At 45.2% G+C, this 71,933-nt stretch overlaps 1 protein-coding gene across 2 annotated transcripts; it reads left to right on the forward strand.

The window, feature by feature from the left end:
• Positions 1-13,368: 13,368 nt before the first annotated feature.
• Positions 13,369-34,679, forward strand: SMIM10 (small integral membrane protein 10). 2 transcript variants are annotated; one of them, XM_045383361.3, is made up of 2 exons: positions 13,369-13,715; positions 29,707-34,679. In XM_045383361.3, the coding sequence occupies exons 1-2, from the start codon at positions 13,476-13,478 to the stop codon at positions 29,719-29,721; spliced, it is 255 nt and encodes an 84-aa protein (XP_045239296.1). In that variant the 5' UTR covers positions 13,369-13,475; the 3' UTR covers positions 29,722-34,679. The 2 variants fall into 2 exon arrangements, with proteins under 2 accessions (XP_045239296.1, XP_005594701.1); XM_005594644.5 differs by lacking the exon at positions 29,707-34,679 and adding an exon at positions 18,248-22,005.
• Positions 34,680-71,933: the final 37,254 nt, after the last annotated feature.

A 71,933-nucleotide genomic window follows, 5' to 3' on the forward strand; every position in this document is an offset into this window, starting at 1 on the left:
AAGTAAGGGCCTGCTTTCTGATGAGATCAACTAAATTCAAGATGCTAATCAAATCCGCACTGCCCAGACTGCCATCACACATGGCAACACATCTGGTATCAGGGACTGGGCACAGAGTAAAGGACCTGATGTTTCTGATGCAGAAGCCACTACAACATGCCAGACTTATGACTCTTGCCAAAAATTGACCTGTTTGTCTTGCAACAAAAGAGGCCACATTGCTTGGGGGCATTGACCCTACTGGCTCCTGACAGATTGGCTACATCAGAGTGACTACTACATTGACTTTCTCCCTTAGTGCTACCAATGTTCTCTTCACTTTTAATAATTTTTCAGTTTACATATTGCTGTTCCAGTGTAATCAGCCAACTCCAACCACACCATTGAGGCTCCTGAGTCTTAGCTATGTTATGTTTTCAGCTTTCCAACCTATTTTCAGTCTGAAAATGGTGCATCTTTTTTTTTTTTTTTTTTTTTCTCAAATGTCACCCAGTAATGAGCCGATAGTCAAAGTACTTGATGAACATTCCACACTCCTTACCATCCACTGGTATCTGGTATTGCTGAGTGATGGAACAATTTCTGACTTTACTTCTACTTGGCCCACACACAATAGTAGGGCAATTTGGTTACTGAATGTGGATGTCCCCCAAAAGTGACCTCTTGGCTGCCTTCTGTGCAAGGATCAGAATACAAGATTGGGAGGCAAGTGGGGAGTGACTGGGGAAAAGGTGAAGCTGTAGATACTCAGATGGGACACACTGATTATGTGGCAGGGGAGGGAAAGTGCCGACCCTGGTACTTCGAGAGAGAACACCTTAGATATTGGGAGATGCAAGGATCAGGGGCAAGGCAATTAATGTTCTCTTTGTCTCCTAGATCCAGCACTGACTGTCACCTGAGTCAAGCAGCAGCTGTGCTGGCAATCTGACCTGCCGCTGAGTTTGTAATTTCCTTCTATGTGCTATGAAAACAGAAAAACTTACGTGGATATGACTGATCTGGAACTATTTTATTATGCCTGATGCCATCAATGACAGCTCTGTAAAGTGAATATGTACAGACACATGATCCAGTGCAAGAGCATTTCACTGTAATGCGAAGTTATATGTTTCTCTCTCTTTTTTTTTTTTTGAGACGGAGTCTCGCTCTGTTGCCCAGACCGGAGTGCAGTGGCGCAATCTCGGCTCACTGCAAGCTCCGCCTCCTGGGTTCACACCTTTCTCCTGCCTCAGCCTCCCAAGTAGCTGGGCCTACAGGCGCCCGCCACCACACCTGGCTAATTTTTTTGTATTTTTTTTTTTTTTTAGTAGAGATGGGGTTTCACTGTGTTAGCCAGGGTGGTCTCGATCTCCTGACCTCGTGATCTGCCCATCTTGGCCTCCCAACGTGCTGGGATTACAAGCATGAGCCACTGTGCCCAGCCATATGTTTCTCTTGATAACTGAATGGCCCTGAGTTATACCATGTATGGAGATTGAGGCTATAAATACTTAGTGACACCAACCATGTGGCTTAATCAAACCAATGTAATGATGACAACAAATCCTGAACTATGCCCCTTTGGGTTATATGTTTATATGTAAGAGAGAGTGGGCCACAGAATGTCTCTCCATTGCTGATGGGGATTGCTTTTTGGCCCATCTCTTGCTTCTTATAATTATTGGCAATGACACCAAAGCCGATCAAGATAGCCTTAACTCTGTACGTGAGTAGTAATTGATAATAGACTAGCCTTAGATAACATTCTTACTGTTTGAAAGAAGACCCAGTGGTCCTCGTGGGATTTCTTCGGCGTTAAATGAGACCAGGACTTTGGGAGGTGTGGATGGGGTCACTACAGCAAGGTGGCCTCATCCTGCGGCATGGAGTTCTGTTGAAAATGATTAATGAGATTAATTAAACAGATTTGGTCCCAGATTCTGTTGGTCAGATTAATCAGAGTGACATATTCATGTATAATTCCATATTTGGCCAAGAATGTGTTGGGCTGATGGGCGGCTTGTTGAGAGAGTCAATCCACTGTGGGCTGTGGGTGTATTTGCACATTTTTTTGCCAATTATGACAAGACTGGAAGACCCCAGCTGCTCTCTACTCGGCCATTTCTCAGGATGGTATTTGAATTACTGAAAACAGCCTTTAGGGATGAGATGATACCTTCCCTCAGACAGAGAGGGTTTGTTTCCACTTGCTGTAACAGTAATGAATTCCCCAAGCTCACTGTTCATCCCCTATTATGTAGCCCACTGTGTATCCCTATCCATGATAGGTCATTTGCTTCACCAGCGTGAGACTTGGGGAGCACAGATAACCAGTGGGAACATGGGTAGCCAGTATGTGCATCATGCTGATGCCCTGGCTACTGCTTTTGCCATAAGTAATAAGGCCATTTGTCTCTGACTCAGGAGTCCCATGTCTTTTGCCAGTATCCACAAAACAGTAACAGGTTAACTGTTTGATAAGTAGGGTAACATCTCATGCCCTGTGTAATTCTCTACAATATCTTGTCTTTCCATTTTCTTAACAATGTCTTTTAAGAGCACAAGTTTTTAATTGTGATAAAGTTCAATTTATCAATTCTTTTATAGATTGTGCTTTTGTGTCATACCTAATAATCCTTTACCTAATCCCAGGTCACACAGATTTTTTTTGCCTGTGTTTTCTTCTTAGAGTTTTATAGTTTTATGTCTCACATTTAGACGTATAATCTAGTTTGGATTAATTTTTAAATAAAGTGTTATTTTAGGTCAAGGTTCAATGTTTCTTTTTCTTTTTGCCTATTGATGTTCCAATTATATCAACACATCTGTTGAAAGGCTATCCTTCTTCATTCAATTGCTTTTCCATCTTTGTAAAAAACCTATTAGCCATATAAGTGCAGATCTATTTCTAGACTCATTATTCTTTTCCATTGATATGTTTGTTTATCTCTTCTTTAATACCATACTGTTTGATTACTATGACATTATATACATGATAATTTAAAAAGTGAAACAAATTAAAATGCAAACATAAAACTCGATGGTATATTTCCATTATAGAATGTATTTGCTACAGTGTGGAATGAGAGTGTAATTCATATTCGATACTGTATATAGTATTACATACTGCATGCAAACATATAAACTAGTGAGTTTATTAAGTATTAAATAATGAGATGTGTAATCTTTTTGATGTGTTGTTGAATTGGTTTTACTAGGATTTTATTAAGGATTTTTGCATCAATGTTCATTGGAAATACTGGCTTGTAGTTTTCTTTTCTTGTTGTGTCTTTGTCTGGTTTTGGTACCAGGATGATAGTGGCCTCATAAAATAAATTTGGAAGTATTCCATCCTAGTTCTTTTTTTTTGGAAAAGTTTTAAAAAGGATTAATATTAATTCTCCTTTGAATTCTTGGTAGAATTCAGCCGTGAAGCCATCTGTTCCTGGGGTTGTCTTTGTTGGAATATTTTAGTAGCCACTTCAGTCCCTTTATTTCTTACTGGTCTGTTCAGGCTTTCTATTTCTTCCTAAGTTAATTTTGGTAGGTTGTATGTTTCTAGGAATTCATCCATTTCCTCTAGATTATCCAATTTGTTGGCATATAGTTGTTCACAATAGTCCTTTATGATACTTTTTAAAAAAAATTCGGAGCATCCATTGTCACGTCTTCACTTTCATTTCTGATTTCATTTATTTGTGTGTCTTCTCTTTTCTTTCTTAGTCTAGGTAAAGGTTTGTCAATTTTATTTTTTTCAAAAATTAGTTTATTAATTTTTCTATAGCTTTATTATTCTCTATTTGATTTATCTCTGTTCTTATTTTTATTACTCCTTTCCTTCTGCTAACTTTGGGTTTAGTTTGTTCTTTTTCCTAGTTCCTTGAGGTGTAACATTAGGTAGTTTGAGGTGTTTCTTCTTTTTTGATGTAGGTGTTTGTTGCTATATGCTTCCTTCTTAGAACTGCTTTTGCTGCATCCCATATGTTTTGGTATGCTGTGTTTCCATTTGTCTCAAGATATTTTTACATTTCCCCTTTTGATTTTTCTTTGACCCACTGGCTGCTCAAGAGCATGTTTAATTTCCACATATTTGTGAATTTTCCTCCTGTTACTTATTTCTAGTTTCATATCATTGTGGTCAGAAAAGGCACTTGATATGATTTTGATTTTTTTTTTTTTTTTGAGACAGAATCTCGCTCTATTGCCCAGGCTGGAGTGCAGTGGTGCGATCTCAGCTCACTGCAACCTCCACCTCCCAGGTTCAAGGGATTCTTTTGCCTCAGCCTCCTGAGTAGCTGGGATTACAGTCACCCACCACTACGCCTGGCTAATTTTTTGTATTTTTAGTAGAGACGGGGTTTCACCGTTGGCCAGGCTGGTCTTGAACTCCTGACCTCAGGTGATCCACCCGCCTCAGCCTCCCAAAGTGCTGGGATTAAAGGCATGAGCCACCGCACCTGGTCCCATTATATCATTCTCATGTCTTTGTGTCCTGATAGCTTAGCTCCCACTTATAAGTGAGAACATATGATATTTTGTTTTCTATTCCTGAGTTATTGCATTTAGAATAATGGCCCCCAACTCCATCCAAGTTGCTGAAAAAGACATTATTTCATTCCTTTTTATGGCTGAGTAGTATTCCATGGTGTATTATACCACATTTTCTTCATGTACTCGTTGGTTGATGGGCACATAAGTTGGTTCCATTATCTTTGCATTTGCAAATTGTGCTGCTATAAACATGCGAGTGCATGTGTCTTTTTCATAGAATGACTCTTTTCCTTTGGGTAGATACCCAGTAGTGGGATTGCTGGATCGAATGGTAGTTTTATTTTTAGTTCTTTTTTTTTTTTTTTTTTTTTGAGACGGAGTCTTGCTGTGTCACCCAGGCTGGAGTGCAGTGGCGTGATCTCGGCTCACTGCAAGCTCCGCCTCCCGGGTTCACGCCATTCTCCTGTCTCAGCCTCCCGAGTAGCTGGGACTACAGGCGCCCACCACCTCGCCCGGCTAGTTTTTTTGTATTTTTTTTAGTAGAGACGGGGTTTCACCATGTTAGCCAGGATGGTCTCCATCTCCTGACCTCGTGATCCACCCGCCTCGGCCTCCCAAAGTACTGGGATTACAGGCTTGAGCCACCGCGCCCGGCCTATTTTTAGTTCTTTAAGAAATCTCCATACTGTTTTCCACAGTGGTTGTACTAGTTTATATCCCACCAGCAGTGTAAAAGTGGTCCCTTTTCCCCCACATCCATGCCAACATCTATTGCTTTTGGACTTTTTAATTGTGGCCATTCTTTCAGGGGTAAGGTGGTATCTCATTGTAGTTTTAATTTGCATTTCCCTGATGATTAGTGATGTTGAGCATATTTTCATATGTTTGTTGGCTGTTTGGGCATCTTCTTTTGAGAAATGTCTATTCATGTCATTTGCCCATAAAGTGAAAGCAAATTTATTAAGAAAACAAAAGAATAAAGAATGGCTACTCCTTAGGCAGAGCAGCCCCATAAGTTGTTATCTTATGAACAGCCTGCCACAAGATGGCTGGTTGTAGTCCCCTTGCCCTCCCACACAAGGAAGTGGTATATATTGGGGGTTCAGTATTGGCCTCTGCTGCTGGGAAGCTGGGATTGGACACACAACTTTTATGATCAGCCATGGTGAGGGGAAGCCCATGCAATTGAGCCCATGTAGAGCCTTCATCTCTGCAGCCATGGGCGTTTTGTGCATTGGCCCCTTGAGTAAGCTTCAGGATAGTTGGGGAAAGAGGTTGACATTCTAATGCAAGTAATCTTGTTCACATAGTTATCGAGACCCTCCATCACAGTTGATGCCCTCTGTTGGGCATTTATATGGAACACAAATGTATTTACCATTAGTAGAGGTCCAACCACATACCACTTCCCCAAAACCTCCTTTTTACCAATACTACAAATTTTGTTCATTCCAAGTCCCTGGACCATATGGTGTAGAGCCATACCTTAGGCCACTTCTCCTTCCAAGCAAAGTGAACAACCAGATATGCCACTTGAAATTACGTTAGCAGAAAAGACTCTTCAGTGACCTTCTGGGCTACCCCTGTGTGGGGCTGTGATCTACAATAATGTGCTCTGGCTGGTGCCCTTAGGTCATGCAGAAATGTGCTAAAATAGCTTTAAATGTTCTACTCTTCAAATAGCTGGTTAGAGAGAGGTCCCTGTATTAGTTTTCTAGGGCTGCCATAACGAAGTACCACAGACAGGTGACTTAAACAACAGAAATGTATTTCCTTACAGTTCTGGAGGCTAGAAGTTCAAGATCAAGGTGTCAGCTGAATTGGTTTCTTTTTGCTACAATTTGAATGTTTGTGTTCCCTCCAGAATTCATGTTGAAACTTAATCCCCAATGCACAAGTATTAAGAGGTAAGGCCTTTAGGAGGTGATTAGGCCATGAGAGCTCTGCTGTCATGGATGGGATCAGTGCCTTGTGAAAGGGCTGAGGGAACTAGCTAGGCCCTTTTGCCATGTGAGGAAACAGTGTTCAAGGTGCCATCTTGGAAGCAGAGACCAGGCCCTTACCAGACAACAAACTTGCTGTCAACTTGATCTTGGACTTTCCAGGCTCCAGAACTGCGAGAAATAAATTTCTATTATTTATAAATTACCCAGTCTAAGGTATTTTGTCATAGCAGCAGGAATGGACTGAGTCACTTCTGAAGGCCTCTATGCTTGGGCTTATTGGTGGCTGTCTTCTCCATGTGTCTTCACATGGTATTCCCTATGCGTGTGTTTGTGTCCTAATCTCTTCTTAGAAGAACATCAGTGGTGTTGGATTAGGGCCCACCCTAATGACCTCATTTAACCTTAGTTACTTCTTTAAAAACCCTATCTCCAAATATAGTCACATTCTGTGATTCTGGGGGTTAGGGCTTCAACACATGAATCTGACAGGGACACAACTCAGCCCAAAGCAGTCCCCATGAAACCATAAGTGTGGGTTGCAAAAGAGAAGGCATTGTGGCTGGTGTGAACACACTGGCCGTGTGAGCTGCTGCTTAGGTACCTTTGTTGTGCCTCCAGAACCTGTTCAAGGCCAATCCATATATACCACTTGTAATTTAAGCTTCCTATGTATTCTTCTCTAGTCAAGCAGGTCCATCAAAAAGGAATGTAATAGGGATCACTACTCCTTAATTTTGTGAGTCTTGACGATGGCCCTAATTTCTGTGAGTTTCCTTTGCATGTAGTATTGATTTTGGTTTACTATTTTGACAGTGTAGTATAGTGGTTAAGAGCATGAACTCTGAAGCTAGTTTCTGGTTTACATTACAGTTCTACCAGTTACTAAGTAGTGACCTCGGGCAAGTTACTTTAGCTTATAATGCCTTAACTTCCTTTTGTGTAAAATGTGTACAATTATAGTACCTACCTTGTAGTGCTGTTTTGAGGAATAATATGCTAACATATGGAAAGTGCTTGAAAGAGTGTCTGGCATGTAATAAGTGCTATGTATGTGTTTGCTATCACTGCTATAATTAGAAGGGAGAGTAAGTTCCAGGCTTCCACCTGGCCCTTCCTATCATAAAAATTCTCACTCTGCAGGTCAGGAAGTCAATTGAGCTGTTTTGCCAGTTGCTAGTTTTATTGATTACAACTGTAAATCCAGCAACTGGGGAAATCACCAGAGTGGATTTATAGACCCACTGAGCCCACCATGAGTTGAATTTAGGCCAAAATTCCAATTATCATTTGATCTTCACAAGCCCTCACTCTGACTGTGGGCAACAGTGTTGTTGAGTTCCCAGGATTAGTGACAGCTCAGAGCTATTGTCCCATAATCCCCGAAGAGTGTGTGTATTTGAACATTTACCTTGGTAAATTTCTGCAGACCTTTGCTGGGGATAGCTGGGAATATTTATAGTACATAATTGCAATGCTGCCATAGCATCCTTCCTCAAGGTACTCAGTCTCCCTTTTATTCTAGGGAATCTGGGTATATGAACTGAGAAGCTGTGACACTCTATCATGGTGATCCAACTTTCTGTTTGCCAAAATTCCTTTGGTTAAGCAGATCAACTTTCTATATGAGTCCTAGGGTTCCTATGATCAATTAATTGCCATGAGAGATCACTGTGGGTCAAACCATTTTGATTGTCACTCAGTAGCTCTATTCTGGGACATGGTTATCAGTTTTTGCTGTGAAACAAACCACTGAAAGCTTAAACAACCACTATTTATTTAGTTAATGATTGTTGGGGGTTGACAATTTGGGCTGGGCTCAGCTGGGCTGGTCTTCTGCTTGCATCAGCTGAACTCACTCATATGTCTGTGGTCTGCTGCTGTTGGTTTTAGTGACACTACTTCTAGGGATTGGTTGGCCATGAGTTGGGCCAAAAGGGATGATTGGAGCATGTATCTCTCCACATCTGGTTTGTTTGCATGATGGCAGCAGGTTTCCAAGACTAGCAAGCCCCAGTGCAAAAGCACTTTTCCAGCTTTTGCTTGCACCATTTTAACCAATGTCCCATTGACCAAAGCAAGTCACACAGCAGATTCAAGAGAAAGAAATAGATCCAAATAGTTCTTCAAATAATCGTCTCATTTTATGTGATCCTCCCACTTCCACTCTCTGTACCTGGAGAGCAGGGGGTGCCTCTTCCATGAAAATGGCTTCCACCTATGCTGCAGCCTTTTCCTGGGAATCATTGGTGCACTACACTCTGATTTATTTTTCAGTTTGATCCCATCAGCATTCATTTCAGGAATCTGTCAAAGTCTTTGCTCTGCCATCCTCACCCTCTCCACTGCTTTTACGAATGAATTTATACTTCTTTATAATTGTTTCTATTTGTTTTGGGAAGGTAAATACCTGTGTTCAATTGAGTATTTTGCACCACAACAACCTCAGATTACATTTTAATCTACTATCTATAGATCAATGGTAGCAGCACAAAAAATTACATGTATATGTACTATATTCTTCCTATATGTACATGTATATGTATATATATACATACATAAGCATATGTAAATAACATATATATGTGTGTGTATCTATCTATATACATATATATATATATATAGAGAGAGAGAGAGAGAGAGAGAGAGAGAGGCTTGCTCTGTCACCGAGCCTGGAGTGCAGTGGTGAGATCATAGCTCACTGTAGCCTTGATCTCCCAAGCTTGAGCAATCCTCCTGCCTCAGTCTCTTGAGTATCTGGGACTACTACAAGCATGTGCACCACAAATGGCATTGCCCACGCTGGTTCTGGACTCCTGCGCTCACGCAACTCTCCTGCTTCAGCCTCCCAAAGTGCTGGGATTACAGGCATGAGCTACCATGCCTGGCCTCTTCCCATATATATTGAGCGAGTGGTTCAGAAAAAAGAATCAAGGTATATGCACTCTACTGTGAGAAAGAAGAGCAAAAGATGACTTGTATAATTTTCCTAAGACAAGAACTTTGGCCTAATTCTACTGTTTCATATTTGGTGTGTAGTGTGAGAGAGAAGGAGGCATTTCCTTTGCTTAATGCATTACTTTAGGCCATTTTGACCACTGTGTCTCTCCTAGAGCTCTCATTGGGATTTTATCAATTTTAGGCTGCTTGTGCTGTTCTGTCTGCCTTAGGCAAACTTTTTTTTTTTTTGAGATGGAGTCTTGCTCTATCGCCCAGGCTGGAGTGCAGTGGCACGACCTCGGCTCACTGCAAGCTCCACTTCCCGGGTTCACACTGTTCTCCTGCCTCAGCCTCCCAAGTAGCTGGGACTACAGGTGCCCGCCACCATGCCTGGCTAATTTTTTTGTATTTTTAGTAGAGATGGAGTTTCACCATGTTAGCCAGGATGGTCTAGATCTCCTGACCTTGTGATCCACCCACCTTGGCCTCCCAAAGTGCTGGGATTACAGGCTTGAGCCACGGCACCCGGCCTAGGCAAACATTTTAATATAGAAATGAGCCAAGGGGCCAAGGCCTGGGCAACCTGAAGGGCAGGGAGTTATGAAAAGGCGAGGAGAAGGCTGCCTAGCCCTCTTCTTGCTGTCACAGCCACCGCCCCTGGCGTTTCCACAGCCTAGTTGTAAGCCTTCTGCCTAGCCACCAGTCATCCTGCCTATTTGGCTCCCCTTCCTTTTGACACCACTACAAATGACCAATAAGCATAATATTCATCCACAACAGTAATCAAATATAGGTAAATTAAAAATAACTAGGGTTGGGTGTGGTGGCTCACGTCTGTAATCCCAGCACTTTGGGAGGCCAAGGTGGGCAGATCACCTGAGGTCAGGAGTTTGAGAACGATCTGGCCAATATAGTGAAACCCCGTCTCTACTAAAAATACAAAAATTAGCCAGGTGTGGTGGCATATGCCTGTAATCTCAGCTACTTGGGAGGCTGAGGCAGGAGAATCGCGTGAACCCAGGAGGCAGAGCTTGCAGTGAGCCAAGATCGCACCACTGCACTCCAGCCTGGGCAACATAGCGAGACTCTGTCTCAAATAATAATAATAAGAATGATTATTTTCTTTTACATTATATTAAAATAATACATAATAATATGGGCGAGGGCATGGATAAATGAATGGCTTTGTAAATTGCCTGAGGGAGTGGGAATTGTTATAACTTTTTCATTTAATTTAATTTATTTTGAGACAAGGTCTTGCTCTGTTGCCCAGGCTGGGGCGCAGTGGCACAATCATGCCTCACTGCAGCCTTGGCCTCTCAGGCTCAAGCAATCCTCTCACCTCAGCCTCCTGAGTAACTGGGACTACAGACCTGTGCCACCATGTCCAGTTACTTTTTTACTTTTTTGTAGAGCTAGGGTCTCATTATGTTACCCAGGCTGTTCTCGAACTCCTAAGGCTCCAGCGATCCTCCTGTCTTGGCCTCCTGAGTGCTGGGATTACAGGTGTGAGCTACCACGTCCAGCCTAGTACAACTTTTTACATAGGAATTGGAAATAGCTATTAAAATCAAGACTGCAAAACTTTAAAAGAATTAATTTACTTATTTATTTCTTTTTAGAGATGGGGGTCTTGCTATGTTGCCCAAGCTGGTCTCAAACTCCTGGGCTCAAGCAATTCTCTCACCTCAGCCTCCCAAGAAGCTGGGACTACAGGTAACCACCACTGTGCCCAGTAAGATGGCAAAACTTTTGACAGAGTGGTTCCATTCATACAAATGTGCAATGCTAGATACACATAAAAATGAACTGTTAATATTTGGATCTATTTCTTTTCTCTTGAATCTGCTCTGTGACTTGCCTTGTTAATGAGACATTGGCTAAAATGGAGCAACATTGCTAGTAATCAAAACATGCAAATTAAAACAACAGTGAGATACCCTTTTCACCTATCAGAATGTCAAATGATTAAAAGAATGTGAATGCTAATTGTTAGGAACCGCTGATGGTATGTTCATGTATATATTAGTACAAGCTAGTGGAAGGCAGTTTGACAATATGTATCAAAATCCTCGCATGAAAACCCTTTGACCTAAGAATTCCACCTCTATGAATGTATACCTGGAAAATATCAGAAAGGTGTAAAATGATGTGCATGCAAAATATTAACCTCACGATTGCTTATGATTGCGAAAAATTTGAAACCATCCAAAAATCCATCAACAGGAGATCCGTTAATTATTGGCCATCCATAAGGAATAACACACAGCCAATAAAGTATCAACATGGGAACATATGCAAGACATATCATTATGTTTAAAAGCAATGGTGGGGGTATATGTTGTTTTGTTTGTTTGGTTTTATTTGTTTTTTGTTTGTTTGTTTGCTTTTGAGACGGGGTATAGCTCTGTCACCCAGGCTGGAGTGCAGTGGCATGATCTCGGCTCACTGCAACCTCCACCCATGGGTTCAAGCGATTCTCCTGCATCAGCCTCCTCAGTAGCTGGGACCACAGGCAAGTGCCACCACACCCAGCTAATTTTTGTATTTTTAGTAGAGACGGGGTTTCACCACGCTGGCCAGGCTGGTCTTGAACTCCTGATCTCAGGTGATCTGCCTGCCTCAACCTCCCAAAGTGCTAGGATTACAGGCATGAGCCCCCGCGCCTGGACTGCATAGTTTTATCTGATTCCATTTTTGTTTTACGATTTGTAAATATATCTATGTGTGTATACATGTTTGTGCTTAATAAATATATGCAAACAATTGATAAAAACATATGCAAATTAGCAGTCTTTCTCTCTGGGGGTTATGAGCCCAGGAATTTTACTTTTCTCATAATAAACATTTATAATGTTTAATGTTTTACAAGCCATCAGAAAAACAATATTGGAAAGTTCAGAAATTTAGAAAAGTTGCTCAACTGCACTGATAATTAAATGAATGCAAATTAGAAGAATAATGAACTGTATCGCCTATCATATTGGCAATAAAAAAATTTAAGATTGTTAACACTCAAGGTAACATAGAGCCCTGATCTCTAAACTTTTTTGATCAATCACATGTATTAGTAAAACGTTTTGGCTTTGGAAACTAAATGTATATGTATATGTAATTGTTTTCATAAATAAAGACGGGGTCATACTATTCCTACTGTTCTGCCACTTGTAAATTCATATGTACAATGATGTTCACTGAAACAATTTTTGACATATGAAAAACTAGAAACATTCAGAATGTCCATCAATAGGGATCTGGTTAAATAAATTATTGACCATTATTAGTCACTATATATATAGACCACTATTCAGTCATCAAAGAGAGTGAGGTAGGTGTACATTCTTGAAAAGGTAAGAGCAATATGTCAATACATAAAGTCGGGAAGTAGATACAGTAAACGTAATAGTAGTTCGTGGCAAGGGTAGGAGGGGAAAGTGAAGCTGTGTAGGGAATTTGCTTTCTATTGTTTTACATATTTCTGCTTTGAAAATTTCTAAAAACTTGATTGAATGACTTTTCCAATCAGAAGAATACGAAGGATCTAACACAAAAACAGAAGTATTGCTTGAATTATTCAAGCAGAATGCACACACTTTAAAGTCCAGAAAAGTTGTGGGTTTTGTATATTTGTACTAGCTCAGAGTAGAAGACTGAAAAACGTTCCTAAAGGGATCTGAGACAACAGGAAATGGGTTTGTACTTCTGAGTTGCTCAAGATCATGCTTATGAAGGACATTCTCTATCGTTTTGAGCAAGTTTTGTGTTGCTTTTGTTAAAACTTAAAAACTGAAAAAAACTTAACAATTAAACATAATTTTAAAGAAAAGACAGCCTGGGTTAGAAGCTAGGTATCCCACGTCAGCACGTGCCCTGCCTATCCTGGGGTTCTGGGGCCCGGGCCAGGACAGTCAGGCTAAACTGACTCTAGGCCACGCGGACCCCGTGGGGCGGGGCGGAACCTGGCAGGGCGCCACTGACCGCTGGGGCCAGAGCCCTGCCGGGAAAGGAGGGCTTCCGCCTTGCAACGCAGCTCGAATCAGCAGCCGCCCAGCAGGCCTCCCGCCCGTATTTCCCCGCGTCCATCCCTCTGTCCCACGGTCGGTGGGTCAGCGGAGCCTGATGGAGGTCTTGGGCTCTGGGCACTATGTTGGAGGCGGCATCAGGTCCATGGCGGCGGCGGCCCTGTCTGGCCTGGCGGTGCGGCTGTCGCGCTCGCAGGGGACCCGCGGCTCGTACGGCGCCTTCTGCAAGACGCTCACGCGCACGCTGCTCACCTTCTTCGACCTGGCCTGGCGGCTGCGCAAGAACTTCTTCTACTTCTACATCCTGGCCTCGGTGATTCTCAACGTCCACCTGCAGGTATATATTTAGAGCCACTAACTTTATGGCATTTGGGGGCTCCTCGGCAGGATGGCTGACTTCCACCCACCTGCTCACCCACCCTAGAGCAAAGCGACCAACTCCGCTCGTGCATGCAGACTTGCCACTCATTCTTTCCATTGCCTCATCTTTTAGTATAAATGGGTGGCAAAAAAAGAAAAAAAAAATCGGCATTTGTGGAAAGCCTGCAATATAACCAAAATCGTCTAAGACAGAATGAAAAATTGACTCTCAAGTAAATATTGGAAGGAACAGAATATAGCTTAAAAATTTGAAAATCCTTAAACATATCTGAGAAGTTTTTGCATCCGTAAAACAAAACAGCGCGAACTTTAGGAAATGACAATTGGCACAGAATGCAATAAGAAAAAATAAAAAGAAAAACGGGGAAAGGTAACTAAAAACCTAAGGAAAGATAAACTGAACAAGAATGGCTCAGATAGCAGGCAAAGCTTCCAATTAGAATCGAAGTGAATAGACCCAATTGAATGGAATGAACTCTAAGCAATAGATGGATTGAATAATAAGCTGGAGGACATTAATAACATGTTCTGGAAGGCATACATTTCTTCAACCCAAAGGAAAAAAAATGACAGAAAGAAACTACAGGGGAAAACATTAAAAACTGTGCAAGAAACTCATGTTTCACATATGAAGCAACCTCAGATTTTGAGCAGTTGCTAAAAGTGTGAGAAAGGGAATCTGTTTGAATATTGGCACATGGATCAAGACTCTGGAGTCAGTGATGAGAAAATCCAATCAGAGCATTCCACTTTGCTATTCATTGAACCAGGTAGCCAACAGAAGAGTTAAAAATTAGTGATATGACTATATTCAGGGGGAAGGAGAGCTGAGGGGGGCGGCAGGAAGTCAGCAGAAAATGCCTCATGTCATCAAGTCAAGAAATAGTAATAAAGGCATGCTATTGAAAAAGAGGGGTATAATCTCTAAACAAGCATGTGTAAAAGTTTGTGTTTCTGATTTGGGGATGCAAGAGTTGAGAAGGACAGTTTTATTACTTTTCATTCTATGTCTTTTTTCTACTGTTTGATTTTTAAAAACTATACACATGTATTGCTTTTGCTTCGATTAAAAATTAAGATATTAAGATGAATTTATTGCATTTAGAATGAAATTTGGAGGGCGGTGCTAAGAGTATCAGGTGGACTCTGAGTTAAAATAAGTGCCTTCCTATCTTTCTTCAGTAGTATCTGTATATCCTACAAGGTTCCTGGGTGATCACACAAACTATGATTTCCTTGACTTTGTAAATGTCTTGTTTCCAAACAGATCACAGGCCATATGGAAATACTTTAAAACTAAAAAATGGGCTGGGCGGGGTGGCTCACACCTGTAATCCCAGCACTTTGGGAGGCCAAGGCGGGCGGATCACCTAAGGTCAGGAGTTGGAGACCAGCCTGGCCAACATGGTGAAACCCCGTCTCTACTAAAAATACAAAATATTAGCCAGGCATGGTGGCAGGCACCTGTAATCGCAGCTACTTGGGAGGCTGAGGCAGGAGAATCACGTGAACCAGGGAGGTGGAGGTTGCAGTGAGCTGAGATTGCTCCATTGCATTCCAGCCTCGGCAACAGAGCAAGACTCTGTATCAAATAAATAAATATAAAAATAAGAATGGCCAATAGTCTTCACGTAGCCCAGAGCTTCTTCACATCATGAAATTTTCATGAGCAAACCTGTGGAATGTCATTGTTAAGATAAAAATTAAACAATAAATATGTGATTAATTTTCAAAACTTAAAAATTGAAGGCTGGGCAGAGTGGCTTACGCCTGAAATCCCAGCACTTTGGGAGGCTGAGGTGGGCAGATTGTTTGAGCTCAGCAGTTCAAGACCAGCCTGAGCAACATGGCAAAACCCTGTTACTAATAAAAATACAAAAATTAGCTGGGCCTGGTGGTACGTGTCTGTAGTCCCACCTACTCAAGAGGCTGATGTGGGAGGATGGTTTGAGCCAGGGAGGTGGAGGTGGTAGTGAGCCAAGATCGCACCACTGCACTCCAGCCTGGGTGACAGAGCCACACCCTGTCTCAAAAAAAAAAAAAAAAAAAAAAAAATTGGACAGGGGCCCAGTGATGTTTATATGATCTTAAATTTTAGTGTTGATCATAAGAGCAAAACATGAGTTCACCTGGGGTCAAATTAAGAAACTAATGTAAAATTAAAAAAAAAAAAAGAAAGGAAAACATAATAGCAGAACAGTGGAAATAAACTCCTACATCAAACAGTAGGAGCTGGTTAAATAAAAATAACACACCTATATAATAGAATACTATGTGGCCATTAAAATGATAAGGAATTATATTTTACTGATGTGGAATGAATTTAATAAATGTGAAGTCACCTAATCAATGATTCAAGTGATTGAGTCAAAGAGTGATACATGTATATTATATATTCATATACTCAACTCAGTTACAGAGAAATAATAAATGGAAACAGTGCACACTTACAATATGCCATACAATGTTCTAAGCACTTTATATACATCTTTTTTTTTTTTTTTTTTTTTTTTTTTTTGAGACGGAGTCTCACCGAGGCTGGAGTGCAATGGTGCGATCTCGGCTCACTGCAACCTCCGCCTCCCAGATTCAAGCGATTCTCCTGCATTAGCCTCCTGAGTAGCTGGGATTACAGGTGTGCACTACTATGCCTGGTTAATTTTTGTACTATTAGTGGAGACAGGATTTCACCATGTTGGCCAGGCTAGTCTCAAACTCCTGACCTCAGATGATCCACCCACCTCAGCCTCCCAAAGTGCTGGGATTACAGGCGTGAGCCACCATGCTTGGCCTATATACATCATTTAATCCTCACAACAACCCTGAGATAGGGACTATTATTAACAATTTTCAAGAGAAGAGAGAAACACAGAGAAGTATAGTGGCAGAGTGATAAAATATTGCAAACAATATTATTCTTCCTACTAATGTGAGACATTCATTGCATGACTAATTTTAATCTTATTTTTATTATTTAAGAAATTGGGGCTGGGCACGGTGGCTCACACCTGTAATCCCAGCACTTTGGGAGGCTGAGGCGTGTGGATCACAAGATCAGGAGTTCGAGAGCAGCCTGGCCAGCATGGTGAAGCCCCACCTCCACTGAAAATACAAAAAAAAAAAAAATTAGCTGTGCATGGTAGTGCATGCCTGTAGTCCCAGCTACTTGGGAGGCTGAGGTAGGAGAATCGCTTGAACCCAGGAGGCGGAGGTTGCAGTGAGCCGAGATTATGCCACTGCACTCCAGCCTGGGTGACAGAGCGAGACTCCGTCTCAAAAAAAAAACACACACACACACAAACCAAAAAAACCCCCAAAACCAAAAACAAACAAACAAAAAAGAAAGAAAAAAATAAATTGGAAGGCATCCTTTAAAGTTTTCTCGTAAAATTCATGATACAAGTGGATGCCATGGATCCTGGAATTTGTGGAACCAGGGCTAGACACTCCATCCTGTAGCGTCATTTCAGCACTCCCAAGCCGCGCACCACTACACTATGGAGAATTGATGGAACTCATAGTCACTTAAAAAAGAGGATGGGAATTTTTTTTTTTTTTTTAGACAGGGTCTCACTCTGTTGCCCAGGCTGAAGTACAGTGGTGCAGTCTCAGCTCACTGCAACCTCTGCTTCCCAGGCTCAGGCGATCCTCCCACTTCAGCCTCCTGAGTAGCTAGGACTACAGGCACATGCCACCACGCCCAGCTAATTTTTGTATTTTTTTTTTTTTTGTAGAGGCGGGGTTTTGTCATGTTGCCCAGGCTGGTCTTGAACTCCTGGCCTCAAGCCATCTGCCCACCTTGGCCTCCCAAAGTGTTGGGATTACAGGCATGAGCCTCCACGCCCGTTCAAGGATGGGAATTCTAACAAAAGAAATTATTTTTAATGAAACATCAAAAGCATTCTTTATAAAAGGAACTCAAATCAAATTGGGTTTCATGTGGAAATTGTAAATAATTAAATGTCACGTTTTCCTCAGAAAACACAACTTTTTGCCCATTAACAGAACATGTTAAAATATACACATTTCTAAAGTTACTCCCAGTTTAAAATTTTAACTTGCAAATAGTACAGGCTTTTTGGCTTTATGTTTCACTTTTCAAATCATTTCCTCCACTTCACTGCAGGTAATTTCTCTCATACTACAATACTGCTGTCCCACCTTCCCGCAAAAAAGGCAAGACAGCCAGTGAAACTACAGCATCCTCTGATTTATCAACTTGCTCTCTTTTGTGATTGCTGGGCTTTCATGAGCTGAATATCTCTGGCAACTTTTGGCATAGATTTAACCGTAAAGTTAACTGAAATTCTCTTGAGAACTACTAACACGCTTCTGAGCAACAGAAACTGTCTTTTAACTCCGACTTTCACAAAGGTACAATTCTCTTAAAGCACCAAATGGGAGGGATCTCCTCTCTTATATGCCAAATCAAAGGTAAATTCCTATTCTGCCCTGATTCTTTATAATTTCCTGTTTCCTTTCCTCTAGGTCCTCTCCTGATATTCCCAGACTTCTGGCTTTACAGGCAGAGATGCAGGTTTCAGGCCCCGGACTTCCCTCAGACCGATCTACAGCCTGGGCTTTCTGTTACCATCCTTGACCTCTTCCTTGGGTGCAGTTTTGTAACTGCATTCAGACTCAGACAGATACTGGTCACCTGAATGACTACTGGCATTGATCTCCTTTTCCAGAAACTCAGAGAGACTGTTTTTAGAACCCTCGTCTCCCAATATAGGGGTGGCAGTGGTCAGAGAGTTATAAACATCCTGTCTTCCAAGGCATGGCTTACCACAAGTCCCCAATTTGAGTAGTTTTAGTACAAATCTAATAGCTTTGTTTCAAACCTTTCCTGAAACGTGCTTAGGAACTTAGAGGTGTGGTTCATAAGCCAAGTTTTGTTGAGCCAAATAATCTAAATGATTCTGGGCAAAGTAATCAAATTCTTTTTTTTTTTTTTTTTGAGACGGAGTCTCGCTCTGCTGCCCAGGCTGGAGTGGCCGGATCTCAGCTCACTGCAAGCTCCGCCTCCCGGGTTTGCGCCATTCTCCTGCCTCAGCCTCCCGAGTAGCTGGGACTACAGGCGCCCGCCACCTCGCCCGGCTAGTTTTTTGTATTTTTTTTAGTAGAGACAGGGTTTCACCGTGTTAGCCAGGATGGTCTCGATCTCCTGACCTCGTGATCCGCCCGTCTCGGCCTCCCAAAGTGCTGGGATTACAGGCTTGAGCCACCGCGCCCGGCCTGTAATCAAATTCTTAACAGGCAGAGGCTCCAGGACAAATAAGGATATCCAATATTTGGGGCTTTACTGGGTAGTAATGTCTGTCTATCACCTGTATTTATCCTCCAAGTACTCCTTTGTTCTGGAGAAGCGAATCCCGGTGATTTTTAGCAGTTCCCCCAAAGAGAAGATGTTAGGTAGGAAAAAAAAAAGTAACAGAGACAGTAATTACTTTTCATTCCTTGTATTCCCAGCATGTATAAACACCCTTCTCCCATTCATACGATGCCAAAAACGTTCCCTCTTGGCATAATTTAATTAATCCACATGCAACCAAGAGAGAGGCGACACATACAAACATTTCCAGCTACCATAGTCAGAGGTGAAGTCACGGGGCCTCTGTTTATAGTTCACATTCTCCCAGTGATGTCTTTTCTTTTTCTAGTTCTGCCATTATCCCAATTGGATATTCTATAATTCCATGATCTAAACGGTGAATTCACCATCACCACTCTATCCTATTTATAATACTAAAGAAAGAAGAGGTGAGAAAAGTTTAAAAAAAAAAAAAAGGAAGACAATAAACAGGGAAATATAAGTAGAGGGTAGGGTCTTCATTTCTGTACATAGCCATGTGGTGGTTCTGTTACTTATGATTTCTCTATCAATTCCACATCCCCTTTGCTTTAGCCACTGGGGAGGCTCAGTCCTTCATTCCTAAGGAGTCTGAGCCCTTGGGAGTCCTTTGTAGGGTTGCAATATTATGTCATGCACCCCTCAGGATTGTAGTATAAAACGATACCTTAGAGGATGCCCTGAGAATCATCTATATTACTGTCTGTCATCATTCTACAGCAAAAACAACAAAATCACCTTTTTTTGCATGGTTCTGGGGAGCTAAGAGTGGCTTCAAATTCAGTGAAACCATTGTTTTGTCTTATACTACTAAAAGTGTTTCTTCCTAGGAAATTTAAACCTCTAATCTAGTAGAGATCAGAGTTGTAGGTACGGGAAGCAAAACTGTTGCAATGGGTCAGGTGTCATTATGAGAGACACCACCTTTATTTCCACTCCTCTGCTCCCAGACTTGCTAATCTTGGCAGTGGAAGGAATAGCTCTATAAATTGGTTGCTGGTTCATAGTATATATTGCATCCTAGCAGCCTCTGTGGTGAATCTCCTACCAGGGCTTGCCACAGGCTCCAAATGGCATTCTTTTTTTTTCTTTATTTGTAGAATTTCTGTTTGTTAAACCCATATAGCATTATGATTTACTCCAAACATCTTGGGTACCATTGGATCTGCTAGATGATAAGGGCCAAGGGGCAGACCTACTAGCACGGTAGCCTACACCAGCTGGAGAGCCTTGTTTTAGCTGTGGATTCACACTAACTACATGTGGCAGGAATAATATCTGCATTTTCCAGGTCTTGAATAGTGGCAAAAATCCCTGAAATTCCCACAAGAATATGCTATTGCATTTATTTCCTCTGTTGATGAGGAGGGGGAGCTCTCATAGCTTCCATTTTCCCCCTGCTTACCCTTATAACCCCTTTCTCCAGGGTCCAGGTAACCCATGTGGCCATATATTGGAGACTAGCATCTGTTTCTGCCTAGAGATTTCTGAAGTCAGGAGGTTTGCCTGTACAGTAGGGTGAATACGGAACATGATATAGTGGAACTAGAAAGAAAAGGATGGGGGAACCTCCCATTCCATGCCTTCGCTCTGCATTCCTCAAAGGGTGCAGAAGATAACTATCGTGTTTTCCATGATACCATGTGTTGCAGCACAGAAGTTAGAGGAAGCAACAGAACCTCAGGGCAGCCCCCATAGCCACTAGCCAGAGGAGGAACACTCCATCTGGAAGCAATGTGTGGATGCTGACTGATGCTGAGCATGTCCAGGCAGTGGTGGAATAATCCCAGAGGAGGGGTTTAGGGTCTCACTCAGCTTACTGGCGGGCAGACTCAGAGAAAAGCTTCAGTTTCCCTTAACCTCCATAAATGCTCCCTTCACTCTGAGGTAGGCACTACTGCAGGAGTGTTCTGGTCCATTGGCTTTAACATTAACTTTAAGTCAGTTTCCAATTCATTTCTTTCTTTTTTTGTGGGGAATGGGGGCACGGTTTCACTCTGTTGCCCAGGCTGGAGTGCAGTGGAGTGATCATGGCTCACTGCAACCTCTGCCTCCCGGGTTTAAGTGATTCTCCTGCTTCAGCCTCCTGAGTAGCTGGGATTACAGGTGTGGCCACTGTGCCCAGCTAATTTTTGTATTTTTAGTAGAGGTGGGGTTTCGCTGTGTTGTTCAGGCTGGTCTCAAACTCCTGACCTCAAGTGATCCACCCACCTTGGCCTCCCAAAGTGCTGGGATTATAGGCATGAGCCACTGTGCCCAGCCCCAGTTCATTTCTGAAGGTTTGGGACTATCCTGCCCACTGTAAGTTGCTAAGGTCAATGAGGTACAAGTGCTTTGGGGGGAAGATCAAGGGGGAGATTCACAAGTGTTGTAACAGATTTCTTACTAAGGTTCTCCTGATCATCCCTCATTCTAGAGGCTCTGGGTCTGTTTAATTAATGGCTCATGCCTGGGACTTGTACGTGAGCTATCCCTCTGGCTGCTAGGCTAGTGTGATGGATGACTCAAATGCCAGGCACCTCTGTTGGCTAAACCAGAGAATCATTTTGGTAGATTTCATTTCTGGGAACTGCAAAGTTAATTATCCATAGCCAGAGATCCTTGCATGTGTGTTAGTCGGCTTAGGCTGCCATAACAAAATACTACAGAGTGGGTGGCTTAAACAACAGACATTGATTTTCTCACAGTTCTGGAGTCTAGAAGTCCAAGATCAAGGTGGCTAGCAGGGTTGGTTTCCGGTTGGTTTTCCAGGGGAAGCTGCTGTAATAGGCTCCACAGAAAGAACATGTTTGTAGCATGATAGACACTCATTTGATTAAACCATTGCACTGCCATGTTCAAATTCATCCAATAAATTGCTCAGTGTTTCTGCTTGTGCAGGCACAGACTAAAACCAAGAAATGGACTGCCATGTATATAACGGGGAAAAGGGTTCAAAGATTAGATTATTTGTTCTATCCATACATGGGCAAGTCATTTCCCCTTCTGGGATCTCAATGTCCTTGCCAGCAAAATAAGTATGTTGTCTTAGACCCGTAGTTTCCAAACTCAGCTCCACAAAACATGCATGCCTTTAATGGTTTGTAATTAGAGTTGCTCTTCAGAATGATCCATGATCCTTGAAAATATACATACCCCCAGCTTCACTCTAGATATTCTGATTCAGAAGGAGGTGTGGAGCAGAGTCAGGGCCTGGACACATGTACAAAACAAAAAACATTTCACAGGTGCTTCCCAAGCCCTCCCCAGGTAAGGAATCTGTGATGTAGATGTTAATAGGTACTCCTTTAACAATGGTGCTATGGTTTGGATATGGTTTCTTTGGCCCCTCTAGGTCTCATGCTGAAATTTAATCCTCAGTGTTAGAGGTGGGGCCTGGTGGGAGGTGTTTGGGTCATGGAGCTGGATTCATCGTAAATGGCTTGGCGCCATTCTCACGGGAGTGAGTGAGCTCTCACTCTTAGTTCCCACTAGAACTGGTTGTTGACAAGAGCCTGGCACCTCCTTCTCTCTCTCTCTCTCTCTCTCTCTCTCTCTCTCTCTCTCTCTCTCTCTCTCGCCTCCTCTCCTGTCATGTGATCTCCATGCACCAGCTCTCCTTTGCCTTCTGCCATGAGTGGAAGCTCCCTGAAGCCCCCACCAGAAGGCAGATGCTGGCAGATGCTGGTGCCATGCTTCTCGTAAAGCCTGCAGAACTGTGAGCCAAATAAACTTCTTTTCTTTAAAAATTACCCAGTCTCAGTAGTCCTTTATAGCAACACAAACAGACAAAGACAAACAGCAACCAAATTTCCTCATTCCAGGGCTTCTGGAAGCCTTTAATATTCTAAAGTACAGTGCAGATCTCCAATAGGTATTTATCTAATGTGCCATTCGCAGAGGGGTTTGACTATAGAAGCAACACCTACCAACAGCTGAGGCTCAGTGTTCCTCACGTCATAGTTGAGAATACCCTAGGCTAGGATATATTCAGGGCCACTGTGAGTCTACATCCAAAGATTCCAAGTAAACATTTTATTTTGATGAATCATTGTACACAATATTAAGGAATTTTCCATGGGGAAAACAGCACGGAACAACCTTACAGGGATGCATTTTCAAAGTGTCCTTAGCACCCCCAATGAAATATATTGTCAAAGAACAAAATACTACTATGGTTTCTAACATTTTTGGTGGTTTGTCCTTTTTTATTAAGATGGGAACCAAAACAGAAACTAACACTCTGGACCTTCTCAGAATGCTATCCAGATCACAGTCTCACCTCTGAACTCTGCACAACATTTAAATTGTGGCCTAGACGGATGTTTATTTTGCCTTCTACTCTCCTGGAGACAGAAGATATCACTTCATTTTCAATTCTTCTTAGGGCAAAGAGAGGGAAAAGTGAGCTGAAATTCCAACCCCTTGCAAACCCAGAGATGGTTCCTTTAGACCCACATTTTGATTTGATGTTCACAGTAGATTAGAAGAGATTCACACTCCTTGGGTAAGCTTCTATCTCAAATACAGACTTTGTTCCTATATATTGGCTACTGCCCTTTTATAAGGTACTGCTCTAAGTATTGGTTCACATTTCCATACTTAAAGTAGTAGGCTGATTCCAACGCAGGCCACAGCAGTTCCTCTCATCCCTGGATGCTCAGCTCTTTGCACTGTGACTTTGCCACTCCTTCCTTCAAGAAGTGGAGTCTTTTTCTCCACCCCCATGAATCTGGGCTGGGCTGTGACTTGCTTTGACCTTATAGAATGTGGTACTGGAGACATTTTGGGAGTTCTGAGCCTATTCAAAAGGCTTTGAAGCTTTCATTCTCTACCCATACAGAGAAGGCTGAAAGCCTAAATTTCCTGGAAGCCGGAAACATATAGAGGCCTGTGAACCATACCACAACCAGAACTACTGAGCACTAGGTGAGGCTAGGCAGATCCTCCCACTGCCCCGCCCCACTTCCGCCCACCTGCAAAGCTCACCTGGTAAATACTGAGTTACCATCTCCATCTGACACACAGGATCAACTGCTCTAGGCCCTGGCTCCCTAGGGCCCCGCATTGCTGGCAGCTGGTCAGGGACTGTTTTCCAAGAGGCAGAGAAAAGCTGCTGAAGCCCACGTTCAAACGAGCAGTCCACAAGCCACCCTCAGGGAAGCAGGGTGCAGAGGTGGGTCTGTGCCCTCTCCAACACACATCTTCAAGGCTGCCCATTGCCATTTTCTGAATTCTGTCTCCTTGTCAAACTCTCTTATGTGTTCACACTCACCATAACTCCATGGTGTAAATGCACTGGCAAATAGGGCCGAGAAGCAGGAAAGAGCAGTTTGCCCAGGCTTTGCCTTTCCTGAACCACACCTTGTTCCTCACAGCCCATGAAAGGCAGCTCTATTCATCTTGGCCCACGAGACCCCATCTGCTGTGTCTTGTGGGCTGGTGTTGGTGTCATATCCCACTGAAGCCTCATAGTCTACCGCCAATAGTGACATGCACACACATGCCAATAGTGACATGTACACAGATCTTCTGGAAGCTACTGTGTCATTCAAATGGCATGAAGAAGGCATGTTCCACATAAAAAGAGGTGCGAAAAAAATAAATGTACTTGATGCATTAATGGGGTGGGATTGGGGTCGTGTTTTCTCTCTTCATACAATTCCTTTCCTTGCTGTTGCTATGAATTTGCACTGCTGGTGAGAATGTAAATTGGTCCAACCAAATGGGAAACCTGTTTGGCATTATCTAGTAAAGTTAAACATAAGCATCCCCTGTGACACAACAACGTAATTCCAAGTTCTTTACCCAATGAAAACACGTACATATGTTCAACAAAATATATTTACAAGAACTTGCCATTATCAAGCAAGTGAAGAATTAGATAGGCTAGTTAAGAGGATATTAGAATAATCCAGGAGAGCTGTAAAGATGTTTTGGACAAAGGTCATAACAGTGGAGGTGCCAGGAAGTGGTCAGATTCTGGTTGTATGTTGAAGGTAGACTTGAGTTAATGTGGGGCATGAAAGAAACAGAGGATTCAAGGGTGACAGCAAGGCCTTTAGCTTCAGCAATGGAAAGGAAAGAGTTGCCATTTACCAAGCTGGGGAAGACAGAGGAAGTGTAGATTTGGGAGATGAAAAATATCAGTCTTGATAAATCCATCATGATTATCAAATCATTCTATTTATTTAAAAAAGCAGGCTGGGCATGATGCCTCATGCCTGTAATCCCAACACTTTGGGAGGCCGAGGCAGGCGGATCACCTGAGGTCAGGAATTCGAGACCAGCCTGGTCAACATGGCAAAACCTCATCTCTACTAAAAATAAAAAAATTAGCCGGGCATGGTGGCATGTGCCTGTAATCCCAACTACTCGGGAAGTTGAGACAGGAGGATTGCTTGAACCTGGGAGGCAGAGGCTGCAGTGAGCAGAGATTGTGCCACTACACTCCAGCCTGGGCAGTAGAGCGAGACTACATCTCACAAAATAAAAAATAGATAATAATTTAAGAAAAGCAAACCGATAACAGTGAAACTAAGATTCTCTTACATGTTCCAATATTATATGTATATATATGTAGTATGCATGTATATAAAAAATTAGTAAGAGTCCTACTTAAAATCCTAACTCTAAACCCATGATTAAATTATGTATTTTAAATTCAAACCACATCCTCTTTGGGCTGAGCTGTTTCGGGCATCCAAGGGGGGTTGACACACAGTAGTATCTCATAAAAACACATGATTCATGAAAGAAATCGAAGTGAGTGTTATTAAAATTGACTGCCCTAAGTAAATGGTGTATTATGTGCATGTATGTGATTATGACGTTAAAGAAAGTAATGTAATGATCAGAGTGGCAATTCAATTTTGTAGTGTTGGTAAAACATTAAAAGCAAATGTTTCTGGTAAAATAATAAAATCCCTCTTATTTTTATATTTTCAACATCTCTGAAGATGTCCTATAATTATTTTAATTTAGTGTCTTAATATAGCAAATTAATAGATTTCTAAACATTTAACCCACCTTCTATTAACTGTTCATGGTGCATTACTCTTTGAATGTGCTGCTCTGGATGTATGCTAGTATTTGGGGCTTTCCTATTAATGTTTCAAAGTAACCACATCTGCGGCCAGGGAGCCAATAATCTGGCTGAGAGATGCATGAAGGAGGAAAATGTGTTCACAGAACCTCACTCCAGTGGCGTCCACAGCTGAGTCAGTAAAGGGACACGCGACAGCTGAGGAGTTAGGTGAGGGGAGGGGTGCGGCAGGAGGTCGCATCAACTTCCAGAACACGTCTCCTTTGCTCTCTTTGGGCAGCGGGTTACATCTCCCCTTACACCGCAAACTGTTCAGGGCTCCTCCCCCGCGCACCGCCCCTCGCCCGTGCCTGCCTTGGGAATCTTGGCCCCACCTTTCTGATTCCGATCCCGCCTCCTCAAGGGAGTTAGTCCCGCCCCCGCATTCTCACAGCCGCGGCCCGGCCCCGTTCTGAGCTTGCGCACTGGTGACCATCGGGCCTTGGGGGCGGAGCCCGCGCAAGCACTCAGGCCACGCCCACGGCCAAGCCCACATTCAGCCCCATGGACTCGCCTCCACAACCATGCATTTCCGGTGATGCTTAGGAATATAAAAAGATCGGAGTGGTAATATAATTTTGTGACGTTGGTGAAAAACTAAAAGCAAATGGCAAAATCATACCCACTGATCTGAAATAGGGCCCAAATGGGGACAAAAAAGAGACATTTTTCTTTGCCTCCACCCTCTGACACAGCCTTTAGGGGGACGATGCCCTACGGCTGCCCCCAGCTGCCTAGAATCCACTCTACCCCAGACTACAGTGACAATTCTAAGCCCACCTGTCTTATGCAGAAACCGGGAGACAGAAGGGGCCACACAACGGGAAGAAATGTTCTCTGAGGGAGAAACGGGTCCGTTTGGCACACCTTTCCACAGACGCACCCAACCCCGACTGGAATAACTGCTGCTTACGCCTCTGCTCATTGTGTCTTTGTAACTAAAAGAAAAAAATTGAAGCAATTATCTCTGATGAGTGACATTACTGCATAGTTAACTTGTTATTCTCTCCTTTGTGCCATTATGAATTGACAAGTCCTTTGCAATAAGATAGAGAACAGTTTTGTAATAAAAAGGAACACAGTTATTTTAAAAAACAAATGAAAACATAGGTTACAAAAAAATGAATAAGGTAATGCATATAAATTAAGTCAAAGCAATGGAAAATCAATTGCAAACACAATAGAGTTATAAATATATATGGAAAAGAAGGACTCGATGACAATAAAACAAGATATAAACTTTCAGTTTATATGGTAAGAATAATGCTTTTTTTTCTAAAAATCTGTTTTCAAATTTTCTTTAATGAATATCTGTTTACCAGCCCTTGTCCATTCTAGGGTGCTGTAGGATTAAGATCAAACAAGGTATAGAATCACACATGCCTGGGCTTTAATCCTGCCTCTGCAGCTTACTAACAGTATGTCCTTGAGCAAGTGACTTGACTTCTCTGAGACATACATATAGGGCCTGGCTGCCCAGATTACTATAAGCATGAAGAAAGATGATACAGACTAATGCTCAGCACAGGGTCTGTCAGAGATAGTAACTGGGCTGTTGTAGCTATTACACTAGGAAACTTGATGATTTGTGATTTTGCTGTTTATTTATGTATTTATTTTATTATATTACTAATCCTCAGTTAAAAATACATATGAGAAGCATCCCCCGAATCTCACCAAATTTTTCTTTAGTTTCTTACCCTGTAGGTTCTATTTCTTCCTTAAGGGCATTTACCACATCTTGCCCTCATATAATGTCTCTTTTCCCAGACATTGCCCCTCTCCATCTAGGCTCCTCATCATCACTTACAGTTTCTCTGGGGAGTTAGGATGGCAGGGTGAACCAGCCTTAGATACTCCCTAGTCTATGGATAGTGATAGCTCAGGGAACCTCCAGCAGCAGCAATTCCTGTCTCAGTGTGTCCCTGGCTTTCTGAGACAATGTTCATCTTAACTCACACATTCCCTCGTACAATGAAAAAATGAGGGAAGATGACATGTACTTGGCCAATGACCCTCCACTGTCTGGGGGCCAGTGCAACTGGGCATTGAAAGCCTTATCTGGGCTGAGTGGCAGTGGCTCGCACCTGTAATCTCAGCACTTTGGGAGGCTGAGGCAGGAGGATTGCTTGAAGCCAGGGGTTTGAGTCCAGCCTGGGCAATAGAGCAAGACCCCCATCTCTACAAAAAAGAAAAAAATCAGCTGGGCGTGGTAGTGCATGCTTGTAGTTCCAGCTAACCGAGACGCTGAGGCAAGAGAATCACGACCCCGGGAGTTGGAGGCTGCAGTGAGCTATTATTGCACCACTGCACTCCAGCCTGGGTAACAGAGCAAGATTCATTACTGGATGCCCATCACAAGCTTTCAAAGACTGTGGCCACCATAGGCTGAGACAGTGCTAGAAGGGAATTTGGTTGATGGTAATAACTTGAATGTCACTGGCCATCTGTCCCCTAATCCTTCAGTCCCTTTCAAACTCCCCAGTGCCCAGAACAACATTTCAGAGAATCTCTGGGAAGAGCGGCACACATTTGGAGGCATGGACAAGAGTAGCTGGCTGGGAGTGGTTCACAGCCTAATGTGAGACTCATTCTGTAACACAAGAGAGGGTAATAAAAGGCATATCAATCAAGTTTCAGCTGCAATTGGAGAAGAAGTGATTTGAGCTTAGCATACTAGTAAAACCCCCAAACAGGAGGTGAGACACTGCAGCCTGGGCCCCTCTACACTCAATGGAAAGAACAGAGTTTCTGAAACCTGCTGTTTAAGATCACTATGAAATCCCAGGAAGACAGCTGTGCCCAACCACCCAGTGTGGCACATCTATAGGCAGGACAGACTGTTTGCAATGGTCTTGTTCTCCTTTTCTGTGGGGGCAGTTTCTTTTCTTCTTGTTTTGATAGGAAAGGGTACAGATTTTAATGATCACAATGATAAGGTTATTTGATGAAGTGTTTAAATCAAGGTAAGCTGCACAGAGGGTAGATAATTTTAGTTAATTGGAAATTTTATACAAGCAATAGAAACTGTACTGATATATTTATTTATTTTTTATTTTTTATTTTTTGAGACGGAGTCTTGCTCTGTCACTCAGGCTAGAGTGCAGTGGCGCTCTCTTTGCTCACTGCAACCTCTGCCTCCTGAGTCCAAGCAATTCTTCTGCCTCAGCCTCCCGAGTAGCTGGGATTACAGGCGCCCGCCACATGCCCGGCTAATTTTTGTATTTTTAGTAGAGATGGGGTTTCACTATGTTGGCCAGGCTGGTCTCTAACTCCTGACCTCAGGTGATTCACCCACCTCGGCCTCCCAAAGTGCTCGTATTACAGGCGTGAGCCACCATGCCCAGCCTGATATGTTTAAAGAACAAACAATGCCAAAAAACTTCTACCCATTTAACTAACTTAATTCTGCTATTACAAAGCCTTTATAAGACCTAGTGGTGTAGTGTAATGAAAGATGCCTCAGACACAAAAGACCAAGATTCTAACGCAGGGTTTACCAGGAATTAACTGTGTGTTTTCTGTTTCCAGCTGTGGTCCTCATGACTTTTTGCAACAATCTTCTGCTGACATACTGGTCATCTTGCCTTCTGCCTCACCTTTGGCAGTATCAGGATATTCCTCCAACACCCTCACAATCTCCAGATATGTGTTTGTGTCCTTCATGAAGTGGTCAAAAGGATCAGTTCTCCTAAGGAGGTATTAGATCACCTACTATCTTTAGGAGAATACTGCCCTAGACAAAGACGAGAACTTCCATCGTGGTCAGAAGACCTCACACTCTTGCCATGAAGCCCCCGTCCTCAATGTATCAGATTATAGAGCTCAGAGCTCTTCCCTGGTTCATGCAATGATGCATACGGCAGAGCTATACTTTTATATATACTTTTATATATATATAAAAGCTATACAGATTTTTATTGTGAATAATAAAAATCTACAAGTGGAATCTTCTCAAACATTTTATTGGAAGAACACAAATATTTTACAAAATGCAAGAAACCAAAGTGAGAAACACACTTTGAAAACACAGAAATGAGGCCGATTCAGGTGACCTCAATAGCAGGACTTCTAAATTACATTATCTGTAGTGAAAGGGTATTAACGAGACTTAACAGGCTGTCACTCGTTCTTAAGTCTAATTTCAGACTCTAGACCCCAACAGCATGACTAGCTCAACTAGTGTGAGGTGAAAGGTAGCAAACCAAATAGCTATGGCCAGTCACATAGGAAACAGAAGGGTGTGGTGAAAGGTCTCAGAGAAAAGCTGTTTCCTGGACAGACCAAGGCTCAGGAAGACCTCAGCCTGAGACTGCTGCCTTCCACCCCAGGACATAGATACAGTACATACATGTTTTGACCTGTCCCCATATGTAAAATATTTAAAACCATCTCTTGAGTAAGTACTAAAGCACATATCATAAACAATGAAAACAACCCAAAGTCCAAGTCAATCCCAAAGTCAATTCCTGTTCGTATGTATAAATAGCTGGTGTCTTGGGGCCATTCCTTGAGACAAAGTCCTCCAGATGAAGTGCATGGCTTCTGTAGAACTGTTGTGATTCGATGAAATTCAAACACCTATGGACTAAACGTTAACCTTAAACACTGCCAATGTAAAATACTACATGTAAATTGAAGTATCAAGGCAAAAAAAGAAAAAATATGGAAGCAGTAATGGCATTATCTATTTCCCATGGAGAAGCATTCTCCTTTCCTTGAGTTCTAAAATCTAAAAACATTGGTGAGGAGCACTCATCTGTAATCATAAAAAGTTTTATGTTTACCTCTAACCCCAGGTGCCCAGATCCATCACTTCTGGACTTTAGAGAAGCACAGGTGCTTGGTTTCTGGCTTAAATTATATTCCACATCCTGTAGATCAGCATGTTGACTGCAAAACTAGTAGTCCAAGCTGACACTGGAGTGGAGTCTACAATAGACCCTTCTATCATTCTGTAAGGCATCGTGTCTGACTGATGGGAAGACCGGGAAAATCCATGAATCCCACTAGGATTCACTGACCACAGCCCACTGCTATTCTTTTCTCAAATTAAGCAGCAGCACACTAGGTTTGCATGTGAATACAAAGGTACAAAGAAAGCTCAGAAGACCAACATAAATCTAAACTGTTAGGTGGCCACCCTGGCAGCTGTCAGCAATCCATATACTGCATGACTGGAGTAAGCACAATGGGCTGAGAGGACAAACTCAAATCCAGAGGGATCTGGAAGAACTGATTCAAACTGTATAGGAGTGTGCACATTCTGCACATTCTTTCAAACCTTTTGGAGAGGCCCGTGCACTAAATATCCAGAAGACAGGAACTGAGTCCTCATCTACAGCCAAAAATTCTATCAGGTGATGGATATAACAAGTCATACAAAGTAAATGTCTGTCTACTGCAGGAAACCAAACCTCTGCTCATTTAAGACTCAACGACAGGAGGATATGAGAGAAATTGTACAGCCCCACTTGTCAACAGACCATTGACATCAACATGTCAATTTAAGCCATCTGTAAACAAGGCTAATGGTTTGATTCCCCACTCCAACTGGTTATAAAGAACGCTTCATAAAAACACCGGTATGGGTAAAAGCACGCACAGGCTAGAAAATAGGCAAGTACTCACACTTATTATTTCTCCTTGAGGTCCTGTTTGCACAAGTCCCACATGAGGAACTTTTCTGCACATGCCTGGCTTGGGCAAGGACACAGAAGTCATCATTGTGAAGGGCAGATTGGGGGAACAGGTATCACATGGCAGCACGTTGAAAGGGCAAATACAAAGTAAAATAAAAAATAAAAGTTTGAATCTCCCTGGTGAAAAAAGAATAGACCTAACAATTCCCTTTTTTTAGAATGTTTACTTTGGAAAACTTGTAAGTTCTTCCTCTGCCTCTTTGCAAACCATGCAAATCTTTTTGAAAGCTAAGTAAGCCTCTTGCCAATTTTACAATCACAAATAAAAGGGGACAGGCAGCCAAAATAATTGGCAGGCATGAGAACAAGGTAAAGAGGAAACTTAAGCAGTTGAAACCAGAACCTCAGCTCAGCCGTCCTGAGAAACACAGAAGGAAATGCACATCACAGGCAGTGTCCAGAATGCCAATAAAACTACAAGAGAACACCCTGGATTATGAACAAGATGAGGGTATACAGCGTATCGATGAGGATACAACAGCATCAGCAAAAGTAACAGCAGTAACTTTGCAGAAGTCCTCCACATTATAGCACTATGGAACAATATAAGAGGGAGAAGGGCCACCTACCTCTGTGGCCATTTTTCACAGGTTTAAAGCAATACATAGAAGAAGGCTGAGGCAGCAACGCCTTCACCAACAGACAAGGCCATCACTCACTGGGAAAATGGAAAATAACAACCTGTCCCCATCATCCATGTGTGACGTTTGCCAGTGGGCCATATATGCATATATCACATCGGTTGATGTGCATGGTTGTCCTGTGTCCTCCAGGTAGGCTGCTCCAAAGGTACTGTGAGAAAAGGGAAAAAGGACAGGAGGCACTTCTCTGAACCCTAATGCCCATTGCAACATTCACATCAAAGACCCTTGTCCTCTGAACTGTCTGTATTTTGCTCATATGCAGGAGATTCTTGACATTCCTGCTTGAACTTAACGTTAGGTAGACTGAAGTAGGGAAACCCACTCCTTTTCTCAAATTGTGGAAAAGGATTGGCAGCAAAAATGTATGGCCTGTGTGAAAACTAGGTAAAGAGAAAATAACTTAAGCAATTGAAACCAGGATCTGAGTTCAGCCCTCCTGAGAAAGACAGAGGGAAATGTGTATCACAGGCAGTGCTCAAGACTTGCAAAAAAGCTATAGGAGCACAGCCTGAATTATGACAAAGATGAGGGCATACAATGCATCGCATCGGTGAGGACACAACAGTATCAGCAAAAGCAACAGCAATAACTTTGCAGGAGTCCTCCACATTATAGAACCATGTAAAAATATAAGTGGGTGAAGGGCCACCTACCTCTGTGGCCATTTTTCACAGGCCTAAGGCAATACATAGAAGAAGGCTGAGGCAGCAAAGCCTTCACTAACAGACAAGCTCACCACTCACTGGGAAAATGGAAAAAAAAGAACGTGACCCCATCATCCATGTGTGACGTTTGCCACTGGGCCATGTATGCTCTTATCACATCTGTCGATGTGTACTGTTGTCCTGTGTCCTCCTGCCATGCTGCTCCAAAGGTACTGTGAGGGAAGGGAAAAAGGGAATGGAGGCACTTCCCTGAACCCTAATGCCCACTGCAACTTTCATATCAAAGTCCCTAGTCCTCTGAACTGTCTGTATTTTCCTCATATGCAGGAGATTCTTGGCATTCCTGCTTGACCTGTTAGGTAGTCTGAAGTAGGGAACCCCATCCAACCCCCTTGCCCTTCTCTTTTCAAATTGTGAAAAAGGATTGGCAGCAAGAGTGTTTGGCCTGCATGAGAACTAGGAAAAGAGAAAATAACTTAAGCAATTGAAACCAGGATCTAAACCCAGGTCTCCTGAGAAAGATAGAGGGAAATGCATATCACAGGCAGTGCTCAAGACTTGCAATCAAGCTATAGAAGAACACCCTGAATTATCACCAAGATGAACATACAATGCATCGCATCAGTGTGGATACAACAGTATCAGCAAAAGCAACAGTAGTAACTTTGCAGAAGTTCTCCACATTATTGTATTATGTTACGGTGTAAGAGCATGAAGGGTCACCTACCTCAGTGGCCATTTTTCATAGGCCTAAAGCAATACACAGAATAAGGCTGAGACAGCAATGCCTTCACCAGCAGAGAAGCACACCACTCACTGGGAAAATGGAAAATCACAACGTGTCCTTATCATCCACGTGTGACCTTTGCCAGTGGGCCATGTATGCACATATCACATAGGTTGATGTGCGTTGTTGTCCCGCATCCTCCTGCCATGCTGCTCCAAAGGTACTGTGAGGGAAGGGAAAAAGGGAGTGGAGGCACTTTCCTGAACCCTGATGCCCACTGCAACTTTCATATCAAAGTCCCTAGTCCTCTGAACTGTCTGTAATTTCCTCGCATGCAGGAGATTCTTGACATTCCTGCTTGACCTGTTAGGTAGCCTAAACTAGGGAAACCCCAGTGCCCTAGTCATTCCTGCTTGACCTGTTAGGTAGCCTGAAGGTGCCCTAGTCATTCCTGCTTGACCTGTTAGGTAGCCTGAAGGTGCCCTAGTCATTCCTGCTTGACCTGTTAGGTAGCCTGAAGGTGCCCTAGTCATTCCTGCTTGACCTGTTAGGTAGCCTGAAGGTGTGCTAGTCATTCGTGCTTGACCTGTTAGGTAGCCTGAAGGTGCCCTAGTCATTCCTGCTTGACCTGTTAGGTAGCCTGAACTAGGGAAACCCCGGTGCCCTAGTCATTCCTGCTTGACCTGTTAGGTAGCCTGAAGGTGCCCTAGTCATTCCTGCTTGACCTGTTAGGTAGCCTGAAGGTGCCCTAGTCATTCCTGCTTGACCTGTTAGGTAGCCTGAAGGTGCCCTAGTCATTCCTGCTTGACCTCTTAGGTAGCCTGAAGGTGCCCTAGTCATTCCTGCTTGACCTGTTAGGTAGCCTGAACTAGGGAAACCCCGGTGCCCTAGTCATTCCTGCTTGACCTGTTAGGTAGCCTGAAGGTGCCCTAGTCATTCGTGCTTGACCTGTTAGGTAGCCTGAAGGTGCCCTAGTCATTCCTGCTTGACCTGTTAGGTAGCCTGAACTAGGGAAACCCCGGTGCCCTAGTCATTCCTGCTTGACCTGTTAGGTAGCCTGAAGGTGCCCTAGTCATTCCTGCTTGACCTGTTAGGTAGCCTGAAGGTGCCCTAGTCATTCCTGCTTGACCTGTTAGGTAGCCTGAAGGTGCCCTAGTCATTCCTGCTTGACCTCTTAGGTAGCCTGAAGGTGCCCTAGTCATTCCTGCTTGACCTGTTAGGTAGCCTGAACTAGGGAAACCCCGGTGCCCTAGTCATTCCTGCTTGACCTGTTAGGTAGCCTGAAGGTGCCCTAGTCATTCCTGCTTGACCTCTTAGGTAGCCTGAAGGTGCCCTAGTCATTCCTGCTTGACCTGTTAGGTAGCCTGAACTAGGGAAACCCCGGTGCCCTAGTCATTCCTGCTTGACCTGTTAGGTAGCCTGAAGGTGCCCTAGTCATCCCTGCTTGACCTGTTAGGTAGCCTGAAGGTGCCCTAGTCATTCCTGCTTGACCTCTTAGGTAGCCTGAAGGTGCCCTAGTCATTCCTGCTTGACCTGTTAGGTAGCCTGAACTAGGGAAACCCCGGTGCCCTAGTCATTCCTGCTTGACCTGTTAGGTAGCCTGAAGGTGCCCTAGTCATTCCTGCTTGACCTGTTAGGTAGCCTGAAGGTGCCCTAGTCATTCCTGCTTGACCTGTTAGGTAGCCTGAAGGTGCCCTAGTCATTCCTGCTTGACCTGTTAGGTAGCCTGAAGGTGCCCTAGTCATTCCTGCTTGACCTGTTAGGTAGCCTGAAGGTGCCCTAGTCATTCCTGCTTGACCTCTTAGGTAACCTGAACTAGGGAAACCCCTGTGCCCTCCTCTTCTCAAATTGTGGAAAAGGATTGGCAGCAAAAATGTTTGGCCTCCATGAGAATTAGGTAAAGAGAAAATAACTTAAGCAGTTTAACTGGCATCTCAGCTCAGGCCTCCTGAGAACGATAGAGGGAAGTGTGTATCACAGGCAGTGCTCAAGACTTGCAAAAAAGCTATAGGAGAACACCCTGGATTATCACCAAGATGAAGGCACACAGTGCATTGCATCAGTGTGGATACAACAGCATCAGCAAAAGCAAGAGCAGTAACATTGCAGGAGTCATCCACATTATAGTACTGTGTAACAATATAAGTGGGTGAAGGGTCACCTACCTCTGTGGCCATTTTTCACAGGCTTAAAGCAATACACAGAAGAAGGCTGAGGCAGCAACACCTTCACCAGCATAGAAGGACACCACTCACTGGGAAAATGGAAAATCACAACGTGTCCCTATCATCCACGTGTGACCTTTGCCAGTGGGCCATGTATGCACATATCACATAGGTCGATGTGCGTTGTTGTCCCGTGTCCTCCTGCCATGCTGCTCCAAAGGTACTGTGAGGGAAGGGAAAAAGGGAGTGGAGGCACTTTCCTGAACCCTGATGCCCACTGCAACTTTCATATCAAAGTCCCTAGTCCTCTGAACTGTCTGTATTTTCCTCGCATGCAGGAGATTCTTGACATTCCTGCTTGACCTGTTAGGTAGCCTGAACTAGGGAAACCCCAGTGCCCTAGTCATTCCTGCTTGACCTGTTAGGTAGCCTGAAGGTGCCCTAGTCATTCCTGCTTGACCTGTTAGGTAGCCTGAAGGTGCCCTAGTCATTCCTGCTTGACCTGTTAGGTAGCCTGAAGGTGCCCTAGTCATTCCTGCTTGACCTGTTAGGTAGCCTGAAGGTGCCCTAGTCATTCCTGCTTGACCTGTTAGGTAGCCTGAAGGTGCCCTAGTCATTCCTGCTTGACCTGTTAGGTAGCCTGAAGGTGCCCTAGTCATTCCTGCTTGACCTGTTAGGTAGCCTCAAGGTGCCCTAGTCATTCCTGCTTGACCTGTTAGGTAGCCTGAAGGTACCCTAGTCATTCCTGCTTGACCTGTTAGGTAGCCTGAAGGTGCCCTAGTCATTCCTGCTTGACCTGTTAGGTAGCCTCAAGGTGCCCTAGTCATTCCTGCTTGACCTCTTAGGTAGCCTGAAGGTGCCCTAGTCATTCCTGCTTGACCTGTTAGGTAACCTGAACTAGGGAAACCCCGGTGCCCTAGTCATTCCTGCTTGACCTGTTAGGTAGCCTGAAGGTGCCCTAGTCATTCCTGCTTGACCTGTTAGGTAGCCTGAAGGTGCCCTAGTCATTCCTGCTTGACCTGTTAGGTAGCCTGAAGGTGCCCTAGTCATTCCTGCTTGACCTGTTAGGTAGCCTGAAGGTGCCCTAGTCATCCCTGCTTGACCTGTTAGGTAGCCTGAAGGTGCCCTAGTCATTCCTGCTTGACCTCTTAAGTAGCCTGAAGGTGCCCTAGTCATTCCTGCTTGACCTGTTAGGTAGCCTGAACTAGGGAAACCCCGGTGCCCTAGTAATTCCTGCTTGACCTGTTAGGTAGCCTGAAGGTGCCCTAGTCATTCCTGCTTGACCTGTTAGGTAGCCTGAAGGTGCCCTAGTCATTCCTGCTTGACCTGTTAGGTAGCCTGAAGGTGCCCTAGTCATTCCTGCTTGACCTGTTAGGTAGCCTGAAGGTGCCCTAGTCATTCCTGCTTGACCTGTTAGGTAGCCTGAAGGTGCCCTAGTCATTCCTGCTTGACCTGTTAGGTAGCCTGAAGGTGCCCTAGTCATTCCTGCTTGACCTCTTAGGTAACCTGAACTAGGGAAACCCCTGTGCCCTCCTCTTCTCAAATTGTGGAAAAGGATTGGCAGCAAAAATGTTTGGCCTCCATGAGAATTAGGTAAAGAGAAAATAACTTAAGCAGTTTAACTGGCATCTCAGCTCAGGCCTCCTGAGAACGATAGAGGGAAGTGTGTATCACAGGCAGTGCTCAAGACTGGCAAAAAAGCTATAGGAGAACACCCTGGATTATCACCAAGATGAAGGCACACAGTGCATTGCATCAGTGTGGATACAACAGCATCAGCAAAAGCAAGAGCAGTAACATTGCAGGAGTCATCCACATTATAGTACTGTGTAACAATATAAGTGGGTGAAGGGTCACCTACCTCTGTGGCCATTTTTCACAGGCTTAAAGCAATACACAGAAGAAGGCTGAGGCAGCAACACCTTCACCAGCATAGAAGCACACCACTCACTGGGAAAATGGAAAATCACAACGTGTCCCTATCATCCACGTGTGACCTTTGCCAGTGGGCCATGTATGCACATATCACATAGGTCGATGTGCGTTGTTGTCCCGTGTCCTCCTGCCATGCTGCTCTAAAGGTACTGTGAGGGAAGGGAAAAAGGGAGTGGAGGCACTTTCCCGAACCCTGATGCCCACTGCAACTTTCATATCAAAGTCCCTAGTCCTCTGAACTGTCTGTATTTTCCTCGCATGCAGGAGATTCTTGACATTCCTGCTTGACCTGTTAGGTAGCCTGAACTAGGGAAACCCCAGTGCCCTAGTCATTCCTGCTTGACCTGTTAGGTAGCCTGAAGGTGCCCTAGTCATTCCTGCTTGACCTGTTAGGTAGCCTGAAGGTGCCCTAGTCATTCCTGCTTGACCTGTTAGGTAGCCTGAAGGTGCCCTAGTCATTCCTGCTTGACCTCTTAGGTAGCCTGAAGGTGCCCTAGTCATTCCTGCTTGACCTGTTAGGTAGCCTGAAGGTGCCCTAGTCATTCCTGCTTGACCTGTTAGGTAGCCTGAAGGTGCCCTAGTCATTCCTGCTTGACCTGTTAGGTAACCGGAACTAGGGAAACCCCGGTGCCCTAGTCATTCCTGCTTGACCTGTTAGGTAGCCTGAAGGTGCCCTAGTCATTCCTGCTTGACCTGTTAGGTAGCCTGAAGGTGCCCTAGTCATTCCTGCTTGACCTCTTAGGTAGCCTGAAGGTGCCCTAGTCATTCCTGCTTGACCTGTTAGGTAGCCTGAACTAGGGAAACCCCGGTGCCCTAGTCATTCCTGCTTGACCTGTTAGGTAGCCTGAAGGTGCCCTAGTCATTCCTGCTTGACCTGTTAGGTAGCCTGAAGGTGCCCTAGTCATTCCTGCTTGACCTGTTAGGTAGCCTGAAGGTGCCCTAGTCATTCCTGCTTGACCTCTTAGGTAGCCTGAAGGTGCCCTAGTCATTCCTGCTTGACCTGTTAGGTAGCCTGAACTAGGGAAACCCCGGTGCCCTAGTCATTCCTGCTTGACCTGTTATGTAGCCTGAAGGTGCCCTAGTCATTCCTGCTTGACCTGTTAGGTAGCCTGAAGGGGCCCTAGTCATTCCTGCTTGACCTGTTAGGTAGCCTGAAGGTGCCCTAGTCATTCCTGCTTGACCTGTTAGGTAGCCTGAAGGTGCCCTAGTCATTCCTGCTTGACCTGTTAGGTAGCCTGAAGGTGCCCTAGTCATTCCTGCTTGACCTGTTAGGTAGCCTGAAGGTACCCTAGTCATTCCTGCTTGACCTGTTAGGAAGCCTGAAGGTGCCCTAGTCATTCCTGCTTGACCTGTTAGGTAGCCTGAAGGTGCCCTAGTCATTCCTGCTTGACCTGTTAGGTAGCCTGAAGGTGCCCTAGTCATTCCTGCTTGACCTGTTAGGTAACCTGAACTAGGGAAACCCCGGTGCCCTAGTCATTCCTGCTTGACCTGTTAGGTAGCCTGAAGGTCCCCTAGTCATTCCTGCTTGACCTGTTAGGTAGCCTGAAGGTGCCCTAGTCATTCCTGCTTGACCTGTTAGGTAGCCTCAAGGTGCCCTAGTCATTCCTGCTTGACCTGTTAGGTAGCCTGAAGGTGCCCTAGTCATTCCTGCTTGACCTCTTAGGTAGCCTGAAGGTACCCTAGTCATTCCTGCTTGACCTGTTAGGTAGCCTGAAGGTGCCCTAGTCATTCCTGCTTGACCTGTTAGGTAGCCTGAAGGTGCCCTAGTCATTCCTGCTTGACCTGTTAGGTAGCCTGAACTAGGGAAACCCCGGTGCCCTAGTCATTCCTGCTTGACCTGTTAGGTAGCCTGAAGGTGCCCTAGTCATTCCTGCTTGACCTGTTAGGTAGCCTGAAGGTGCCCTAGTCATTCCTGCTTGACCTGTTAGGTAGCCTGAAGGTGCCCTAGTCATTCCTGCTTGACCTGTTAGGTAGCCTGAAGGTGCCCTAGTCATTCCTGCTTGACCTGTTAGGTAGCCTCAAGGTGCCCTAGTCATTCCTGCTTGACCTGTTAGGTAGCCTGAAGGTGCCCTAGTCATTCCTGCTTGACCTGTTAGGTAGCCGGAAGGTGCCCTAGTCATTCCTGCTTGACCTGTTAGGTAGCCTCAAGGTGCCCTAGTCATTCCTGCTTGACCTCTTAGGTAGCCTGAAGGTGCCCTAGTCATTCCTGCTTGACCTGTTAGGTAACCTGAACTAGGGAAACCCCGGTGCCCTAGTCATTCCTGCTTGACCTGTTAGGTAGCCTGAAGGTCCCCTAGTCATTCCTGCTTGACCTGTTAGGTAGCCTGAAGGTGCCCTAGTCATTCCTGCTTGACCTGTTAGGTAGCCTGAAGGTGCCCTAGTCATCCCTGCTTGACCTGTTAGGTAGCCTGAAGGTGCCCTAGTCATTCCTGCTTGACCTCTTAGGTAGCCTGAAGGTGCCCTAGTCATTCCTGCTTGACCTGTTAGGTAGCCTGAACTAGGGAAACCCCGGTGCCCTAGTCATTCCTGCTTGACCTGTTAGGTAGCCTGAAGGTGCCCTAGTCATTCCTGCTTGACCTGTTAGGTAGCCTGAAGGTGCCCTAGTCATTCCTGCTTGACCTGTTAGGTAGCCTGAAGGTGCCCTAGTCATTCCTGCTTGACCTGTTAGGTAGCCTGAAGGTGCCCTAGTCATTCCTGCTTGACCTGTTAGGTAGCCTGAAGGTGCCCTAGTCATTCCTGCTTGACCTCTTAGGTAACCTGAACTAGGGAAACCCCTGTGCCCTCCTCTTCTCAAATTGTGGAAAAGGATTGGCAGCAAAAATGTTTGGCCTCCACGAGAATTAGGTAAAGAGAAAATAACTTAAGCAGTTTAACTGGCATCTCAGCTCAGGCCTCCTGAGAACGATAGAGGGAAGTGTGTATCACAGGCAGTGCTCAAGACTGGCAAAAAAGCTATAGGAGAACACCCTGGATTATCACCAAGATGAAGGCACACAGTGCATTGCATCAGTGTGGATACAACAGCATCAGCAAAAGCAAGAGCAGTAACATTGCAGGAGTCATCCACATTATAGTACTGTGTAACAATATAAGTGGGTGAAGGGTCACCTACCTCTGTGGCCATTTTTCACAGGCTTAAAGCAATACACAGAAGAAGGCTGAGGCAGCAACACCTTCACCAGCATAGAAGCACACCACTCACTGGGAAAATGGAAAATCACAACGTGTCCCTATCATCCACGTGTGACCTTTGCCAGTGGGCCATGTATGCACATATCACATAGGTCGATGTGCGTTGTTGTCCCGTGTCCTCCTGCCATGCTGCTCTAAAGGTACTGTGAGGGAAGGGAAAAAGGGAGTGGAGGCACTTTCCCGAACCCTGATGCCCACTGCAACTTTCATATCAAAGTCCCTAGTCCTCTGAACTGTCTGTATTTTCCTCGCATGCAGGAGATTCTTGACATTCCTGCTTGACCTGTTAGGTAGCCTGAACTAGGGAAACCCCAGTGCCCTAGTCATTCCTGCTTGACCTGTTAGGTAGCCTGAAGGTGCCCTAGTCATTCCTGCTTGACCTGTTAGGTAGCCTGAAGGTGCCCTAGTCATTCCTGCTTGACCTGTTAGGTAGCCTGAAGGTGCCCTAGTCATTCCTGCTTGACCTCTTAGGTAGCCTGAAGGTGCCCTAGTCATTCCTGCTTGACCTGTTAGGTAGCCTGACGGTGCCCTAGTCATTCCTGCTTGACCTGTTAGGTAGCCTGAAGGTGCCCTAGTCATTCCTGCTTGACCTGTTAGGTAACCTGAACTAGGGAAACCCCGGTGCCCTAGTCATTCCTGCTTGACCTGTTAGGTAGCCTGAAGGTGCCCTAGTCATTCCTGCTTGACCTGTTAGGTAGCCTGAAGGTGCCCTAGTCATTCCTGCTTGACCTCTTAGGTAGCCTGAAGGTGCCCTAGTCATTCCTGCTTGACCTGTTAGGTAGCCTGAACTAGGGAAACCCCGGTGCCCTAGTCATTCCTGCTTGACCTGTTAGGTAGCCTGAAGGTGCCCTAGTCATTCCTGCTTGACCTGTTAGGTAGCCTGAAGGTGCCCTAGTCATTCCTGCTTGACCTGTTAGGTAGCCTGAAGGTGCCCTAGTCATTCCTGCTTGACCTCTTAGGTAGCCTGAAGGTGCCCTAGTCATTCCTGCTTGACCTGTTAGGTAGCCTGAACTAGGGAAACCCCGGTGCCCTAGTCATTCCTGCTTGACCTGTTATGTAGCCTGAAGGTGCCCTAGTCATTCCTGCTTGACCTGTTAGGTAGCCTGAAGGGGCCCTAGTCATTCCTGCTTGACCTGTTAGGTAGCCTGAAGGTGCCCTAGTCATTCCTGCTTGACCTGTTAGGTAGCCTGAAGGTGCCCTAGTCATTCCTGCTTGACCTGTTAGGTAGCCTGAAGGTGCCCTAGTCATTCCTGCTTGACCTGTTAGGTAGCCTGAAGGTACCCTAGTCATTCCTGCTTGACCTGTTAGGAAGCCTGAAGGTGCCCTAGTCATTCCTGCTTGACCTGTTAGGTAGCCTCAAGGTGCCCTAGTCATTCCTGCTTGACCTGTTAGGTAGCCTGAAGGTGCCCTAGTCATTCCTGCTTGACCTGTTAGGTAACCTGAACTAGGGAAACCCCGGTGCCCTAGTCATTCCTGCTTGACCTGTTAGGTAGCCTGAAGGTGCCCTAGTCATTCCTGCTTGACCTGTTAGGTAGCCTGAAGGTGCCCTAGTCATTCCTGCTTGACCTGTTAGGTAGCCTCAAGGTGCCCTAGTCATTCCTGCTTGACCTGTTAGGTAGCCTGAAGGTGCCCTAGTCATTCCTGCTTGACCTCTTAGGTAGCCTGAAGGTACCCTAGTCATTCCTGCTTGACCTGTTAGGTAGCCTGAAGGTGCCCTAGTCATTCCTGCTTGACCTGTTAGGTAGCCTGAAGGTGCCCTAGTCATTCCTGCTTGACCTGTTAGGTAGCCTGAACTAGGGAAACCCCGGTGCCCTAGTCATTCCTGCTTGAACTGTTAGGTAGCCTGAAGGTGCCCTAGTCATTCCTGCTTGACCTGTTAGGTAGCCTGAAGGTGCCCTAGTCATTCCTGCTTGACCTGTTAGGTAGCCTGAAGGTGCCCTAGTCATTCCTGCTTGACCTGTTAGGTAGCCTGAAGGTGCCCTAGTCATTCCTGCTTGACCTGTTAGGTAGCCTCAAGGTGCCCTAGTCATTCCTGCTTGACCTGTTAGGTAGCCTGAAGGTGCCCTAGTCATTCCTGCTTGACCTGTTAGGTAGCCTGAAGGTGCCCTAGTCATTCCTGCTTGACCTGTTAGGTAGCCTCAAGGTGCCCTAGTCATTCCTGCTTGACCTCTTAGGTAGCCTGAAGGTGCCCTAGTCATTCCTGCTTGACCTGTTAGGTAACCTGAACTAGGGAAACCCCGGTGCCCTAGTCATTCCTGCTTGACCTGTTAGGTAGCCTGAAGGTCCCCTAGTCATTCCTGCTTGACCTGTTAGGTAGCCTGAAGGTGCCCTAGTCATTCCTGCTTGACCTGTTAGGTAGCCTGAAGGTGCCCTAGTCATCCCTGCTTGACCTGTTAGGTAGCCTGAAGGTGCCCTAGTCATTCCTGCTTGACCTCTTAGGTAGCCTGAAGGTGCCCTAGTCATTCCTGCTTGACCTGTTAGGTAGCCTGAACTAGGGAAACCCCGGTGCCCTAGTCATTCCTGCTTGACCTGTTAGGTAGCCTGAAGGTGCCCTAGTCATTCCTGCTTGACCTGTTAGGTAGCCTGAAGGTGCCCTAGTCATTCCTGCTTGACCTGTTAGGTAGCCTGAAGGTGCCCTAGTCATTCCTGCTTGACCTGTTAGGTAGCCTGAAGGTGCCCTAGTCATTCCTGCTTGACCTGTTAGGTAGCCTGAAGGTGCCCTAGTCATTCCTGCTTGACCTCTTAGGTAACCTGAACTAGGGAAACCCCTGTGCCCTCCTCTTCTCAAATTGTGGAAAAGGATTGGCAGCAAAAATGTTTGGCCTCCACGAGAATTAGGTAAAGAGAAAATAACTTAAGCAGTTTAACTGGCATCTCAGCTCAGGCCTCCTGAGAACGATAGAGGGAAGTGTGTATCACAGGCAGTGCTCAAGACTGGCAAAAAAGCTATAGGAGAACACCCTGGATTATCACCAAGATGAAGGCACACAGTGCATTGCATCAGTGTGGATACAACAGCATCAGCAAAAGCAAGAGCAGTAACATTGCAGGAGTCATCCACATTATAGTACTGTGTAACAATATAAGTGGGTGAAGGGTCACCTACCTCTGTGGCCATTTTTCACAGGCTTAAAGCAATACACAGAAGAAGGCTGAGGCAGCAACACCTTCACCAGCATAGAAGCACACCACTCACTGGGAAAATGGAAAATCACAACGTGTCCCTATCATCCACGTGTGACCTTTGCCAGTGGGCCATGTATGCACATATCACATAGGTCGATGTGCGTTGTTGTCCCGTGTCCTCCTGCCATGCTGCTCTAAAGGTACTGTGAGGGAAGGGAAAAAGGGAGTGGAGGCACTTTCCTGAACCCTGATGCCCACTGCAACTTTCATATCAAAGTCCCTAGTCCTCTGAACTGTCTGTATTTTCCTCGCATGCAAGAGATTCTTGACATTCCTGCTTGACCTGTTAGGTAGCCTGAACTAGGGAAACCCCGGTGCCCTAGTCATTCCTGCTTGACCTGTTAGGTAGCCTGAAGGTGCCCTAGTCATTCCTGCTTGACCTGTTAGGTAGCCTGAAGGTGCCCTAGTCATTCCTGCTTGACCTGTTAGGTAGCCTGAAGGTGCCCTAGTCATTCCTGCTTGACCTGTTAGGTAGCCTGAAGGTGCCCTAGTCATTCCTGCTTGACCTGTTAGGTAGCCTGAAGGTGCCCTAGTCATTCCTGCTTGACCTGTTAGGTAGCCTGAAGGTGCCCTAGTCATTCCTGCTTGACCTGTTAGGTAGCCTGAAGGTGCCCTAGTCATTCCTGCTTGACCTGTTAGGTAGCCTGAAGGTGCCCTAGTCATTCCTGCTTGACCTCTTAGGTAGCCTGAAGGTGCCCTAGTCATTCCTGCTTGACCTGTTAGGTAACCTGAACTAGGGAAACCCCGGTGCCCTAGTCATTCCTGCGTGACCTGTTAGGTAGCCTGAAGGTGCCCTAGTCATTCCTGCTTGACCTGTTAGGTAGCCTGAAGGTGCCCTAGTCATTCCTGCTTGACCTGTTAGGTAGCCTGAAGGTGCCCTAGTCATCCCTGCTTGACCTGTTAGGTAGCCTGAAGGTGCCCTAGTCATTCCTGCTTGACCTCTTAGGTAGCCTGAAGGTGCCCTAGTCATTCCTGCTTGACCTGTTAGGTAGCCTGAACTAGGGAAACCCCGGTACCCTAGTCATTCCTGCTTGACCTGTTAGGTAGCCTGAAGGTGCCCTAGTCATTCCTGCTTGACCTGTTAGGTAGCCTGAAGGTGCCCTAGTCATTCCTGCTTGACCTGTTAGGTAGCCTGAAGGTGCCCTAGTCATTCCTGCTTGACCTGTTAGGTAGCCTGAAGGTGCCCTAGTCATTCCTGCTTGACCTCTTAGGTAGCCTGAAGGTGCCCTAGTCATTCCTGCTTGACCTGTTAGGTAGCCTGAAGGTGCCCTAGTCATTCCTGCTTGACCTGTTAGGTAGCCTGAAGGTGCCCTAGTCATTCCTGCTTGACCTCTTAGGTAACCTGAACTAGGGAAACCCCTGTGCCCTCCTCTTCTCAAATTGTGGAAAAGGATTGGCAGCAAAAATGTTTGGCCTCCACGAGAATTAGGTAAAGAGAAAATAACTTAAGCAGTTTAACTGGCATCTCAGCTCAGGCCTCCTGAGAACGATAGAGGGAAGTGTGTATCACAGGCAGTGCTCAAGACTGGCAAAAAAGCTATAGGAGAACACCCTGGATTATCACCAAGATGAAGGCACACAGTGCATTGCATCAGTGTGGATACAACAGCATCAGCAAAAGCAAGAGCAGTAACATTGCAGGAGTCATCCACATTATAGTACTGTGTAACAATATAAGTGGGTGAAGGGTCACCTACCTCTGTGGCCATTTTTCACAGGCTTAAAGCAATACACAGAAGAAGGCTGAGGCAGCAACACCTTCACCAGCATAGAAGCACACCACTCACTGGGAAAATGGAAAATCACAACGTGTCCCTATCATCCACGTGTGACCTTTGCCAGTGGGCCATGTATGCACATATCACATAGGTCGATGTGCGTTGTTGTCCCGTGTCCTCCTGCCATGCTGCTCTAAAGGTACTGTGAGGGAAGGGAAAAAGGGAGTGGAGGCACTTTCCCGAACCCTGATGCCCACTGCAACTTTCATATCAAAGTCCCTAGTCCTCTGAACTGTCTGTATTTTCCTCGCATGCAGGAGATTCTTGACATTCCTGCTTGACCTGTTAGGTAGCCTGAACTAGGGAAACCCCAGTGCCCTAGTCATTCCTGCTTGACCTGTTAGGTAGCCTGAAGGTGCCCTAGTCATTCCTGCTTGACCTGTTAGGTAGCCTGAAGGTGCCCTAGTCATTCCTGCTTGACCTGTTAGGTAGCCTGAAGGTGCCCTAGTCATTCCTGCTTGACCTGTTAGGTAGCCTGAAGGTGCCCTAGTCATTCCTGCTTGACCTGTTAAGTAGCCTGAAGGTGCCCTAGTCATTCCTGCTTGACCTGTTAGGTAGCCTGAAGGTGCCCTAGTCATTCCTGCTTGACCTGTTAGGTAGCCTGAAGGTGCCCTAGTCATTCCTGCTTGACCTGTTAGGTAGCCTGAAGGTGCCCTAGTCATTCCTGCTTGACCTCTTAGGTAGCCTGAAGGTGCCCTAGTCATTCCTGCTTGACCTGTTAGGTAGCCTGAACTAGGGAAACCCCGGTGCCCTTGTCATTCCTGCTTGACCTGTTAGGTAGCCTGAAGGTGCCCTAGTCATTCCTGCTTGACCTGTTAGGTAGCCTGAAGGTGCCCTAGTCATTCCTGCTTGACCTGTTAGGTAGCCTGAAGGTGCCCTAGTCATTCCTGCTTGACCTCTTAGGTAGCCTGAAGGTGCCCTAGTCATTCCTGCTTGACCTGTTAGGTAGTCTGAACTAGGGACACCCCGGTGCCCTAGTCATTCCTGCTTGACCTGTTAGGTAGCCTGAAGGTGCCCTAGTCATTCCTGCTTGACCTGTTAGGTAGCCTGAAGGTGCCCTAGTCATTCCTGCTTGACCTGTTAGGTAGCCTGAAGGTGCCCTAGTCATTTCTGCTTGACCTGTTAGGTAGCCTGAAGGTGCCCTAGTCATTCCTGCTTGACCTGTTAGGTAGCCTGAAGGTGCCCTAGTCATTCCTGCTTGACCTGTTAGGTAGCCTGAAGGTGCCCTAGTCATTCCTGCTTGACCTCTTAGGTAGCCTGAAGGTGCCCTAGTCATTCCTGCTTGACCTGTTAGGTAGCCTGAACTAGGGAAACCCCGGTGCCCTAGTCATTCCTGCTTGACCTCTTAGGTAGCCTGAAGGTGCCCCAGTCATTCCTGCTTGACCTGTTAGGTAGCCTGAAGGTGCCCTAGTCATTCCTGCTTGACCTGTTAGGTAGCCTCAAGGTGCCCTAGTCATTCCTGCTTGACCTCTTAGGTAGCCTGAAGGTGCCCTAGTCATTCCTGCTTGACCTGTTAGGTAACCTGAACTGGGGAAACCCCGGTGCCCTAGTCATTCCTGCTTGACCTGTTAGGTAGCCTGAAGGTGCCCTAGTCATTCCTGCTTGACCTGTTAGGTAGCCTGAAGGTGCCCTAGTCATTCCTGCTTGACCTGTCAGGTAGCCTGAAGGTGCCCTAGTCATTCCTGCTTGACCTGTCAGGTAGCCTGAAGGTGCCCTAGTCATTCCTGCTTGACCTGTTAGGTAGCCTGAAGGTGCCCTAGTCATTCCTGCTTGACCTGTTAGGTAGCCTGAAGGTGCCCTAGTCATTCCTGCTTGACCTCTTAGGTAACCTGAACTAGGGAAACCCCTGTGCCCTCCTCTTCTCAAATTGTGGAAAAGGATTGGCAGCAAAAATGTTTGGCCTCCACGAGAATTAGGTAAAGAGAAAATAACTTAAGCAGTTTAACTGGCATCTCAGCTCAGGCCTCCTGAGAACGATAGAGGGAAGTGTGTATCACAGGCAGTGCTCAAGACTGGCAAAAAAGCTATAGGAGAACACCCTGGATTATCACCAAGATGAAGGCACACAGTGCATTGCATCAGTGTGGATACAACAGCATCAGCAAAAGCAAGAGCAGTAACATTGCAGGAGTCATCCACATTATAGTACTGTGTAACAATATAAGTGGGTGAAGGGTCACCTACCTCTGTGGCCATTTTTCACAGGCTTAAAGCAATACACAGAAGAAGGCTGAGGCAGCAACACCTTCACCAGCATAGAAGCACACCACTCACTGGGAAAATGGAAAATCACAACGTGTCCCTATCATCCACGTGTGACCTTTGCCAGTGGGCCATGTATGCACATATCACATAGGTCGATGTGCGTTGTTGTCCCGTGTCCTCCTGCCATGCTGCTCTAAAGGTACTGTGAGGGAAGGGAAAAAGGGAGTGGAGGCACTTTCCCGAACCCTGATGCCCACTGCAACTTTCATATCAAAGTCCCTAGTCCTCTGAACTGTCTGTATTTTCCTCGCATGCAGGAGATTCTTGACATTCCTGCTTGACCTGTTAGGTAGCCTGAACTAGGGAAACCCCAGTGCCCTAGTCATTCCTGCTTGACCTGTTAGGTAGCCTGAACGTGCCCTAGTCATTCCTGCTTGACCTGTTAGGTAGCCTGAAGGTGCCCTAGTCATTCCTGCTTGACCTGTTAGGTAGCCTGAAGGTGCCCTAGTCATTCCTGCTTGACCTCTTAGGTAGCCTGAAGGTGCCCTAGTCATTCCTGCTTGACCTGTTAGGTAGCCTGAAGGTGCCCTAGTCATTCCTGCTTGACCTGTTAGGTAGCCTGAAGGTGCCCTAGTCATTCCTGCTTGACCTGTTAGGTAACCTGAACTAGGGAAACCCCGGTGCCCTAGTCATTCCTGCTTGACCTGTTAGGTAGCCTGAAGGTGCCCTAGTCATTCCTGCTTGACCTGTTAGGTAGCCTGAAGGTGCCCTAGTCATTCCTGCTTGACCTCTTAGGTAGCCTGAAGGTGCCCTAGTCATTCCTGCTTGACCTGTTAGGTAGCCTGAACTAGGGAAACCCCGGTGCCCTAGTCATTCCTGCTTGACCTGTTAGGTAGCCTGAAGGTGCCCTAGTCATTCCTGCTTGACCTGTTAGGTAGCCTGAAGGTGCCCTAGTCATTCCTGCTTGACCTGTTAGGTAGCCTGAAGGTGCCCTAGTCATTCCTGCTTGACCTCTTAGGTAGCCTGAAGGTGCCCTAGTCATTCCTGCTTGACCTGTTAGGTAGCCTGAACTAGGGAAACCCCGGTGCCCTAGTCATTCCTGCTTGACCTGTTATGTAGCCTGAAGGTGCCCTAGTCATTCCTGCTTGACCTGTTAGGTAGCCTGAAGGGGCCCTAGTCATTCCTGCTTGACCTGTTAGGTAGCCTGAAGGTGCCCTAGTCATTCCTGCTTGACCTGTTAGGTAGCCTGAAGGTGCCCTAGTCATTCCTGCTTGACCTGTTAGGTAGCCTGAAGGTGCCCTAGTCATTCCTGCTTGACCTGTTAGGTAGCCTGAAGGTACCCTAGTCATTCCTGCTTGACCTGTTAGGAAGCCTGAAGGTGCCCTAGTCATTCCTGCTTGACCTGTTAGGTAGCCTCAAGGTGCCCTAGTCATTCCTGCTTGACCTGTTAGGTAGCCTGAAGGTGCCCTAGTCATTCCTGCTTGACCTGTTAGGTAACCTGAACTAGGGAAACCCCGGTGCCCTAGTCATTCCTGCTTGACCTGTTAGGTAGCCTGAAGGTGCCCTAGTCATTCCTGCTTGACCTGTTAGGTAGCCTGAAGGTGCCCTAGTCATTCCTGCTTGACCTGTTAGGTAGCCTCAAGGTGCCCTAGTCATTCCTGCTTGACCTGTTAGGTAGCCTGAAGGTGCCCTAGTCATTCCTGCTTGACCTCTTAGGTAGCCTGAAGGTACCCTAGTCATTCCTGCTTGACCTGTTAGGTAGCCTGAAGGTGCCCTAGTCATTCCTGCTTGACCTGTTAGGTAGCCTGAAGGTGCCCTAGTCATTCCTGCTTGACCTGTCAGGTAGCCTGAACTAGGGAAACCCCGGTGCCCTAGTCATTCCTGCTTGACCTGTTAGGTAGCCTGAAGGTGCCCTAGTCATTCCTGCTTGACCTGTTAGGTAGCCTGAAGGTGCCCTAGTCATTCCTGCTTGACCTGTTAGGTAGCCTGAAGGTGCCCTAGTCATTCCTGCTTGACCTGTTAGGTAGCCTCAAGGTGCCCTAGTCATTCCTGCTTGACCTGTTAGGTAGCCTCAAGGTGCCCTAGTCATTCCTGCTTGACCTGTTAGGTAGCCTGAAGGTGCCCTAGTCATTCCTGCTTGACCTGTTAGGTAGCCTGAAGGTGCCCTAGTCATTCCTGCTTGACCTGTTAGGTAGCCTCAAGGTGCCCTAGTCATTCCTGCTTGACCTCTTAGGTAGCCTGAAGGTGCCCTAGTCATTCCTGCTTGACCTGTTAGGTAACCTGAACTAGGGAAACCCCGGTGCCCTAGTCATTCCTGCTTGACCTGTTAGGTAGCCTGAAGGTCCCCTAGTCATTCCTGCTTGACCTGTTAGGTAGCCTGAAGGTGCCCTAGTCATTCCTGCTTGACCTGTTAGGTAGCCTGAAGGTGCCCTAGTCATCCCTGCTTGACCTGTTAGGTAGCCTGAAGGTGCCCTAGTCATTCCTGCTTGACCTCTTAGGTAGCCTGAAGGTGCCCTAGTCATTCCTGCTTGACCTGTTAGGTAGCCTGAACTAGGGAAACCCCGGTGCCCTAGTCATTCCTGCTTGACCTGTTAGGTAGCCTGAAGGTGCCCTAGTCATTCCTGCTTGACCTGTTAGGTAGCCTGAAGGTGCCCTAGTCATTCCTGCTTGACCTGTTAGGTAGCCTGAAGGTGCCCTAGTCATTCCTGCTTGACCTGTTAGGTAGCCTGAAGGTGCCCTAGTCATTCCTGCTTGACCTGTTAGGTAGCCTGAAGGTGCCCTAGTCATTCCTGCTTGACCTCTTAGGTAACCTGAACTAGGGAAACCCCTGTGCCCTCCTCTTCTCAAATTGTGGAAAAGGATTGGCAGCAAAAATGTTTGGCCTCCACGAGAATTAGGTAAAGAGAAAATAACTTAAGCAGTTTAACTGGCATCTCAGCTCAGGCCTCCTGAGAACGATAGAGGGAAGTGTGTATCACAGGCAGTGCTCAAGACTGGCAAAAAAGCTATAGGAGAACACCCTGGATTATCACCAAGATGAAGGCACACAGTGCATTGCATCAGTGTGGATACAACAGCATCAGCAAAAGCAAGAGCAGTAACATTGCAGGAGTCATCCACATTATAGTACTGTGTAACAATATAAGTGGGTGAAGGGTCACCTACCTCTGTGGCCATTTTTCACAGGCTTAAAGCAATACACAGAAGAAGGCTGAGGCAGCAACACCTTCACCAGCATAGAAGCACACCACTCACTGGGAAAATGGAAAATCACAACGTGTCCCTATCATCCACGTGTGACCTTTGCCAGTGGGCCATGTATGCACATATCACATAGGTCGATGTGCGTTGTTGTCCCGTGTCCTCCTGCCATGCTGCTCTAAAGGTACTGTGAGGGAAGGGAAAAAGGGAGTGGAGGCACTTTCCTGAACCCTGATGCCCACTGCAACTTTCATATCAAAGTCCCTAGTCCTCTGAACTGTCTGTATTTTCCTCGCATGCAGGAGATTCTTGACATTCCTGCTTGACCTGTTAGGTAGCCTGAACTAGGGAAACCCCGGTGCCCTAGTCATTCCTGCTTGACCTGTTAGGTAGCCTGAAGGTGCCCTAGTCATTCCTGCTTGACCTGTTAGGTAGCCTGAAGGTGCCCTAGTCATTCCTGCTTGACCTGTTAGGTAGCCTGAAGGTGCCCTAGTCATTCCTGCTTGACCTGTTAGGTAGCCTGAAGGTGCCCTAGTCATTCCTGCTTGACCTGTTAGGTAGCCTGAAGGTGCCCTAGTCATTCCTGCTTGACCTGTTAGGTAGCCTGAAGGTGCCCTAGTCATTCCTGCTTGACCTGTTAGGTAGCCTGAAGGTGCCCTAGTCATTCCTGCTTGACCTGTTAGGTAGCCTGAAGGTGCCCTAGTCATTCCTGCTTGACCTCTTAGGTAGCCTGAAGGTGCCCTAGTCATTCCTGCTTGACCTGTTAGGTAACCTGAACTAGGGAAACCCCGGTGCCCTAGTCATTCCTGCGTGACCTGTTAGGTAGCCTGAAGGTGCCCTAGTCATTCCTGCTTGACCTGTTAGGTAGCCTGAAGGTGCCCTAGTCATTCCTGCTTGACCTGTTAGGTAGCCTGAAGGTGCCCTAGTCATCCCTGCTTGACCTGTTAGGTAGCCTGAAGGTGCCCTAGTCATTCCTGCTTGACCTCTTAGGTAGCCTGAAGGTGCCCTAGTCATTCCTGCTTGACCTGTTAGGTAGCCTGAACTAGGGAAACCCCGGTGCCCTAGTCATTCCTGCTTGACCTGTTAGGTAGCCTGAAGGTGCCCTAGTCATTCCTGCTTGACCTGTTAGGTAGCCTGAAGGTGCCCTAGTCATTCCTGCTTGACCTGTTAGGTAGCCTGAAGGTGCCCTAGTCATTCCTGCTTGACCTGTTAGGTAGCCTGAAGGTGCCCTAGTCATTCCTGCTTGACCTGTTAGGTAGCCTGAAGGTGCCCTAGTCATTCCTGCTTGACCTGTTAGGTAGCCTGAAGGTGCCCTAGTCATTCCTGCTTGACCTGTTAGGTAGCCTGAAGGTGCCCTAGTCATTCCTGCTTGACCTCTTAGGTAACCTGAACTAGGGAAACCCCTGTGCCCTCCTCTTCTCAAATTGTGGAAAAGGATTGGCAGCAAAAATGTTTGGCCTCCACGAGAATTAGGTAAAGAGAAAATAACTTAAGCAGTTTAACTGGCATCTCAGCTCAGGCCTCCTGAGAACGATAGAGGGAAGTGTGTATCACAGGCAGTGCTCAAGACTGGCAAAAAAGCTATAGGAGAACACCCTGGATTATCACCAAGATGAAGGCACACAGTGCATTGCATCAGTGTGGATACAACAGCATCAGCAAAAGCAAGAGCAGTAACATTGCAGGAGTCATCCACATTATAGTACTGTGTAACAATATAAGTGGGTGAAGGGTCACCTACCTCTGTGGCCATTTTTCACAGGCTTAAAGCAATACACAGAAGAAGGCTGAGGCAGCAACACCTTCACCAGCATAGAAGCACACCACTCACTGGGAAAATGGAAAATCACAACGTGTCCCTATCATCCACGTGTGACCTTTGCCAGTGGGCCATGTATGCACATATCACATAGGTCGATGTGCGTTGTTGTCCCGTGTCCTCCTGCCATGCTGCTCTAAAGGTACTGTGAGGGAAGGGAAAAAGGGAGTGGAGGCACTTTCCCGAACCCTGATGCCCACTGCAACTTTCATATCAAAGTCCCTAGTCCTCTGAACTGTCTGTATTTTCCTCGCATGCAGGAGATTCTTGACATTCCTGCTTGACCTGTTAGGTAGCCTGAACTAGGGAAACCCCAGTGCCCTAGTCATTCCTGCTTGACCTGTTAGGTAGCCTGAAGGTGCCCTAGTCATTCCTGCTTGACCTGTTAGGTAGCCTGAAGGTGCCCTAGTCATTCCTGCTTGACCTGTTAGGTAGCCTGAAGGTGCCCTAGTCATTCCTGCTTGACCTGTTAGGTAGCCTGAAGGTGCCCTAGTCATTCCTGCTTGACCTGTTAAGTAGCCTGAAGGTGCCCTAGTCATTCCTGCTTGACCTGTTAGGTAGCCTGAAGGTGCCCTAGTCATTCCTGCTTGACCTGTTAGGTAGCCTGAAGGTGCCCTAGTCATTCCTGCTTGACCTGTTAGGTAGCCTGAAGGTGCCCTAGTCATTCCTGCTTGACCTCTTAGGTAGCCTGAAGGTGCCCTAGTCATTCCTGCTTGACCTGTTAGGTAGCCTGAACTAGGGAAACCCCGGTGCCCTAGTCATTCCTGCTTGACCTGTTAGGTAGCCTGAAGGTGCCCTAGTCATTCCTGCTTGACCTGTTAGGTAGCCTGAAGGTGCCCTAGTCATTCCTGCTTGACCTGTTAGGTAGCCTGAAGGTGCCCTAGTCATTCCTGCTTGACCTCTTAGGTAGCCTGAAGGTGCCCTAGTCATTCCTGCTTGACCTGTTAGGTAGCCTGAAGGTGCCCTAGTCATTCCTGCTTGACCTGTTAGGTAGCCTGAAGGTGCCCTAGTCATTCCTGCTTGACCTGTTAGGTAGCCTGAAGGTGCCCTAGTCATTCCTGCTTGACCTGTTAGGTAGCCTGAAGGTGCCCTAGTCATTCCTGCTTGACCTCTTAGGTAGCCTGAAGGTGCCCTAGTCATTCCTGCTTGACCTGTTAGGTAACCTGAACTAGGGAAACCCCGGTGCCCTAGTCATTCCTGCGTGACCTGTTAGGTAGCCTGAAGGTGCCCTAGTCATTCCTGCTTGACCTGTTAGGTAGCCTGAAGGTGCCCTAGTCATTCCTGCTTGACCTGTTAGGTAGCCTGAAGGTGCCCTAGTCATCCCTGCTTGACCTGTTAGGTAGCCTGAAGGTGCCCTAGTCATTCCTGCTTGACCTCTTAGGTAGCCTGAAGGTGCCCTAGTCATTCCTGCTTGACCTGTTAGGTAGCCTGAACTAGGGAAACCCCGGTGCCCTAGTCATTCCTGCTTGACCTGTTAGGTAGCCTGAAGGTGCCCTAGTCATTCCTGCTTGACCTGTTAGGTAGCCTGAAGGTGCCCTAGTCATTCCTGCTTGACCTGTTAGGTAGCCTGAAGGTGCCCTAGTCATTCCTGCTTGACCTGTTAGGTAGCCTGAAGGTGCCCTAGTCATTCCTGCTTGACCTGTTAGGTAGCCTGAAGGTGCCCTAGTCATTCCTGCTTGACCTGTTAGGTAGCCTGAAGGTGCCCTAGTCATTCCTGCTTGACCTGTTAGGTAGCCTGAAGGTGCCCTAGTCATTCCTGCTTGACCTCTTAGGTAACCTGAACTAGGGAAACCCCTGTGCCCTCCTCTTCTCAAATTGTGGAAAAGGATTGGCAGCAAAAATGTTTGGCCTCCACGAGAATTAGGTAAAGAGAAAATAACTTAAGCAGTTTAACTGGCATCTCAGCTCAGGCCTCCTGAGAACGATAGAGGGAAGTGTGTATCACAGGCAGTGCTCAAGACTGGCAAAAAAGCTATAGGAGAACACCCTGGATTATCACCAAGATGAAGGCACACAGTGCATTGCATCAGTGTGGATACAACAGCATCAGCAAAAGCAAGAGCAGTAACATTGCAGGAGTCATCCACATTATAGTACTGTGTAACAATATAAGTGGGTGAAGGGTCACCTACCTCTGTGGCCATTTTTCACAGGCTTAAAGCAATACACAGAAGAAGGCTGAGGCAGCAACACCTTCACCAGCATAGAAGCACACCACTCACTGGGAAAATGGAAAATCACAACGTGTCCCTATCATCCACGTGTGACCTTTGCCAGTGGGCCATGTATGCACATATCACATAGGTCGATGTGCGTTGTTGTCCCGTGTCCTCCTGCCATGCTGCTCTAAAGGTACTGTGAGGGAAGGGAAAAAGGGAGTGGAGGCACTTTCCCGAACCCTGATGCCCACTGCAACTTTCATATCAAAGTCCCTAGTCCTCTGAACTGTCTGTATTTTCCTCGCATGCAGGAGATTCTTGACATTCCTGCTTGACCTGTTAGGTAGCCTGAACTAGGGAAACCCCAGTGCCCTAGTCATTCCTGCTTGACCTGTTAGGTAGCCTGAAGGTGCCCTAGTCATTCCTGCTTGACCTGTTAGGTAGCCTGAAGGTGCCCTAGTCATTCCTGCTTGACCTGTTAGGTAGCCTGAAGGTGCCCTAGTCATTCCTGCTTGACCTGTTAGGTAGCCTGAAGGTGCCCTAGTCATTCCTGCTTGACCTGTTAAGTAGCCTGAAGGTGCCCTAGTCATTCCTGCTTGACCTGTTAGGTAGCCTGAAGGTGCCCTAGTCATTCCTGCTTGACCTGTTAGGTAGCCTGAAGGTGCCCTAGTCATTCCTGCTTGACCTGTTAGGTAGCCTGAAGGTGCCCTAGTCATTCCTGCTTGACCTCTTAGGTAGCCTGAAGGTGCCCTAGTCATTCCTGCTTGACCTGTTAGGTAGCCTGAACTAGGGAAACCCCGGTGCCCTAGTCATTCCTGCTTGACCTGTTAGGTAGCCTGAAGGTGCCCTAGTCATTCCTGCTTGACCTGTTAGGTAGCCTGAAGGTGCCCTAGTCATTCCTGCTTGACCTGTTAGGTAGCCTGAAGGTGCCCTAGTCATTCCTGCTTGACCTCTTAGGTAGCCTGAAGGTGCCCTAGTCATTCCTGCTTGACCTGTTAGGTAGTCTGAACTAGGGACACCCCGGTGCCCTAGTCATTCCTGCTTGACCTGTTAGGTAGCCTGAAGGTGCCCTAGTCATTCCTGCTTGACCTGTTAGGTAGCCTGAAGGTGCCCTAGTCATTCCTGCTTGACCTGTTAGGTAGCCTGAAGGTGCCCTAGTCATTTCTGCTTGACCTGTTAGGTAGCCTGAAGGTGCCCTAGTCATTCCTGCTTGACCTGTTAGGTAGCCTGAAGGTGCCCTAGTCATTCCTGCTTGACCTGTTAGGTAGCCTGAAGGTGCCCTAGTCATTCCTGCTTGACCTCTTAGGTAGCCTGAAGGTGCCCTAGTCATTCCTGCTTGACCTGTTAGGTAGCCTGAACTAGGGAAACCCCGGTGCCCTAGTCATTCCTGCTTGACCTCTTAGGTAGCCTGAAGGTGCCCCAGTCATTCCTGCTTGACCTGTTAGGTAGCCTGAAGGTGCCCTAGTCATTCCTGCTTGACCTGTTAGGTAGCCTCAAGGTGCCCTAGTCATTCCTGCTTGACCTCTTAGGTAGCCTGAAGGTGCCCTAGTCATTCCTGCTTGACCTGTTAGGTAACCTGAACTGGGGAAACCCCGGTGCCCTAGTCATTCCTGCTTGACCTGTTAGGTAGCCTGAAGGTGCCCTAGTCATTCCTGCTTGACCTGTTAGGTAGCCTGAAGGTGCCCTAGTCATTCCTGCTTGACCTGTTAGGTAGCCTGAAGGTGCCCTAGTCATTCCTGCTTGACCTGTCAGGTAGCCTGAAGGTGCCCTAGTCATTCCTGCTTGACCTGTTAGGTAGCCTGAAGGTGCCCTAGTCATTCCTGCTTGACCTGTTAGGTAGCCTGAAGGTGCCCTAGTCATTCCTGCTTGACCTCTTAGGTAACCTGAACTAGGGAAACCCCTGTGCCCTCCTCTTCTCAAATTGTGGAAAAGGATTGGCAGCAAAAATGTTTGGCCTCCATGAGAATTAGGTAAAGAGAAAATAACTTAAGCAGTTTAACTGGCATCTCAGCTCAGGCCTCCTGAGAACGATAGAGGGAAGTGTGTATCACAGGCAGTGCTCAAGACTTGCAAAAAAGCTATAGGAGAACACCCTGGATTATCACCAAGATGAAGGCACACAGTGCATTGCATCAGTGTGGATACAACAGCATCAGCAAAAGCAAGTGCAGTAACATTGCAGGAGTCATCTACATTATAGTACTGTGTAACAATATAAGTGGGTGAAGGGTCACCTACCTCTGTGGCCATTTTTCACAGGCTTAAAGCAATACACAGAAGAAGGCTGAGGCAGCAACACCTTCACCAGCATAGAAGCACACCACTCACTGGGAAAATGGAAAATCACAACGTGTCCCTATCATCCACGTGTGACCTTTGCCAGTGGGCCATGTATGCACATATCACATAGGTCGATGTGCGTTGTTGTCCCGTGTCCTCCTGCCATGCTGCTCCAAAGGTACTGTGAGGGAAGGGAAAAAGGGAGTGGAGGCACTTTCCTGAACCCTGATGCCCACTGCAACTTTCATATCAAAGTCCCTAGTCCTCTGAACTGTCTGTATTTTCCTCGCATGCAGGAGATTCTTGACATTCCTGCTTGACCTGTTAGGTAGCCTGAACTAGGGAAACCCCAGTGCCCTAGTCATTCCTGCTTGACCTGTTAGGTAGCCTGAAGGTGCCCTAGTCATTCCTGCTTGACCTGTTAGGTAGCCTGAAGGTGCCCTAGTCATTCCTGCTTGACCTGTTAGGTAGCCTGAAGGTGCCCTAGTCATTCCTGCTTGACCTCTTAGGTAGCCTGAAGGTGCCCTAGTCATTCCTGCTTGACCTGTTAGGTAGCCTGAACTAGGGAAACCCCGGTGCCCTCCTCTTCTCAAATTGTGGAAAAGGATTGGCAGCAAAAATATTTGGCCTCCATGAGAATTAGGTAAAGAGAAAATAACTTAAGCAGTTTAACTGGCATCTCAGCTCAGGCCTCCTGAGAACGATAGAGGGAAATGTGTATCACAGGCAGTGCTCAAGACTTGCAAAAAAGCTATAGGAAAACACCCTGGATTATCACCAAGATGAAGGCACACAGTGCATTGCATCAGTGTGGATACAACAGCATCAGCAAAAGCAAGAGCAGTAACATTGCAGGAGTCGTCCACATTATAGTACTGTGTAACAATATAAGTGGGTGAAGGGCCACCTACCTCTGTGGCCATTTTTCACAGGCTTAAAGCAATACACAGAAGAAGGCTGAGGCAGCAACACCTTCACCAACAGACAACCCCACCACTCAGTGGGAAACGAAAAATAAGAACCTGTCCCTATCATCCTTGTGTGATGTTTGCCAGTAGACCATGTATGCTCATATGACATCAGTTGATGTGCATTGTGGTCCTATGTCCTCTAGCCATGCTGCTCCAAAAGTACTGTGAGGTCAGGGGATACAGGACAGGAGGCACTTCCCTGAACCCTAATGCCCACTGCAACTTTCCCATCAAATACCCTTGTCTTCTGAACTGTCTGTACCTTCCTCATATGCAGGAGATTCTTGACATTCCTGCTTGATCTGTTAGGTAGCCTGAACTAGGGGGACCCCTGTGCCCTTCTCTTCCTACATTGTGGAAAAGGATTGGCAGCAAAAATGTTTGGCCTCCATGAGAACTAGGTAAAGAGAAAATAACTTAAGCAGTCGAAACCAACATCTCAGCTCAGCCCTCCTGAGAAAGATAAAGGGAAATGCGTATCACAGGCAGTGCTCAAGATTGCAATGAAGCTATAGGAAGACACCCTGGATTATCACCAAGATGAAGGCACACAGTGCATCGCATCGATGAGGATACAAGAGCATCAGCAAAAGCAACAGCAGTAACTTTGCAGAAGTCCTCCACATTAGAGTATCATATTACAATATAATAGGGTGAATGGCCTCCTACGTCTGTGGCCATTTTTCAAAGGCCTAAAGTAATAAACAGAAGAAGGCTGAGGCACAACGCCTTCACCAACAGACAAGCCCACCAGTCACCAGAAAAAGGGAAAATAATAACCTGTCCCCATCATCCATTTCTGATGTTTGCCAGTGGGCCATGTACGCTCATGTCACATTAGTCAATATGCACTGTTGTCCTGTGTCCTCCAGTCATGTTGCTCCAAAGGTACTGTCAGGGAAGAGGAAAAGGGACAGGAGGCACTTCACTGAACCCTAATGCCCACTGCAACTTTCACATCAAAGTCCCTAGTCCTCTGAACTGTCTGTATTTTCCTCATATGCAGGAGATTCTTGACATTCCTGCTTGACCTGTTAGGTAGCCTGAAGTAGGGAAACTCCTGTGCCCTCCCCTGCTCAAATTGTGGAAAAGGATTGACAGCAAAAATGTTTGGCCTGCATGAGAACTAGGTAAAGAGAAAATAACTTAAGCAGTCGAGGCCAGTATCTCAGCTCAGCCCTCCTGAGAATGATAGTGGGAAATGTGTATCACAGGCAGCATTCAAGACTTGCAAAAAAGCTACTGGAGAACACCCTGGATTATCACCAAGATGAGGGCATACAGTGCACTGCATTCGTGTGGATACAACAGCATCAGCAAAAGCAACAGCAGTAACTTTGCAGAAGTTCTCCACGTTATAGTACTATGTAACAATATAATTGGGTAAAGGGTCACCTACCTCTGTGGCCATTTTTTACAGGCCTAAAGCAATACACAGAAGACGACTGAGGCACCAACGCCTTCATCAACAGACAAGCCCATCACTCACTGGGAAAATGGAAAATAACAACCTGTCCCCATTCACGTCTGACGTCTGCCAGTGGGCCATGTATGCTCATATGACATCTGTGGATGTGCAGTGCTGTCCTGTGCCCTCCAGTCATGGTATTCCAAATGTACTGTGAGGGAAGGGAAAAACGGAATGGGAGAACTTCCCTGAACCCTGATGCGCACTGCAACTTTCATATCAAAGTCCCTAGTCCTTTGAACTGTCTATTTTCCTCATATGCAGCAGATTCTTGACATTCCTGCTTGACCTGTTAGGTAGCCTGAAGTAGAGAAACCTCTGTGCCCTCTTCTTCTCTAATTGTGGAAAAGGATTGGCAGCAAAAATGTTTGGCTTGCATGAGCACTAGGTAAAGAGAAAATAACTTAAGCAGTTGAAACCAGCATCTCAGCTCAGCCCTCTTGAGTAAGATAGCAGGAAATGCATATCACAGGTAGTGCTCACAACTTGCAATAAACCTATAGGAGAACACCCTGGATTATGACCAAGATGAGTGCTACAGTGTATGGCATTGGTGAGGATACAACAGCATCAGCAAAAGTGATAGCAGTAATTTTGCAGAAGTCCATCACATTATTGAACTATGTGACCATATAAAACATTAGCAATCTGTAACAGTAAACAGAAGAAGGTTGACACATCAAAACTTGTGTCAACAGACAAGCCCACCATTCACTGAGGATATGGAAAATAATAACCTGTCCCTTTCATCGATATCTCAACTTTGCAATGGGTCATATATGCTCATAGGACATCTATCAATGTGCATTGTTCTCCTCTGTCATATTCTGGAGATTCCTCATATTCCTGCTTGTACTCTTACGTAGCCTGAAATAGGGAAAGCAGAGTGCCTTCCCTTCCTCAAATTGTGGCTCCCCCTTATCCTATAACAGCTTCAGTAGCTGGAGTACTACACAAGATGTATAAATCCCTCAAGGTTGTGTCTGTAACACTCTCTCCTTGAAAGCACAGGCAAGGTCACTTTGACCTTGTAATTTCCCCTCTGAGAGGACCAAATGGCAGATGGGTCAGATCACCAAATGGCAACAGCTTATAAATAGGGAAAGTGACACCTAGGGCCTTCAGGTAGGTACCCTTTTCAGCATGAGGAATAGGAGAGATTAAGCTGTTAGCCTGAATACCTGATGTGGGAGCTTCCTGAACACTCAGGCTCTTCTACAGATGCCTATAAGGATCCAAATTTCCCCAGCTTCATGCACTGGTCATTGACAGGAACAACAGGAGTTTTCTGTTCCCACCCATGTGCAGAGTATGATCAATGGAAGAGTGCAAGAAGCTAACAGAGAAATGCTTGAATAAACTTGAACTGCATTCCTATTCACTGAATCAGGGGTCCTCATGACGCCTGACATGCCATTCCTCTTCACAGTGGAAACCATGTAGTTCAGCACATTAGTGTCTGAGCACAGAATCCTGACAGAAGGCCATCACCAGTTTCTTCCCTAGACCCCAAATTTCCCATGCCCAGAATGCTGCCAATGCCAGTGTGTGTTTCCTGTATGACCTTGCACAGGTATTTGAACCATTGGAGCATGGAAGAAAAAAGTTACTGGGTCCATATGTTAGAAGAACATATCAGCAACAGCACTTCACTTCCCTAATTCTCTGCTGGTGAACACGGCTCACTACAGATATGAAAGACTGTGTGGTCAACTCAACCAAGACTGATGGCTTACCAGAAACACTGGCAGTTGCTTCTCAGGTATCTCCCTCAGATTGCTCTACCAAGCTACAGCAAAAGAGGTATAGCCCACCTTTTCCTGAGCCATTTTTTCACAGGCTAAGTGTATACACAGAAGACAAGCCTTCAATGTAGGGAAAAGAGAGATCAGACTGTTACTGTGTCTTCGTAGAAAGGGAAGACATAAGAAACTCCATATTGACCTGTACCCTGAACAATTGCTTTGCCCTGAGATGCTGTTAATCTGTAACTTTGCCCCAACCTTGAGCTCACAAAAACATGTGTTGTATGGAATCAAGGTTTAAGGGATCTAGGGCTATGCAGGATGTGCCTTGTCAACAAAATATTTACACGCAGTATGCTTGCTAAAAGTCATCGCCATTCTCCAGTCTCGATAAACCAGGGCACAATGCACTGCAGAAAGCCGCAGGGACCTCTGTCCTGGAAAGCCGGGTATCGTCCAAGGTTTCTCCCCATGTGATAGTCTGAAATTTGGCCTTGTGGGATGGGAAAGACCTGACTGTCCCCAAGCCCGACACCTGTGAACGGTCTGTGCTGAGGAGGATTAGTAAAAGAGGAAAGCCTCTTGCAGTTGAGATAGAGGAAGGCCTCTTTCTCCTGCCTGCCCCTGGGAACTGAATGTCTCAGTATAAAACCCGATTGTACATTTGTTCAATTCTGAGATAGGAGAAAAACTGCCCTGTGGTGGGAGGCGAGACATGTTGGCAGCAATGCTGCTTTGTTATTCTTTACTCCACTGAGACGTTTGGGTGGAGAGAAGCATAAATCTGGCCTACGTGCACATCCAGGCATAGTACCTCCCCTTGAACTTATTTGTGACACAGATTCCTTTGCTCACATGTTTTCTTGGTGACCTTCTCCCCACTATCACCCTGCTCTCCTGCCGCATTCCCCTTGCTGAGAAAGTGAAAATAGTAATTAATAAATACTGAGGGAACTCAGAGACCAGGGCCGGTGCAGGTCCTCCGTATGCTGAGCGCTGGCACCCTGGGCCCACTGTTGTTTCTCTACACTTTGTCTCTGTGTCTTATTTCTTTTCTCAGTCTCTCGTCCCACCTGATGAAAAATACCCACAGGTGTAGAAGGGCTGGTCACCCCTACACTTCGCCAGTAGCCAAGTCCAGAATTATCATGAATAATGGAAAGTAAGGTTCTATCCCCATCATAAAAGTCCCGTCTTTGCCAAAAGTTATACTTCTCACGTTACACTCAACAATATGCTTTGTTGTAGTGCCAGGCATGGAGAAGGGAGTAGGAAGCACTCCCTTGAACACAGAGTGCCCATGGCAACTTTCCCACCAGAGTCCCTTGGCCTCGACCTCTAGGGAGCAGCTCCACACAATGCCACTGCTTACAGCCCTTTCCCCACCTCTAGCCTGTAGGCCACTGGTGAAGGGATGATGCGTCATTCCATCTTTCCTGATCAGAGAAGCCTGTCCCCTTTTCTGAGCCTCTAACCTCTATAATTCTCGTTATTAAAACAACAGATAAAATGGCTGAGGATCCATGAGATCCATTTACTTCAAAACATATTGTCCCATCTTTTCACAAGCATTTTTAGCATCTGTTATCTCTACAACTGCAAAATCACCCTGTGCGTCCTCTGGACAATTATATTGACTGGAAAATGGAGAGGAGACGGAGGCTGGGGTAACTAATGCTTTTTCTAGCAATAAAAACATACTTTAAAAGGCTTCTCACAGCTTATGATTAATCCCACAGAATTCAAGGCCAACTAAAACCTAGATCTGAGTCCCTCTCCACCAGCACTCACAATATTTTGGCTGCGATGCTGTGTCAAGGTAAGTATATATTCTGTAGTCATTAATGTCCTTTGAAAAACAGAGATAATAGCAGTATTTAATACACACTTTTATAGGATTAGATAAGAAACTGTTCTTGGTTTTAGTAAGGATTTTATCAGCGGTAGCTTTGGCTGATTTGTTTTCGCATCATTACCACCACCATCATCATCACCATCACCATTATCATCTTCCGTTCTAGTAGAATAAAATGTCTCTCAAAATGACCATTGTTGTCCCAGTTACACTACTGGGTGCATTTAACAGGGAACTAGTATAACAAGGAATACAATCAGTTGCATTTTTCTCACTGGCTAATATCTCTCACTTGTGGCTGGCCCTTATGCTCCAAAATAACAAGTTGGGCACTAAGAAGACTCAACTTGCCATTTAAGTTAGGAGATACAAGCCTTCAATTCCCAGGGATAAAAATGTGCCTTTCTCAAGCCTACAAAAAAAAAATTGTATCAAAGACTTTTTCAAATTTCTGAGTGTGAGAGCATAAATTCACTTGATAAAAATTAATGTCAAGAGTCCTAATTTAAAAAAACAATGGGTATTGTCATGGAACAGCCTAACTGGAAATGATCCAAAATGGTCACAGTGAGTGTAATTCTATGTAGACAGATTTTTAGTGAATTCAATTTCATTATATTCTCCTGAAATCTCTCTACTTTGTACATAAGCAGATATTACATCTGTAACCCAAAATGTCATTTTTAAAAAAGATTAAAATATCAGTCTTCATATTTGTTTTTCTGTTTGAGTGAATACTAGCGAAATGAATTGTCTCCTACATATATAATCCATAGACTTTCAGTCAAAAGCCTTGCCTTAAAGTGTCCATTATCATGCATTCCCTTTCCATGATATAAGAGGCGTGGAAATAAGAGCCGTGAAAAAACATGTTAAGGCAAATGCGAGTTTGACGTGGAACACTTCACACCAAAATTTAACAGCACATTAACGTTCCCACTAGTGAAGAGTCATTCATTAACTACGTGCCTGATGAGACTGTCTGTGCTGGCCTAGGAACGAACTCCTGGGAAAGATCTAAGGAGCAAGGTCCCACTTTAAATTCAGAGAAGGTCCACTTTCTTTTCCATCCAGCATCCTGATCCCTGAAACAGTCACCAGAGAGACACCCTTTTGGATCCCCCCACTTTGTGAATGCTTCTAAAATGCCAATAGAGCCAGGCATGATGGCTGATGCCTGTAATCCCAGCATTTTGGGAGGCTGAGGAAGGAGGACTGTTTGAGCCCAGGAGTTTGGAGCCAGACTGGGAAATACAGCAAGACCCCATTTCTACAAAAAATGTTTAAAAACCCCAAATTTTAAAATGCCAATAGTCAGTAGAATTACCAACTAAACCATTCATTTAGGTTTTCCCCACAGTCTCTTTCACAACAGTGAAGTGACTCAAGATAACTGTGCCATTGCAGGGGCAGAGGGCACAACACACTTGTGTGTAACAGAGAGGAGTCACAGTTACCTTGTTTCACACCTACTTCTGACTAGGAAATAAGCCACTCTAGGTCACTATCACATTATTTGGTTAAGAAACATAGGTTTGGGGTAAAGCTTCTCTATGTATATCTCAGGTCTCAATTTTTCATTGGGTGGCAAATAACAATGACCCTCATCATCCAAGGATTTAAAGTAACTTAACGAAATACAGGGATAAATCAGAAGAGTGTGAATGTCACTGTGTTGGATAAAGGCTAGACATTTTAGTGCCTATTCAAAAGGAAGTGTGGAATTTGACCTAGGGTGAGTGACTTCAGGTTCTCTGATGCCACCTTCTGAGTGAAACTCGTGTCAAAAGAAAACTAAAGAAACCAAACCAGAAGTATCTACTGGGACTAAAGGTTAAAAGTCTCTTTGAGAACATTTGAGAATAGTGCATATTTCCATCTAGCACTTTTCTTCCGTCTGTCAAATTGTCAAATGTCTTCACCTGAATTTCAATAAATTAATCACCATAGCTAAAAGAAATTACTTTACATAGGTAAAGAAAGAGAAGAGACCTCTCTGGCACTGCTAGTCAACAGGCTCCCTCCAGGCTGCTCAGTTTACAGATGGTAGTGAGTCCTGATGGGTGCTGGGTGATGAGCCCCGTCAGCCTCCATGTAAGGTGTCCGAGCTGACCAGAACAGAATGTGGCTCAGAAAAAGGAAAAGCTTGGGGTCCTGGCTGCCTCTTACTTCACAGCAGGATTAATGAGGTGTGATTTCCAAGGAGATGCCTCAGTAATCCCTGAGGAAGCTTGCTGGCCCTGGGAAGGCAAACAAACATTTAAATGGCATTATGGCAAAGTCAAACAGATTGAACAGGGGTGGGGAAGCAGTGATAGGAAGGAAGTGAAACCAAGCAACCTCATGTTCTCCAATATATGGATTTAGGAAGTAAGATACTAATTCCTTAACCATCTCTTGTGTGCTAGACCCTTAACAAGGATGATCACACTGGATTCCCACAATATCCCTGAAACCATGGTATGAATTTCATTGTGCATATGAGGAAACTGAGGCTCAAAGATGATAGTGAGAAAGGGCCATGGGACTTTCAGACTCAGATACTACAAACTGGGAATGAGACATGATATGTGGTCCCAGCAATGTCTGCAATGCAAAGAACTGGCCAACAGTGCCTGACTGGGTGAAGATTTGAAGGTGCATCAATGTATGCATTACTTTCATTGTTAGCCTATGTCTTCCTGGACTCCTGACAAATAAATGCCCTCCCCTTCATGGTGCAGGTATACTGGCAGAGTACCATTCTCCACCACCCACTTGGTCCACGAGTCCTATCTCTCTCCTTTTTTACAGATAGACATGGCCTTAAATTACCTTCAGATCCATGTTTTTACACCAGACATAAGGCACTTGAGTAGCACTCCCACAATCTCTTCATTCCTGGAGTTTATTTTTGACTGCCCAGTTCATCTTGCTGCTGACTGTTACTGCAAGAGTTTCCAAAGAGGATCAAAAGATCAAAACTTTGATGGCACAATATCAAGATCAGATTTTTTTTTAAATCAGAGTAATTAAAATAAATCAATTTGTCTGTAAGCAGCACCCACAGTGAACACAGAAATACAAATAATGACTAAAAAGAGACGTCACTGCCTAGCAGGGTCTCTACCATGGAGTTAATAATCAGTGTCCATGGACTGACCCTAACATTCTTGGTAGTTACTAGCTCAGAGATTCTGGAAACCAGTTTCAACACCATCATAAATGATGGTACACCTGACAGGAGACAGGCGGTGCCCTCCACCCAACACCTATCACTTCATACAAGATAAGGTTGCCCTTACTTGTCTGGTTGTTCCGGACAGTTTGTTCTGATTCCACTCTCTCCATGTTACAGGCTCAGAGGCTGACCAGTCCTGGACTTTCCCACCAGAGGTCCTGAAGGAGATAGTGGCTGTTTGAATATACAAGGAGACTTGCCTGTGGGTGGACAACCCAGCACCACTGTAAGTATGTACTTGGAAATTCATATGGTAGGTGGCTGGGCTACTCATCCTCATTGCCTTATGTAGAAGTCCTTCTGAAAATACCTGGTGGGGACTGAGTACTCAATCATGTATCCTGTGCCAGGTAGGCTGAATGAGTGACAGGTAACTTACACTGAGCCTCGGTGTAAGACTGAGACTGCATGAAGTATACCATAAGGACAATTAACACTGCTTTTCAGAGGCCTGATTGCCCCTGCCAAAGGATACCATAGGTCTTCTTGCTTTAAATAAACATCACAGGGAAATTATAAAATATTATGCCAAGACGCAATACCACCTTTTTTTTTTTTTTTTTTTTTTTTTGCTAGAAGGGGAGTTTCAGAGGAGTCCTTTTATGTTGTTATTCTTCAGTGACAAGGCAATTGATTTATGCAAAACTATGGGAACCAAATCTTTGTGTTCTCCTCACTTTGTTACTGATTAGTGACACTCATATAACGTGCAATATTATGCATAATACATTTCCAAATGGGCTTCAGGTCAGTATTCAGTATGTTAATGAATACTGGCACCGAAGACCATGAAATGCACATAATAGAACTGTACTTTTGGTGTGTTACTGTCAGTAATCAGTAACATAAGTTAGAAAATTTCTTAAACTAAAATGAATTTAACATCATTTAGAACAGTTTCATAAAGAATTCCTTATGCTAAATAACGTTATTATCATCTGACACTGAACATAGCTTTGTTTGTTTGTTTGTTTTTTAGGAGAAAACAATAGCAAAAATTGGACAGTTGCTAATATAATGTAAATTTGGGAGATTTGCTCTTATTTGGCAAGTATACCCCTAGGATACTATGGGCAATGGGTATGTAATAAAAGTTCCTTCATTCCACAAGGAGATATTGTTCAAGGTCCAGGGCTCTGCCTGAAAAGCCAAGATTAATGAGGCTAGTTAGCATCCTAATTTCTCAAATTTGCATTCCTGCCGGTAACAAATACACAGATAACACAAAATCCAAATACCAACAATCAATCTTACTGATTTGTAAATATAATATAGGTGGATTATACTTAGAGAACGTCCATGTTCACCAATATAGAAGTCATTAAATCATTTCAAGAAGCAATATACACATTTCTAGTCAGTATCAAGAATTAACCAGCAAAAAGGTTAATAAGCAAACACAACCATCACTGTTATAAAAGGGAAATATTTGTGTTTTACTTCAAACCAAGTACCAGGTTACTCTCAGTGTTTACCATCCTCAGGTTTTAGAGCAAAACAAAGGTTTTCCTTTAATTTTTCTCTTACATACTAGATATCATACAATGTAGGCATGAGTATAAGGAGGCAGGCATTCATTGTTCATTTCTTACTCCTATATACTTGCACTTGAGGTATTAAGACACAGTCAGCCCGGATGGCTGAAGGGGTGGGGACAGCACATGATGGAATGGGGGAAGAGCAGTCTATTCTAGTCAATTCTTGTCTTGACCAGCCTGGCTCTACATCACTCTTCTTTAACTTGTTTGCATATAAAAACTACACACATCATTTTTTTCTATGGAAGAACACCTGGAAATGAGGCCCAAAGCTAAATTTAAAGAAAAACAGTGTATTAAATACACAATTATGGTTTTAAAATAAAACTGTGCAACGTGACCTGCAAATGTCATTCATTCCAGAAAACTGAACGCACTCAATCTGACCATGAATTTACTCATTTATAAATTGAATATTCCCTATAAATTTCAAGGGAAACTTATGCAAAATACTAGGAACAGAATTGGACTGAATAACGTGATATTTGACACACAATTTACTTGCAATATAAGATTACGAACAATGTTCAATCGTGATCGGTGACAGCACTTCGGGCATTCACTGTCATAAAACAAGTGCTGGGTCAATGTATGTGGTTTTACATTGAATATACCACAAAACTTCCTTCATTTTTGGTATATCTATCAAATAAGATACACAAAGACTAAAACTTCACCAAATACAATGGTATTAAAGCAATTTTTTGGTAAAATAAAATCAAAGTTCAGGCTACCTGGTAACTTGGGGCCAGAACTGTTGTAAAACAGGAGGCACAAAGCCAATTAAAACATTTCTCTTATTGTGCATGGAAAATAACAAAAACTTTTTTACCCAAGCTTATGAAATGGACCAGGATCACATTTAATTGAATAAAATGATACCAAATGCCTAATTCTTCTGTAAAATAAAACCCCACACTGTTTAACTGCAGCCAACAACAGATGGTTAAGAGCATTCACTGTTGTAAAATATTGACTCAGTCAAATGATTAAGTTCTGGTTTTACAAATCAACACTATCCCCAAAACGTTTGCTTTAAAGTGCATTTATGGAGAGACAACCACAGTAATATTTAAAAATATGTATATCAAACAAGAAGTTATAAAATAAAAGGCACTTGTCGGACATTAGTTTCCTGTCTGTAAACACAAAACCTTTCAAAGGCACTTATGAGAAGCCCTGGGACCAAAATTTAATTGAATGCAATAAGGATGAACACATAAAATTGAATGCCAAACTGGGCCTAATCTTGGCTGGAAAAAAGCGGCTAATGAGCATCCATGGTGATTGCAAAACATGAAGTGCCCAGCCAGACGGACTCATTTCAGAATATGAACACTGAAAATATTTTCATTTGAAGAGTATTTATTGAAAAAGTCCAAATCATAATTAAATAAATTCAAATGACTGCAATGTTATGAAAAAAATCCTATGCCATTATATTGTAAAATAAAACAAGAAATAGGATGCTTGGGCATTTCATTCCCTTCAGAATTTTAAAGCTACAAGCTCTTGCCAACCAGACCAGTATTTTCCATATCTGTAAAGTGTAAATAACAGTGAATTTTTTAGGGAGGACTTTTGGTTGAATGCAGTTACATTAAATATACAAATACATTATATAAAAATGGAAAACAGAGTTCAATGGTGACTGTCAGGGTATTCCCACTGATTAGTGAACAAGCTGAACGTCCATTTCCTTAATTTCACTTTGAAATTATTAGAAAAAAATTTTCTTTTTAAGACAACATATGAAGAAGACCAATACTGAACTTTAACCAAACAAATCATATTAAACATATAATCATGTTAAATGACACACAACACGTTAAATGACACACAAAACTGGCAGCAAATGCAGCTGCCATTGCTCGTCATAATCCCACACTGGATTCCTCTGGGCATTACTTTCCTCCTTTTCAGCTCTAAAATAATATAAATATGGGTAACAAAATGGACAAATGAGGGCAAAGTACAAAGTGTAAACAAATAATTGGAGAGAATATCCACCCAATAACTCTGCGAAATAAAGACAAGATCAGGTCCCTGGCGGCCGACAGCCACCGTGTGGCGTCCCGGACAGACACTAGCTCAGTCAACTGAATCAGCCGTTTCCTCATTTTTAAGTTGAAAACACTTCGAAACCTTCAGATCACGAATAGTGGGGGTCCAAGAACAACATTTCAACAAACGAAATGATCTGAAGGACTCATCACGTCGTTACACAAAGCACAACACTGCTCCCGATGAGGCTAAGAAGCTTCCCCGTCATCAACCCATAAGCCCGTGGGTCACATCTGTTAAAGATGGTAGAAGACACCATATACCCGATTCCATCAAAACCACAACACAAACCAACAACCAAGAATGAAAATCCTTTAAACTTACACTTCCGTGATTGCCGGAGGAGAAGCCGCCATGTTCCCATATTCCCGCGGGCAACTGTCAACGGAAGCCGCACTGCACAATCCAGTTTATTTTATTTTCCGCCCCCCCCCCCCCGCCCGTATCCCCGCGGGCAGCTGTCAACGGAAGCCGCACTGCACAATCCAGATTTATTTTATTTTTTTGAGACGGAGTCTCGCTCTGTCGCCCAGGCTGGAGTGCAGTGGCGCGATCTCAGCTCACTGCAACCTCCTCCTCCTGGATTCAAGCGATTCTCCTGCCTTAGCCTCCTGAGTAGCTGGGATTACAGGCGTGTACCACTGCATCCGACCCACAATCCAGATTTTAATGAGCCGGGTCACGTGGTAGGGCTTCTTTGACACCTACTCTATGACGCTGCCTTTAAACAGTATCACTGGAGGATGTAAAGTGATTGACAGGAAAACTGTCCACTGTCTCCAGGTCTACAAGTGGAAACTCCACCCAAGCCTTAAGGCCCGCCTAAGTAATAAGCAATAATTATTCTTGCTTATTATAACTGACCATCCCCCAATGTCCAGATGTACCACTCAGGTCTTTGCACATACCATAGTCTCTGTTTCTTGTTATTTCTGATTTTGGAAATTTGGCTCCCCCAGTTTATCCAGGCCAAGCAAAATTGCACTCTCCTCCAGGAAGCCTTCCATGCTTCACTCCTCTCACCTTTACAGGAAGATGGGAGTTGTTCTTTACTATTAGGAGGGCACATGAAGAGACATCAGAGCTGGAATGCAAGAGAATGATGTGAGCTCTGGGATCAGATACCTGTGGGCTGGGCACAGTGTGATGGATTCAAGGTTTGCCCTTGGGATTTTGGGAAGCCAGTTGAGGTTGCAGAAACTGTGGGAAGTCCAGGAAAGCCAACAACAAGGGAACTCA

This window comes from Macaca fascicularis, chromosome X, assembly GCF_037993035.2.
Source record: "Macaca fascicularis isolate 582-1 chromosome X, T2T-MFA8v1.1".
In the NCBI taxonomy this organism is placed as follows: domain Eukaryota; kingdom Metazoa; phylum Chordata; class Mammalia; order Primates; family Cercopithecidae; genus Macaca; species Macaca fascicularis.

Coding starts and splice junctions, on each gene's coding strand:
- SMIM10 (XM_045383361.3), top strand. CDS start 13,476: ATGGAGGTCTTGGGCTCTGGGCACTATGTTGGAGGCGGCATCAGGTCC.